Raw genomic sequence first — 72,089 nt, forward strand, 5'->3', positions numbered from 1 at the left:
TGAGATCCCTATGAAAACTGGGAATCTGCATTTTTCTAACTTCCCTTAACTGTTCATATCACTGAGTTATCTTTTACTATCATTAGAGAACAGAAGTGAACTAGTGTCTCTTCAAAAAATACTAACTTTGCTGGCCGAAATTTTTATTAGTCAGGACCTTCTTCTAGAGCACTGCTAAGCAGGACAAATTTGGAGAACAGATGTGCAGAGAAATTCCTGAGTTTTTCCATTTCCTTGCAGATTTATTGTGATAGACAGAGCTTGAATCACACCTTCTTTCTCCCTGGAGTAATCTGCATGGTACCAGGAGGCAAGTCCAACCACTGTGAGGAAGCCAGGGTGTGAGAGAACTATTTATATACTCCAACATAGGTTGATCCTCTTCTGCTTCCAGTTGCCTAACAACAGCCAGCCTCAGGCCTCATCAAATCAGTGTCATGGCAATGGGGGAAACTACAAAGCTGAAGGTCCTGGTATCTTTTTTTCTGGGTGTTTTGCAGGTTCATACCATGATATGAAAATCAACCGAAAATCAAAAGGTGGCTAACACTCAAGGGCTGAACCGGAGAGAATCAGATTTGGAGATGGAGGCTCTGAAGTGCCAGGGCAATTACAGATATTCAGCCACTGCAGGAAGAGCCTGGGGAAACCCACCAGGCATCCATATGGGGTAGGTTGCATTTCTGTCCAATCTTCCCTTCATTATGCTTATTAGGACAGTAGGTGGGAAGATTTATGGAAGTGCTAACACTAAGAATTTTATGTTTATGAGGAATTCATGCTGAATACCTTGATTCAGCCATAAATGGATATTGGGTAATTTTATCTGAAAGTGAGAATGTGGCAGTAGTCATATTATTACTCTCTATGTACTATTGACTGCAGAAATTGGTAGGCTGTACTCCCAAGGGAAAAAGTATATTCAGTAAGATTCTTGGGTTTATTCCTGTATCAGATTGCTTTCTTAAGCACAGAAAAGTGAGGGGCACAGCTTTCTTCCTTTGTTTAATTTTCATTTTGCAATCCTGCTCAGGTGCACAAAATTAAAAACTGAAAAGGCTGTCAGGAGAAAACTGATTAAATACAACAAAGAAACCCCACAGAAAACCAAAACCACAGGGAAAAAAAAAAGTAAAGAAAAAGTGAGAGTACCATCACATTAGCCCAAGGGAATGAATCAAGGAAAGAAGGGTCTGAATAGCCTGTCTTTCAGCTGACATGAGAAACCAGAGGACAGGCAGACACCTTATGTTATAAGTGTTCGAGAATTAATTCATGTTTTATAGAAATATATGGTATAAAACAATTTTAAAGCTACCAAATAAAAAGAAATTGTGAAACTGCAGCCTCTGCCGGAAACAGGGGAAGCAGCGCATTTGCAATAGAAAGAAGGGTGTCTCCATCAGGAGATGGATCCTCTCTGAAGATGGGATTGCCAACAACCCAGTGAGCAACACCTGATGGAGATCATATCTACATCAGCCTGGGTGTGCATCCCAATGCAGAGTTCTCATAAATGTAATCAGGCATACAGCCCTGCCTGGAAAACCATGCATTGGACCGGCAGACAGAGATAAAAGAAATATGAATATGAAACACTGACTGAGAGGACAATGGGGATGAGGCAACCTTCTTTCTGGCTGAAAAACTGTATATAAGTCACCCCAGCAAAAGTGGACTTTGTGAACAGGGAGGATACGGCATGCTGCCAGATCTGAGGTTCACCCAGCACCAATCTCGGGCTCAATGCTGTCCGTCACTTGTGGCTTTTTCAAATTTCTATTTCACAATATTTCTTAATAAAAATGGCACATTGATGAAATTTGACTGATCACTTATTACACCTTACAAACTGGCCAAGGTGAAGGAAGCATGGGAATTGACTGAGCTTCCAGCAGTAGATGAGGGAAGACAGGTTGGCAAAGATACAAAGAGCAAATGCTATTCATGTCTCTGTTCAGCTCTAAGGCCAGAGATTAAATTAATTGACTAGGAGGTAATTTATGAATAAGAAGAATAAACAGGTGGTTTTAGAAGGAAGGGACATACCCTGGGTTTGAATGGCTTTTCAGAACCGCTGTCACTGTTCCTCTGGGTCTGGAAGAAAGGAGCTTAAAAATGCCACATTTGGTTGGCTGGAGTGATTGCAGATGCTCAGCAAGCCACAGGCACCCATCAGAGGACAGCAGGAATCTGCATAGCAGCCTGAGAAAGCTCAGGGAGAAAAGAGCTCAGAGGTGTAAGTGACTGTCAAAGCACTGGAGCACAGGCTCCTTGATAGCCACACCACCTGAGTTTTCAGTCTGCTTGACATCTTTTTTATCACTTTTAGAAAAACTTACACCATAGATTAAATTTCCATTCAGTGCTGTTAAGGTGGTTTCCTAGGGTACACAAGAATCAAACTGATTTTTTTCTTTAATGTGATTAATGCAGTGAGCAGACTTCATAACTGAGGTGGTTTTACATGACCTCCTCAAAAGATTTCTGCAAATTTGGACTTGGAGTCTACTGATGAAAACCTTCAAGTAAATCTTGGCTTACCTCCACTGGAAGTCAATAAAGTCAGGATCATTATCTGAATTTCTTTTCTGATCCAGGAAACTTATTTTCTGCCTACTAACAGAATGAGTGGGATGTAATACACAGTTGGCATATAAGCAGACTCCAGAAAAGAGACAGAGGCAGCGCCCCTCCTTTGTGATAAATACCCTGCCCACTGAACTTCACTATCTTGTACATGGAGTCTGCTCTCTCTCATACACAGCCTCCTCCAGTGTCTACCAAAATCCCAGCCTGGCCAAGGTGGTATTCTCCAGAAAGAGAGATCCCAGCCTGAGCTGTCAGACCCAGAGAAGAACCCTGAAGCTCCATCTAAAAAAGCTCAAAAGGGAGCTGTAATTTCCACACATGCAGTTGTGTTTTATGAGTAAGGACTGTCTGCCACTCCTTTTTTCTCATGGTGCTGGCACAGCAAGCTCCTCAGGACGAGAGGAGGAGGAGCATCCTATCCTTGTGTCCTAAATATCTTTCTCCCAGAAATTCAGATCCTCTGTCAACTCTGAGGTATGCTGAACCATTATGAGAAGCACATTTTTAAATGCCCGAAAATCTTTGAGCAAAAGATCAACAGACCGATTCAGGATGACCTTATTTGTCTTCCGTTGCTGGCAATCTTCTAAACCACATTTCATGCAATTTGATCCTTTCCTGGCTGTGTGGTCTTTCATCTGTCTGTGCCTCAGGTGTCCTGAGAATAGCAGTTCTAGTACTTGTCTGGCTTCCAGCAAGGTATTAAGAATAAAGGATAATGAAGTATTCAGACAACTGTGTGAGAAGCTCAAAAAGTATTTTAAATGCCTAAAGCAGAGGCTTCATTAACAATGATAACAATAAGGGTCCGATTAGCTGAAAATCCAGATTTCAAGCTGAAAGCCACTCTGAGCTAAGAAGTGCAAGGAGTGATCAGCAGCCTTTTGTAGCACAAAGGTCACATGTCATCAATCAACATTTTATTTTCCCATTATAAAAGACAAATATGAAACACAAGACCTAAAACATGTTTAAATATTTCCAGAGAGGCACACACACAAACCACACAGACCCAGTCTCCAGTCCCATGCCATGGAGCAAGAGCACTAAGCAATTTATTTGGTTTCAGAAAACACTCTGAAAATGTGCATCAGGGCTGAGAGCTGCAAGCAAAGAGAACAGAGTGGTTGGATATGTAAGGACAGGAATTACAAAAGTGAAAAGAAGGTGGTAATGAGTCTGCCACTTATGGTCAGGCTTCATTGAAGTACAATTTGAGTGCTATGCCTTGGCTGGAAAAAGAAATCAAATTGGGAAAGTGGGTTAAGTAAAACTACTCTAGTGCTAGGCATGAGGATTTTTCTTGGAAAGTGTTTGAAGACTTCAATCCATTTGGTAAAGGGAAGGAAACTTGGAAAATTAAAGATATGTGGGATAGTTTGCTCCAAATTTGCTGGGTACAACAAACGTGTATATGACACAGCAGGATGCAATGAGATGGATGGAACATGTACGACAAAACTTAGTTCCATCCCAAAGGAGATTCTTTGGGGTTTTTTTGGCATCTTTACCATCCACAGTGGACTGCTCAACAGTTTGCACTCTTGTGATAATGGATTGGACACTGAAATGAAGGTGCTTCGCTTATGGTTTATAATATTTTAAGGCATCTAGTCAAAAAGTGACTGGAATGATGTGTAGTTCTCAACACTTAAAACTACCTTTAAACCATATGGACCCTATGGCATCTAACATACCTGCTTTGCAATATGTTTCATTTGCATAGAGAATGTATGAGAAGCCTGGCTGGGAGCAGCTCATAGTTCACGCATTGCTCACTTACAGAAAAGAGCAGAAGCACCAAGTTTGCATCATGCACCCTCCTGTCCTGGCAAGGAAAATCTGACATGAAAGGGAGAAGAATCAGGGATATGCAGAAATGGGACCAGTCATTTGGCCTGTTTCCCACTCATAAGCCACAGGGAAAAGCAGCTCCAACTCAGAGAAGGAGCTGACTGCATATATTGTGCCAGGTGACATTTTGCTCCCCCCAGGCTTCTGGTAATGAAAGGTACTCATATATTTACAACCTTTCTTAAGGTCATCTCTGCTGTGTCTCCAGCTGAGCCATTAAATATTAATTGGACTACTTTCCAAAAATAAAGAGCAGAACCTCTAATTTACTTGTGTAATTAACACCTCCCACAAACCAGGTGTCCTGAACCAGACTGAACAAGCCATTTGCTCTTCGCAGTACTGAAATATTCTATGTGCTTTTGAGACAGACACACAGTTGCTTGTTCATTCCATGTGTACAAGTAATTCTTTTTGGGGGAAAAACTACCTCAAATACAACAGAAAATATACCCTCTAGGTGATGTAGTCAAACCTTCCCACTCACACTAGATAGTTCTCTTCAGTTTGTGTTTGTCACATAGTTTGCATAACTTGTTGTAGGTATTTTTTTCCAATAAGGCTCAATGCTCCTAAATTTATCAAAGAGCTCAGATTTTTACCTGCAGTTGTAAAGAGCATGATCAGTCTCTGGCCATATCCAAACACTTGCATTAAGAAACCTGGATTGTCTTAAACTTAAAATCATAGAGCCATTTAAGTTGGGAATTACTTTTGAGGTCATAGATTCCAGCTGTAATCATACTTAACCATGTAACAAGCCTAACACTGCAATTAGTTCTGAAATTTAAGTTCAATACCAGCATTACTCACATTAAGACAAGGTAAATATGTATTCAGTAATCACTGAGCTGCACAGATTATTTGCAGAGTTTATTAGATGCTGATTTACCCAGATGAATAACATGCCTGCTCTTCAGTGAGACTAAGCAATTTGTGGAAAGAAAAATTACAGAATTCAAGGTCCTCAAGGCTCAGCTGCCATCTAAGCTCAGAGACACTAAAGTTCTCATCCAAGAAAAAAAGTTTTGTAGTGAAGCACGTCCATCCTGTCTGGATTTAGAAGGCTAGAAGCAAGGTCATACCTAAACCTTTTGGGAACTGTAGTCTAAGCAATACTTCGACTTCATTGCCTCAGAAACTGTCTGTCAGTCTCAGAGCTTACCTGAAAAAAAAAAAAATCTTTATTTTCTTTTTGAAGAGGCGATCCTCTTTTTCATAAATGGATATCAGAGCACTCACCCATGAAATGAGGCACACAGAATCAATTCCTTCCTCTGAAAAGGCAGATTCAAAATGCCATCCTGGATCTCACCTGAAAAATACCCAAATCATCAATCTTGGAAATATTTTGGTGAATGTGTGTTAAGAATTAAAGTTTAATGTCTCCTCAGTTGCAGGGACTAATTAAAGGTTTGTTGTGCTGCAGCGTTTATACTCTGACTGCCATTAGGTGGAGGATGTCATTCAGGGAGTTCTCAGCTCCAGTTTCTGCAGAAGAAAAAGAGCATGTTTGGAGAAGAGGAGAGGACTTTGTGAATTTGAATTGCAACCAAGAGCTGAAAAACCACAGCCCAGGAACTTTTTGGGGACCCTACTGCTCTGAGGAAACTCATGCACATTCATGCCATCCTTTCCCCTCAGCAGCCACAGGTGGGTGACAGCACCTCCTGCTAAGGAAATCACAGTTTCAGGCAGTTCCTGCTGACCCCTGTGGCATTTCCACCTCCACAACACACTTGCTGAGTATTTGCCAGTCTCTTGTCTCTTAGCAAAGGCACCCCAGCCCCTTGGGCAGGAGATCCAGATGAAGTTTCCTAGAGCACTACCTTTGAGTTGGCAAGAGTGCGTCAATGGTAAGAGGCCATTTTGGACATCACACTTCACCTTTGTTGGAAATCTTCTGATCCAAACTAAACCCCGCTGTCAGGACTGTGCACCCCTTGTTTTATCAAAAATGCCAAAATGTCAGTAAGAGGGAATCCACAATCTCTGGTGAATATTCCCATCATGACAGATACATGTAGCACTAAATCCTTGGATACTTTTTGTGGAATTCCAGAACAATGGGGCAAAGTGTGGTTCCCCCCAGCTCCTCCTGTCTCTGAATAACCCACAGCATGGTGCCTGAAGCACAAACCTAATGAGTTCTGCCTTTGTCAGGAAGCCAAGAGAATGACAGTGAGACCCTCTCACTGAATGTTAAAAAAGTAGAGCAAGACCTTCTCTGGTGAGGAGTGGGTGGTGATAGGAAGAGAGAAAGGAATAATTTACCTGTGTACTGAGCAAGGGAAGATGCCTTTTGGCAATGCTAAACAAGGCTGTTAAACTTCATTGCAAATCAGGACTGAGAGCACTACAGCTCTCCTTGCCCTTCCTTAGTTTCCGGTCTGCAGCACTGTAGATCTTGGCTTCCTAATTCCATGTGGAAATGAAATATAAAAGATGCTCTGCAACACCAAGTGCAGACTCAAATATTTCTTTTTTTCCATCTAGACCTGGGCACTTCCAGAAATATTCAGTGCTTAGTGAGGTTGGATGGTATTGTAAATTGTACACCCTCAACTGGAATATGTAAGCATCATTAATTAATCTAATAGCAGAGGTAGCATTTTACCTAGGTTCTGTTTTATACCTTTAAAACGTGGCTTATATCTTATTAGCTTTACCAGTTTATTACTGTAATAGCTTTGAAGGTTTTTTTTCTCCTCTACCATTTTTTCTCATAATAATGCTTTATTTCATTTGTATGTCTTGAAGGTGACAATTTAATACACTTAACTGTATGTAACATATTCCTTTCCCAAAGTGAGGACCATTTTGTTTAGGAAACCAAGGGTAAGCCAACAACTGTAGGTATCATTAAGCTCATGTTTATTCATGCACAGCTACTGTAGGCTATTAAAACTTTTTAGCACAAAACTGACTAAAAAATTACTGAAAATTTAGCATCCCTCCCACTCCCCACAGAGTTATCGGGTCCTTATGTTGCAGCTGAAATGAGAGACTGGAACATCAGGTTTTTCTAGCAGCATGGAAGAGGGGGAGGCATGGGGAGATGGGGAGACAGGAAGACAGTTAAACTGAAAAGATTCCATAGACAACTTTTTTTTTTTTCTGAAATACTGTATTTACACAAAATTGAAGAGAGTACAAATACTTTACTAAGAAGACAAAACCATCATAGTATATTCAATTTAAACACAGGCAGAACTATAGATGCAAAGCACAGAGGCCTAAGGTACTTGCATGGGGGAAAGAAAAAAAACAAGAGCATTATAAAGGCCCCAGAGATTAAAAGCAGGAGGTAAGAGAACACTTTATTTGTTAGGCAGCATCATCTTTCCCTGACTTCAGTGGGATTGAACAAGACACTCTCCTTCCTCACTGGGGATGGTGGGAAAAACCCTCTCACAATGTGCTGACAGCTCAACACTGATTTTGCAAAACAGTTGAGTGTGTACTTAATTTTCAGCATGGAAATAGAGCTGTTAGCTTCAAAGAAAATTATATTCGTGCCTAATCACATGCTTATATGCTTAGTTTGACCAGAAATAGCCTTCTCAATGCTTTATAGGGTCAAGTGCATTGTTGCATAAAAAATAAGAGTACTTTACTGTCATCTTTCTTTTTATTTTTCTTAAAATATACTTTAGAATTGCTTTACTTTTTCTCTTACATACTCAATTAGAAAATAGTAGGTTATTGAATGCCATAGAATTCTTAAATCTTAATAAATGTCTTACATAATCAAAGGAATATTGTTCAAAAATAATTCCCACATGTTTCCAAAACCTTTTTAAATTTAAAAAGAAATAAAAGAGAAAAAATATATATAATAACAAAGCAGCTTTATATTTCTGGGCATTTGGCAGCAGGTCTGTTATAATATTTCTCATATCTCTTATTGTCAGTTAAAATCACCAGATTAATTGATCATTATTAAAGAAAAGATTGTACAGTATTATGACAATCCACCATGTATAGTCAATGCATGAAATATTTTACACATTATATATCTTTTAAAAAGAATTAATATATTTTAGCCTTTCCTTTGAAAACAGATAGCTTCTGAAGTAATATATCTTAAACACAATGGTATCTGTCAGTTCTACTGATTTTTTTTTTCTGAATAAAAAGCTTGCTTGAATAGGACTATTAGCTCAGTGATGGAACTACAGTGCTATTTAACTAAATTCCATACATGTCTTCGTTACTGTTGCTGCAATTACTGTAATCACATACCACTGAAGTGCTAAATATTAGTAACTCAGATATGTGGACTTTGGTTATGCTTGATAGAATACTGGCATATCAAATATATGTACCACTTCCTAAAGGCTATGTTACAATCATGATGCCTAATAAATAATAATAATAATAATAATAATAATAATAATAATAATAATAATAACAATCTCAGATTCGAAGTGCTGACTCACTCGAGGCACCAATACAATAAATGAATCAATTAAAAGATGCATTTTTAATGTTCAAAACTAACAGGAGATCCTGGGCTGCCGAGTTACAGGCACAGCACGGAGGACTCTGAACCTGTCCTTCCAGTGTGGGGATTCCTGTGCTCCCAGAAGAATAGTGGAATAATGGAATATCATCTCTGATATGTAACGCTCCAAGTCATGCCAAGTCTTCACACATGAAACACTGAGAGCTGTCCAAGTTCCTCTAAAGCCTTGAAAGGCTCTCTTAAAACCCCTCAAGCCAACTCTGTTCACTGGGGGACAAGGCTTTGCCAGGAGTTGTGCTTGGCTGCAGACCAGGGAAGGGCCTTTTTACGAAAGTCCACGATGAAACGTGCCGCATCAAGGCAGCCTTCACACCCTGGAGACACTGTCACCGCTGTCAGCATGAGAGGAGAAAGGCAGTTTTCCAGCAGCAGCAAACACCTCTCCCTGGAATGGGAATGCTTTCATGTTGTCAGTTTGTTCTGTGCAAGCAGTAATCGTTTTCAGTGTCGAGAGAACTGTTGTACCCCGATGACGGATACAGGTCCCTCTTAAGTATCCTGTTGACGATGTTGATCAGAACTTTTTTGTACTGTTGACGTAAAAGTGAGTAAACAAATGGATCTGATGCAGCCTTACTGTAGGTGAGGCACTTGCTTATAATTCCCCAGTAGTAATTTATGGTAACAAAAGGAATGAGCTCTATCAACCTGTTAAACATTAAAGAGAAACGGAAACACTTGAGTGTTATACTCACACTGAGCCCAGTGCTCAACTCATGCTTCATGAAACATTCAAGTGACATTTATTTTCTTACAGTATACAGACCCTGCAGGAGAAGGGCCATGTACTTACTCCTCACATTCAGTAAGGGCAAAGAGAACTTTCCTAGCAAGGCCACTGGGAGACAAAATCAATTCCTACTATGGAAAGAGGGAAAAACTGTTTTCAGTGGTAATGCTTCTCTGCAGAGGGAGATAAGAGTGCTGCAGTTTACTTCTCACTTTCTGAATTTACTGAGCTGTGCTGGTAAGTGGTCAAAATTGACTACTTCTCTCCCACGGTGAGCTTGAGACAGACACATGTGGCTTGAGCACCCAGACTCACTGACCTCAGTTTCCTGAGTAGAGCTGTCTGGTGACACTTGAGACATTTGGACATGACCCCATTGGCATCAGGCTGCTGCTCCTGGAAGGTCTGCTTTAGGTCCTATGGCATATCTGCCAGCCTAGGTAAAGGACTTGGATACAATGCAGCATCTCAAAAGACACCAGAAACGTGGTCTAGGTCACTGAATCCATCCCCTCAGACACAGACCAGTGAACCTTTATTACACCACTGTGGTGAATTAACATAGATGCAAAGCATGTCAGACTATCACAGTATTAAAAACAACCTGGCAGTATCTCAAGGAGCTCTGACTGGCACCTGCAATCCCACAGTATGCTTAGCAGCACATCTACAGCTATTTAGCCACAGAAGTTTTTGTGTGCATTTAGCTGACTTCTAAATTTGCCAAAGAAAACAAGGAGAGAACACGTTTATCATCATTATATGGCCAGTCCAGACCTGTGTCTCCTGCTCTGTGCTTCACGGATGATTAGTGGCCTCAGCACCTCAGCTGAGAGGGATGTATTAATCATGGGGGCAGAAACCACAACTAAGTTAAACAATTTTTCCACAATAGTGAGGGCAATCTTTCAGACTGTTCCAGCAAATGTCTCACCCAGATCATCTGCAGTGGGCAAATCCTCCAAGAAGGTGGAAAGAACAGTTTGAGGAATTTTTATTTTGTGTATGTCTTCTGTAAAACCTTTTGCAGGAGCAAGAATATACTACTTTGCTCTATTCAACCCAGAAGTAAAGAAATTGTTCTGGGAGATAAAACAGCCCTTTTCTCTAAGACATCACTGTTTGAAGATGTAAGATCAGAAGCTTTCTCAAGGCCTGAAAAACCTTCTGTCCTCTTTCCAAAATGCAGGACTCCTGACTTGCTCTGCAAGGGTGTTGACTTTGGAAGCTGTTCTAGTCCCTCCTTGTAGAAAAGCTGACTTACCATCATCTGGACAGAACAGTGCTACAAGTGACAGGAAATTTTCTTATTTATATGGCTTAGAGTTAAATCATCCCTATGGCAAATGCATTTGAAAAAAACAGATTACTTCTGTTTGAAGCTTCTCAGAGAAAGTTCCAATGAGTTCAAAATAGGTAGAACAGGAAGATATAAAATATGAGAAGTAATTGTACAATAAACGACACTTGCCATGTAATTGCAATATCATCCTAATACAAGAAATATATAATTGATGTTTTTATAAAGACACTAAATAAGAAGAGTAAGATATCTTTTAGTCTTGAAAATAGATGTATTGCTATGTTCCCATTAATGCATTATGGATCCAAACTTGATTGCACTGAAGCCAACAGAAGAAAAATTACACAGATTTTAATAAGATAAAGGGTCTGGCCAAAACAAGTCAGACTTAGAAATATCCATTTGAATGCATCTTAGTATGATTTTCTTGCTTTCAGTGCTGTTACAAAGGAGATTAAATTCGTCTGTCGTCTCTCAGAGAAAAGATGAATATATTGCTAATGAGCCTAATCTCGTTCAAATTTCTGAAGTGAGGAGCAAATACTGAGCTCACAATGCAACCTGAGTCACCAGACCAAGAGCAGGACAATGGGGAGGAAGGCTTTTACATTGCCTCCCCAGAGACTGCTTCAGTGCCACCCCCCTAAAAACCAGAATGAGGGAAGAGTGGGGGAACAGGCATGGCAGCAAGGCCTCCAATCTCACCTCCATCACCACCAAGTGCTGTCTCGCCACTGCCTTGTCTCTGAGACAAGGAGCCTTTTGATGTCCTCCTCAGATACTTTCCATTCTGCTGTCACTGAACCAGCTCAGTCCCTGTGACAGACAGAAGCTGTACCTTGACACACATTTCCATGAACAAGCCCTTCAGCCTTCTCTACAGTGACTCAGTAGGTACCAGTTTGTCACACATAGAAAATGCACCATCTCACATTTGCCAAATGCAAGGTCTGAAGAAGGAAGTAATTTTTATTTTAGAAGTTTATGAGAAATACCTCTACCCTAAAAAATGTGGCCACGTTTGGAATTTGCTGAGCTTGGTAATGTTCAGATGGAAAGAAGATGGCAAAATCCACTTTGCTCAACATAATTACATCCTGATAATGGCAAAAGTGAATAGAACATGGCTCAAAATGTACTGAACAATGATAAATTAACCTTTTAACTATGTGATGTAATGTTAATATTTGTAATAATCCTTTCAACTGCAGAAACAAATGTAGCTATCCAGGCAATCAGGAAGGAATCCCTTCCAACATGTAAATGAGAACTGAAATAAATGTCACTTTAAAATTTTTAAAAATATTGTCTGTTTAGTGCATTGGCCTTAACCTGTCCCCTACTCCTCTCAGAAAAGGGCAGTGGCACTGACCATAAATGGCCTGTGTGTGTGTGACTGTGAGATCAGAGCACTAAAGCTGGCCAGGTTCTGTCAGCTGCTGTGGCTGCAGACACTGGCAACCTGGGTAACAGCCTTGAAGAAGCCCTCACCGGGGGGGTTCTTGCACCTAATGCACCTCCCTCAACACAAGTTAGCAACTTCAGAAGACTCTTCAAGGCTGTCTTGAACACACTGTGAAAGTGAGAAATATTTTTAAAAATCACTTGTGAAGGATGTAGAGCATTTCGGTTTAGAGCTGAAAGGCTAAATGCTGGGATGCTGCAATTCAGTGTAGTTACACTGACTTCCAGCTCACTGATTTATACAAGATTTAAAAATATTAATAATCATCTGTTGTATGAAAATTACACAAGTAGATAACAACAATGATCCATGGACACTTCAAAAGGTGCAAACAACCAGGATGGATGCCTATAATTCTGTCCATTTGAGGAACATGGTGTTTCTTATACATTTAAGAAGTCCTACTTTTCCTGGGAGGTAACTTTTACACCTCATCATAAGTCTGTGCTGCACCATTAGCAATGTATTTCCAGGCATTAATGTTTCCAGACTGAAATCTTATCTGACAAATTATCAGCCTGGACAAATTTAGATTATATCAGCTTCCAACAGCAGCAAGCTTGGCCTTATGCCTAAAAAAACAAACAAAAAAAACCCCCTAAGCTAATCAGGAAAGTCTGTCTGTTTTCCTTTCTATTGCTAGGGCTGTGCTAATAAGGCAGGGTGTCAAGTCCTTTAAACTGCTTTTATCTCCCACTGGCATATAATCAATTCCCAGCACTTGTCCTAAAAGCCACTTGCTTTTGGCAGAGGTGCCCAAACCTGGCTGCGATGAGGGGAGGAGAGCCAGGTCCTGCCGGGGCTGCCCCCTAGGACTGGGTGTGTGGACAGGAGTGGCGTGTCAGGGTGTGTTTGTGTGTGTTTGTGTGCTCTGCGTCTCAAGACCGGTCCCGAGGGTCCGTTTGGCTCTGCCCCCCCAAAATTAGCTGTGGGACCCCCGGGCACCTGCGCATCACAGGATATCCTGATCCCACAAAGTCCCCCACCCCGATAGGGGATACTAACCTGGTGATAATGTAAGGACCAAAACAGATGACGAACGACCCTATAAAAATACTGATTTTCTTGGTAGCCCGCTGCCTCCTCCTTTTCTGCTCGTTCAGACAGCGCTGCTTCACACTACGGAGGGAAAAGAGCAGTGAGGGTGTTAAGGCAAGAAGGGAGGAGGTGAGATGTGAGCCCAAGGCAGAGGGATAGAAGCTTCTCCACTCCCCAAAGCCCCTGCGCCCGGGAAAGGAATGGAGAGAGGAAGGCAGCGCCAGGGGGAGAGGAAGGCAATCCCCTCGGGAAGAGGAGGGCAGCCCGGAGAGAAGGAGGATAGCCCCAGCCTCCCCGAGCCTCGGGACGATCGCACACAACAGAGCAGTGAGTCCCGCTTGAGGGGAGCTCAGGCAAGTGGGATAACCTGGAGACCCCGATTAGCATTTAAACAGAGAAGGCTACAAATGCACAAGCCACCGTTCCTGGCACTGTAAGCAGCGTCTGAAACTAGAGGCAGGAGCGCTCGCCATGCGGCCGGGGCGGGCAGGAAAGGGTGCTGGAGAGGCGGGATATCTTTTCCGCCGGGGGTAACTACCGCGAGTGACCGGGGCTGTGAATCCGAACGCGCAGGCATTACCTGGGGTGGATATCCACCAGCAAAACCAGAGTCTGCATGGTAATAATGTCTATCCGCTTGCAGTGGAACCGGGCAACTTTCAACACCTTTAAATAGGTGAAACACAAGATCACCAGAGACAGCATGAAACTGGTGGAGTGAAAGACAATGGTGAACACTGTAAACCTTCTCCGCTCCGTCTCTTCCTTCAGGTGTAAGGTGCAAGAGGCATAAACGCTGTTGTAATCTACCCATGAGTAAAACAAGGATACCAAGGGGAACGTGAGGGAGTGGAGCCACGAGTAGCCCATCAGTATCACAGCGTCCTTATACCGCATCTTGCTGGTGTAGCTCAGGGGGAACACCACGGCAATCCATTTGTCGATGCTGAGCGCTGCCATGCTCAGCATGGTGTTGGAAGTCAGGAAAGTTTCCAGGAAACCCACCGCCTTGCAGACGCAGCCCCCGAGAGGTTGCTGGCTCCTCAGGATGCCCAGCAGGGTAAAAGGCATGTTCAGAACGGTGAGAAGCAGGTTGCAGAAGGATAAGTTCACCAGGAAAACCCCGGCGACCTGCTTGCGGATCTCCGTACTGTAGACGAAGCATAGCAGCACCAGGAGGTTGGAGAGCAGAGAAACAACCAGCACCAGCACGAGGAGCAGCGCCAGCAGCACGCCTGCCAAGTCCATCTCTCAGCGGGTTGCCCGGAGCGGGCGAGGGCAGGAGGAAGGGGGCACCCGCGCCGGCACCGCAGCCTCGCCTGCCGCCCTGCGCATGGTGCCGGCGGCGGGGCAGCGGCCGGGGGCAGCGCCGGGGGCAGCGGGGCGCGCAGAGAAGGGCAGGGCGGGGAGCGGAGTCGAAGGCGCTGAGAGAGGGGAGAGTGGACCGGGACTGGGCGGCTGGACGGGGCAGAGCGGGGAGGACAGGGACGGCGGCGCCGGGGCTCTCTGACAGCAGTCAGCCAGCGGAGGAGGGGGGCCCGGGAAAGCGTGGCCGGAGCCGAGGGTAGGGGCTCCGGGGCACCCAGCGACCGGATCGGGAGATGGGGTGGAGATGGAGGCAGCCGAGAATGGGCTGCAGATCGGCGGCCCGAGGCGCCCGGAGCCCGGGGAGCGCTGCCGGCGGCGCTGGCCGGGCGCTGTCCGCGGTGCTGAGGCGGGCGCTGCCCCGACGCCGCCCGGCTGCGCCTTCAAGCCGCGGAGCGCGGCCTCCGCAGCGCCCGAGCCCGCGCCCCCTCCGCGCCCCGCCGCGGCTGCGCTCCGCCGGGCGCACGGCCTCCGCAGGCTCTGAGCATCTTCCCCCGCCGCCCAGCCCCTCAAATACTCCAGCCGCCGAGCCTCCCGCAGCGACTCATGCGCAGACCAGCGGCTGCGAGGCACAGGCTCAGCCAGGGATCGCGGCGTCGGGCTGATCCACTCCCGGACGGCAGGCGAAAGCAGCAGCAAGCCCAGCTTTCCGCTGGTGTGCAGCTCAGGAAGGATCAGACCCCGAGATGAGTTGCTGGTAGTTTGATCCCTGCGCTATGCTCAGGCGCACCCTGAGCGCGCCAGCTGTACCTGAAGCTACTGAAACCTGTTCAAAATCTGGCGTCTGTGCCCTTTGGCAGGCTTCCCCCCTTCCATCTGAGGGCTTGCTTGCCCTTTTCCCCCTACAATTCTTGCTGTGACTGCCCTCTGGGTACTTAGACCAGCATCCTGCTGGCCAGCATTGAGGGATATTTCTTGGTTAGAGACTCCACTCTGAGTGCTCGGAACTCAGCAGCTGGTCAAACAAGTACCCACATCAGGGTACTGCTGGCACACTCTGTGGAAAGCTGAAGTCTCTCTCTTTACCATTTTCCAGTCACACTGGTAACGTGATAGTGTTCTGGTCAGAAAGGTTTCTTCTGTTATCACATTCTGGCAAAAGCTGAGAAGGCAGACATTAAAGAGAACAGAAATTTCCCATCTGCAGTTCTCAGAAATGTGGATCACATGGCTAATTCCCAAGTATTCCTTTCATTTTTGTCTTAGGAAAAAAAAAAAAAAAAAAAAAAAAAAAAAAAAGAGTAAGTTTGGTGCATCAAAATACTGGTATAGAAAAAAGCTGCCATGTCTAATCACTGTCACATTTTACAGTTGATCGCCAGAACTGACACGAAGAAAAAGGAGAAGAAAAGGTATCTTTGCTACTATCCAAAATTACTCTTAATATCCTAAGGAAATGCTGTATTGTATACATTGTCCCCACAGTGTAACCTTGTCACGCAAGTGTGACCATTGTGTGAATAACTGTACATAAAACTGCTTGAAAGAGCCTAAAGGCAATGTAGGTTTTGTTGGGCTTTTTTTTTCCCTCAAGAGTAGTTAAAGTTTTGGATCAGGCCCTAATTGAAAAGCTTGCCATGGTAAATTATATGTCTTAAGGAAAAAGCAAAGCAACAAGACATGAGATGTGTTATTTGGAAGCAAACCAGTACAGTACTGTTCCTCAGGATGGAAAGGAAATGAATGTTTTCTTGGATCAGAGAGCTGTCATTTCCAAAGTTACAAAAGTGCAGATACATTTGACAGGGCTTATGCTTGATGAACAAAAATCCAATATATATCTGTGTAAATATTTGAGGGAAAAAAAAATCTATAAAAGCATGACAATACCAGTTTTCTTAGTGTTCAATTGTTGCATTTCTATCATCTGAGAGCCAGCACTGTTTGGGAAGGGCTGGGAAGAAACGAACCATCGTGGGACAACCAGGCTGTAACCTTACAGAACAAAGGTTCTGCAATTACTCCCTCTCTCACAGCAGCAATTCTTGCAGCTCCTACTAGTCAGAACCCATATATGGCCTACCTTTCATTTAACAGTATCACAGGGTTATGGGGCTTTTATGCTAGACATCTGGGAATAGAGTCTGTCTGTATCAGGTGTAGTGGGGTCAGATGGGGAGATGCTATTTTATATCATCACAGAGACAACCTAGATGTGATACAACCTAGATGTGATGTTCCCTTACTGGGATAGCTACCTGAGAAGCTGTTTCCTCTTGGATCCAGAGGACAACTTCTGTCTCTCATTCTCTCCCTCTTCTACGCATACATACATAATTCCTCTCATAAAGCCTTTTAAAATGAAGAATGAATTGTTTCCCAAAGCTGATGTAGAAAGGATACATTGAAATAAGACAAGAAAATAGAAAGGTAGCAAAAAGATGGGAGAAAAATTATTCTGGTTTTTTTTCACATGTTCAGTGACTTGTACAGTACTTTGCAACAATATTCTGGGCTCAAAGAACCCAGCAGAGATGACTTTGTTGTATTGCTCCTTTTGCTTTCAGTGGAACTTTGTTAATGTGACAACTTAGCCATGCACATAACTTCCTGTGGGATGTGAGTCCTCTGCTGACACTTTCCAATTTACAGGTAGCAACCTCATAACTCTTCATACCAGACACCTTTCAGTCTTACTTGAAGCTTATGAGGCTGGAAACAGTTGATTTCTCACCTGCTTGAGACCAGAAGGCTCAAACTTGCTGTGGTGGGCTTGCAAATGTGGTCAGTGCCTCCTTAGCCCCTGGAAACACATATGTTCCTGAAAACTTTTCACATATAAGCAGACATATGCGTATATAATTTCAAATGCTCCCAGCAGTCATATTAAATACATATATTTTCCCAATCAAGACCTTACAGTATTTATCAAGGATGCTGTCTTGGTGGAGACTGGGGGCTGTAGAGACTGCTGCAATATGAAAAGAAAAAATAAAGATCTTCTTGCCAATAATTATCCCTTAATAAACATTGACTATTTAGTTAACAGAGATTAGGTAAGTACTTGAGACTTTTATTCTAACAGCTGCATCATTCATTAAATCTACATTCATCTGTTCTAAATATTGACCACAACTTATTTGATTTAATGGTGAATGGGCTGTATTTTTTTGGAAAGAATAGGGTAAGATTCAAATTCCTGTTTTAGTGTCACTCCAGGAAAGATGTGTCATGCAAATTTCAGTGTAGATCACAACTGCATGTAATTCAACTCTAATCAAAGTATCCTGCAATGGCTAGGAACACATTTAATTTGATTCTAATTTTAAGAAAGCACAGTGAAAGAAGGAAACCTCAAACAAATTATACCAATTAATTTGAAAGTACAGAGAAAAGCAACTCTTTTCTCTGATTCCCTTATGACAGGTGAAGAGAGGGAAATTAAATTATATTAACCAATATGAGGGGAAATGGAATGACTCATGGAACTGACGTTACGAAAAAAGCTTTTCACTTCTAGGGCTCTTGCTAAAAAGTGACCATTTCAAAAGTGAGTAAGGCTGGTTAATACCCAAGAGATTTTCAATATGTCCTGTAAATAGATCTGGGACTGATAGATCCTGATAAGTGCAGAGAAATGTCTTCTCTCTTCCACAATGACTGCAGGTGTCTTATTGTTTTCACATTACATTTAGCTAATGAAGCTTTAGTGAAGTTAGTCCTTCAAGTCTCAAGCAAGAACTTTTTCTTATTATTCTTTTGTTCTTTCTTTTCCCTCTTTCTTTTCAGAGGCTTATTTTATTAGGATTTGAACTACAGAGTCTTTGAGCAAGTCGGGCTACTATACAAATACAGATTTTATTCTTTCTAGAACAATAAGACAAATAAGTGAGCAGATAGTTGTGACAAGTGACATCCTGTTAGTCTCTAAAGAAAAGATGTGAAGCCTGACTCATCAGTCTAATACAATTCTGAAAGACTGTTCCTGTGGCAGAACTCCAGTCGGCACATTTAGCACCTGTGGAATAACTTTATCCGAAAGATCTTCCTAAAATGGAACAAAGAAAACTCCACGTGTGTAAAGCCCACACATTCCTTCACTAGTCCTCTACTTTTCAGGGGAAAAATTTGGAGCAGAAATACGAAGCTCAACCATGCCACAGTTCTGCAGACTGAAATTGCTTCAAAATTGCCCAAGTACTATAATGAGAAATCTCAAAATTCAACAGATAATCTTGCAGTAATATCAAAAGTCTACACTTGAAAAAAATCCTTTGAGTCATATTTCTGTTTATGCAAACTAGACATATTCCTACAGTCTGCAAAAACTGGTCCCAAAATTATTCCAGAGGACAATATTTTGTTTTGAAAGATGAGGGGCAACAGAGATTATGAGTGGCTGAGGGAGCTGGGGTTGTTTAGCCTGGGAAAACGAGACACATGGAGAACCTTATCACTCTCTGCAACTACCTGAAAAGAAGTTGTAGACAGGTGGGGGTCAATTGCTTCTCCCAGGTAACAAGTGGCAGGATGAGAGGAAATGGCCTCAAGTCATATCAGGGGAGGTTTAGATTGGACAGTAGGAATAATTCCTTTACCAGAAGGGTTGTCAAGAATTGAAATGGGCTGCCCAGAGAAAGGGTTGACACATCATCCCTGAAGGTATTTAAAAGACCTCTAAATATTTTTTAAATGGAGGTGTGACACTGAGGGACATGGTTTAGTGGGGACTTGACAGTCCCAGGTCAACAGCTTTTGGGTCATTTCCAACCTAATTGGTTCTCTGATTCTATTCTTGGTATTCTTAATGGCAATGGAAGTGCACAAATACTGGAAGATGACAGGAAAATGAAAATCTTCACAGAAATTCAGCCAGTTTCAGTTGACAATTCTGAAGCAGTTATGTAAGGATATGTGTCAATGCTTCCTCTTTCTCCCACCAGTTCATTCTGCCTTTTCCTCTTCCACAACATGAGACAGCAGGTAAAACCAGAATTCTGGATTGCAAAATTTGGCTTTGGAATTGAGCTGGCTGGTTTGTTTATTTGTTTGGAGTTTTTTCTTAGAGTGCAATGCAAAAGTGTGAAGGCAAAAAATATGCTATTCTACTGAGCAGTAATATATATTGATTTCAGTGAAGTTTGTGTCAGGAGGTAAACAAACACTAACTAGCTTTTACACCCAGAAGATTTACAACCATAATGCAAGTCTGAAATATTAATGGAGGAATACTGTTGCCTCAAGCAAGTGGCACAGGTACTTGAATCTTTCACAACTCAGGGGACAAGTTCTTCAAAATATCCAAACTATGTCTGTTCTTTCCCCAGAAGGGTTCTACAGTACAGTTATTCCTTGTTTAATCAAATATTCAGGACTTGGGGTATAACCAGAATCTGCATTTTGTGGAGGTGCCATTCTTCTGCATTCTCCAGAAAAAATACAATGGTGAATGGAATCTTATTGAATGTAAGAGCACGTATAATCTCCTTCCATTTTCATCTGCTTTGTCTCTTTTAAGGATTTGGTATATTGATGTATTTTTAACCTGACAGGAATAAAGATAAAAGCACTTTTTTGCTATTTTATTTTGCTTTTTTTGTCTCACAAACACAGTAGTTCTTACTAAAAATGCTGTACTAGACCAGATGGTTATAAAACTTACCAAAGATGCAGGCATGGGGATGAAATTCCTAGGAGCCTTTTGCTGGCATTTTCAACAAATGTGACAATGTTTAGCACTTCCAGGGGCCAGTTAACATTAATGGCATTTTTCAGAAACTGCTGAGGCAATTTACTTAGCGTTGTGGTGAAGTTCCAGGAGCCAACACATGAAAAAGCCAGCATGTGCTCTTTTGCCGTACTATTGAAATTCTCCTTTTCCTGCCTTACTTGTGCAAAATCTCCCCCACATCTTACAAAGATGGTTTGATTCTGTTTTCCCTGAAACAGTCCAAATCTGAGATAAGTCTCTTAAAGCCAATGGGGAAACCAATGCAGTGGAAATTAAAGCAATCAAATGTAAGACTGTAAAACAGTATGAAGCTTCTAGATGAGGCCATTTTGATTCTAGTTATTTATTATAGAGAGCACTCTAAGCAAGCACATCAAGAAAATATTAACCCCACCTTGTGCAGTGGATCTGCCAGGGATCTGTGCTGAGCTGCTCAGGGACAGAGGCACAAAGCACTTTGGATGGTTGCAGAGGAAGGAGCACAAGCACAGAGATGAGAGCTCTGTCCTAAGCTGTTTGCTCAGGAGCAGTTTAAGCAGATGCTGGGTCAAAAGGGCAGAAAATCTGGGCTGGACAAGTCAGCTTGGTTTGAACTCACACACGGCTAGAGTGGCTGCAGCAAAACAATATTCTCTGGCATTATGGCACTATGCCTCTGGGCTCTGAAAATCCCCTCCTACAGGACAGGCGTAACTTCTCTTCTCATGGACATGCAGCAGACCAGTGCCCATAATTCAGGGTAACAGCTCTGTGCTGTTCACCCTGCCTCAGCCCTTTAACCTTCACACATTAATCTTTCTGCATCAGGACTTTGCTGAATACCTCAGTTTGCCTTTTCTCAGCCCCTCACTGCAGAGATGTTTCTTCACACCCTCACTTACAGGTACAGCTTCTGTTATTGAAGGTAACCAACAGGCACCATCTGCCTTGAGGAATGAATAGCCAAGATATTTCTACAGCAATATCTAGTAGGCACTGTCCTCCCATCACACCCATCCTTTTACTCTGCCTACCCACCCATCCACCCACCCCCACATCCATCCGCAGGAACATGTTTGTGCAGAAAATACTCTGGCTCAGAGGCAACTCCACTCTAAGAAATGGAATTGGCAGGTAATAAATAGGCCTGCACTATGCTGCTTTCATAGAAACACTCAGGGGCTAAGGCTTTTAAATGTGAACACAGGTTATTATGAGTGCACGGCTATCTTGGAGCCTCTATTATCATGCACCTTTCGCTGTGTGCTTCACTGAGTGTATTAAAAAAAAAAAAAAAACCAACAAACAAAATGCCAAAAAGCCCCTCTTTCAGTAGGGTAAAGAAAGAAAAACAAGAAACTGCCAGGACAAAATTGACGCTGTATAATGCAGACTCTGTGCACTGCCATAGCAGGGTTCCCCACAGCAAGTGAGTTGCTTAGTAACAATAATAACATGTAGCCCCCAATCATTCCCTCCAAACATGCAAGAGAGGCCTGGTCCCCTCCCAGAAACAAAGAAGTGAAATATCTATACTCTTTCTTGAGTCTCACTCTCCATCCTTACCTGGGATGGGCTTTACCTGGAGAACAGGGGGACAAGTTATTCCCAGTCCTACTGAGAACCCCTCCACAAACAAATGCTGTCAAAGTCAGTGATATCTTCACAAATTCACAGGAATGGGGAACCAAAGCACAAGTGCAAATAATGGCTCTCCAAATCCACTGCTCCTACACCTCCTACAAGCACCTTTGCCCACGTGTGGGGCAGACATGCAGGAAGGGTTCTCTTTCCTCAAACAATGTGATGCAGTAACCTTGCCCTGACCTGTGTTCATGGTGGCAGAGGATGAGTGAACCTTGGGCTGGACTTCTGCTTGTTTACCACATCAGAGTTTTGCATGCTGCTTCCTCAAACCTTGGTCCCATGGAGGAAGATGGGAATTAAGGTATTTCACAGACAGGGGGAGAAGAAATGCCATGAGCTCCTTCTCACACAAGGGCTCTGGAAAATTACCAGTTGAAGCTCTCTGTTGTACCTCACTGCTCACAGCTCATCAGAAGTACCCAACTCTTACCCTATGAGCCCAGTGCAGGATCAATTACTCTCAAAACAACATTTTTTCCTCCTTCTGCTGATGAAGTCCCTCGAGTTTTGAAACCTCTGCAATTTCTTTGGAGATGTGCTACAAATTAATAATTTATTCTGAATTCTGACGACTTTTTTTTTTTTTTTTTTTTTTTAAATTCAGTTCATTTTTGTGCCTCTTAAGGTCATTTAGAATTTTTGTCTCTTTCACGGATAATTGTTTTCATTAAGATAGCAGTAGTCTTGGAAGCAGCTAAGCAGAGCTTTGTACCCATCATCCAACTTCATGCAATGTGTTAAGCAAGTAAAAATATGCTGTCCTCATCTGTGTTGTCATATGCAGAGCTGGAGTGTAGAGCTGCAGTGAACTCTCCCTGCCACTCCAGTAGACACTCAGCTTCTGATATTTTTGACACAGCAGTTCAGAAAAAGAAAAAAAATCTGAAAAAATTTTTGAAAATAATGCCTTTAATTCCCACAAGAATATTCCAGGATTTGGAAAAGCTCCCTTACTAGCTGAGATAATTAAGCTGCAAGTGTAGGATAGGAAAATTTGGGGTTTAGCCCTAAATTTGCCCTAGTAATCCAGGGTAAAAATTCTTCCTTGTTTTAATATATCTGATCCTTATGTGTTTGATATGCTCATTGCTGCTAGATTTGTATTTGTTTAGTAGAGCAACGTTTCACTGCACATTTCCATGTATTTTTTTTTTCCTCAACACTATTTAATAATCCTTGTATTTCAGCATTATATATTTTCTCTCTGAAACTGTGTCCTCATTTTTATTACATTCCTTACTATATTCTTCAAGCTAAAAAGAGCTCCACAATTTTTTTTTTTGAGAAACTTTCATATGCTGGGTTTTAGCTTCTCACAGGAATAGACACAAGATTAGGATGAAAACCAACTGAACCCCCAAAGTCATTAACAGAGTTAGTATATGTGAAACTGAATTTCATGAGAAGTCAGTGGAGTTGAGATATCTCAGTAAAGCACATTGTTCTGACAATAATTTTAAGGTAGTAATTCTTCAAATATGCTCATCCAAGCCAGAATTTCTCAATGTTTATGAAGGGACATATCTAGTAAAAAGGCCCCAAGAGCAGCCATTATGTTCATTTTGTAAAAATTCTCTATGTTCTTTGAAATTATGTATATGCTATTCCTTTCCAATTATATTGTATAATTGTATTCAAAAGCAAGGTGTCTGTTAACTTTAAATGGGTTTATGCATAGCCTTGAAAGTTGTGTGGTTATGTTTTTAATTTGATAATGTTCAAAATCAATAATCAAGGTATATTAAGAGGATTTATAGATCATCAAACCAAAGAAAGGGAAGAGCTGTGATAATTTCTTTTGATATTCTTTCAGAAACAGGTATGCAATTATCTTGTTTGTACTACAGCATGAATAAAAATTCAAACTTGATGACAATAAGGGGAATTCTGGAGGGAATCTGTTGCAGAGGACCTACCATATTTGTCCTGGCTAACTTCTCTCACTGCTAACAAAGATATGGCTCATATTTGAGCTAATGTGTTCAGAATTAACTTCAGCTAGGGGGATGGCTTATACATTTCTCCACTAGATTAAAGAGGCAGTAATCTAAATTCTATTACTCTAAGCAGAGAGACTAAGTCCACTAATTTCCAGTACTTAATCTGAGTACTTAATCTTAAACCCTCTCCAGTTCAGCATGTCTTTAACAGGGGAAATCACAATCAAGCTCAGCCTTCCAGATGCACTCACAGGTAATACCCACCACACTGATTATGGAGCAAAATAATCTGCTATAAACTGAAGGTTTATATTAAGTAGCATTTATTTGCATCTGTGGCATCTGATACAGCTGATTTCAAAGTTACCTGGAAATTCATGTTGCAGCCCTTTTTCCTGGATTCAGAGAGGTCCTTCTTTATAATATCAGGTAAATTAAATGGTTCTACAGGTGTGGTTTTACACTGGCATTTTTAAAGCACACACTCCACAGTTCTTTTTATTTAGTTGACTGATCTTCACCACTGTAGGCCATAGACCACTCTTCTTCATTGTTACAGGTCTCCATTTTCTTTTTGAGATGAGACTTTTGTCAATGATCTTATGTTATCTCCCAAGTCTCTGATCAAAGTATTAAATACAACAGACCAAACCAAACTTTTCATGGCACTCTCTAAGAAACATAATAATTTGATGGTGTTTCTCAATTTAAAATTGCCTTTTATGTAAATTGACTTCTATAATAACTAGCTTTCAAATAAAACCTGACAACCTTATTATGCTGTTGGAAAAAAAACAAAAACCAAACCAACAAAACTTTTATTAAAATAATGATTGAAATCTGGCCATTTCTATATTCAGATTCCCTAAATTATATTTCTGAATATAAGTGACAAGCAGAGCGTTTCTGCAGGGTATGAGGAACAATCCTGTAACACAAACAAGAGCCGCAGTTCAAAAAAACCAGCATGCCCTGTTTATAAAACCAGTGTTTTTAAGATCCTTTTCGGGGAAGATGGAGGCATCAGGAATCTGAGAATTCATCCCTATCCCTTCTTGAATTTGGGCTAAGCTCAGGTTTGCTTGTTTGGATCTGATTAAATTCCTGATGATTCCAGGTAAGGGCAGAACACTGTGCCGACCCGAGGGCAGCGTTTTCCCCTCTCACAGGCAGGTGATGAGCCTGTAGCCATTCCCTTTTCTCCTTCCCTGCTCAGCTGGCTGTGCAACCTCCTGGCAGAGGTCAGCCCAGCAGCTCTGCTGAAGCCTCAGTTTCCTGGTTCCCAAAGGCCCTCAGGAATATTAAACTGGAGTGACTAAGCATTCACCTTACTTTTCCAAGCAGTTCTCCTCAGAAAAGAACAAACCATCATTTCTGGTTAAACAGATAGTGTGTACCTTTGTTTTAAACAGCAAAACCAGAAACAACTGCATGAAAACAAATGGTGAAAAAAAATTTAAACCCATAATTTTAAATGTGGAAGAAGAACCTATGCTAACTGGGAAAAAGAATGTCTAAGTGATCCAGTTTGAGGGTTTTTCTGGTTTATTTGGCTATTTGCACCATGCACCATTTTTATCTTTCTGCAGTTTGATTTATATATATATATATATTTTTTCCCTTAGCACTTTCCTATGTCCTTGGATGGTACAAATACATAAAAATAAATAAAAAATCAGGGTTTAAAGTATTTTTTCTCCTGAGCATGCACATATTGGGGCACATTGTGAATAAACTGCCGCATCCCAGCATATAGTTCTTTCAACATTGATTGCCTTTAATTACATTCAATTTATAGCATTAGTGCTGCAAAGCAAGGGGTGTCCTGTTCAGAGTTCTTTTCAGCTGGCTAAGCATTAGTGGATGATGATTAACAAAGAACTCTCTATGCCTTGCCAGTCCAGGCTAAAAGCAAATTGGCAATTTGGCCAATGTGCGTGTTTGTTGTCCACATATCTGAAAAAACAAGTAGCATTAGTGGTGTTGCTATATAAATGTGTGCTGCATTAATTAGTAGACCAACCTAGGCACTCTTCTTTCTTGCCTTTTTTTTTTGTTGTTGTTCAGATGAAATTTCAGCTCCAAAACTGCTTCACAACCATTTGGTCAAGCTGAATGTATTGGAGGTTCATTTATAATAAAACTGTACATGAATATCCACATTCCCATTGGTAAATGCCAAACTCTGGCGCCAGATGATTGAGATTTGGGTCGAGGATGCGGCAACAAACAGTCACAAGTTAACAAATAAGGCCATAATAGATCAGGACACCTAATTGGCTGTAGCATTTCTTGGTAATTTAGTTTAGAATCCACTCGATCCATTCCTTTCATCACAATAGAAAAGGAGAATTTGCAGAAACACTGCCATCAGATTGCACCTACATTTCTCCTCTCTTTTAAACTGGAAGCAGAATCACCTCAAACACCTATCAGTAAAAGTTTACCTTGCAACATCTGCCAACCTTAGCACAATTTTTGGATAGTAAAAGGCTGCAACCTTTGTAGTTACTATAGAACTACCAAGATGCAGATGTAACAAGTTTGTATGCATGGTGAAATAAGATTAAAAAGAGTGCAAATACATAGAATGTCTTTTCTTATGTCATGCTACATAGTTACCAGTTATCAGTAGAATCCATCTGTTTATGCAATATTTTCTAGCTCTCCTTTCACTGAAGGGGAGATTTACCAGAAGAAGAGATTTACTAGTTTTACCACAAGCTGAATATTTAACATTTGGGAATCTTTTACTAAAAATTGTTGTATCATAAGGCTGTGTCAGAATAAAACTAAAGTGAAACAATAGTAGAATGACTCTTAATTAACGTGCTTCTTAGTCCAGGGACTATGTTTTTGTTTGCAAAATATGTATTTTGAATTCTAAGGAAACTTTCAAATATATTTATTTTAAAATACAAAGATTATTAAAAAAGGTTTTTCAGTGTATTTCAGTGAACCCATAATGGAATAAAATGGTTCTAAATATCTTCAAGGAGGAAAATATCTAGCAATTCTTATGTTTTAGAAAATTCTTCATGTTTGGCTGTTTCATCAGTCAAGTATAGTTCAGTTGGTTTGTTGTACTCCTCTGAATTTCCTTGGATGTGTTTGCAGTAATATGAGCCCTGCAGTCCTTAGGAAGAATATAGTCACTAGGAGCTACAGAGAAAAGACATCTCTGTTACTCTCTGTATCTCTGCCAGGGCTGGCTCAGAGCTTCACTGTCCAAACTGCTGTTCCATCACCACACAACAGAAGAGCCTGTTGACTTTTTGTGTTCCATAGGAGAAAGAAGATAATTCCAAGTAGTAGTGATGAAATAATTCTGATCAGCACAGTTAGTAGCTAATATCAGAAAAAATTAGTCCATTACATCGTGACTTTGTCTACACATTTGAAGTCACTGTTTCATTTTTTCTTGTATCATATTGCAAGGTTTTGTATAATGCACTTCTTGATTATTGTCAATAAATCTTTACACCTTTCTAGCTTTTTCCCTCACTGCATTTTTAAAATTATTTTTAGGTTCCTTGGATGAGTTTTTATTATTTTGTTTTGCTTTGTTTAGGTGTTTTGGTTTTTTTTCCTGTCCAAATCAATCTTGTTTCTAATCTCCTAGCCTTGTATTTAGAACTTTTGGGACTTCTGATCTCTGGACTTCAAAATATTAGTCCACCTCTGAAGAGCCGTATATATAACTTCAGTTTTTCCAGATATGGTCTCTCTTTGCAGTTAATGTTGATGTTTATACTCATAACGATGGGGGTTTTGTTGCAGTTCTACAGTATATGCCACCAGACTCAGTATCTTCAACACTGTAGAAGGAAGACTCTTTACACTGCCACGTGTTTACAATTTGCCAGGCAGTTTCCAGCCCACATGAGAATGCTGCTATCCAAGCCAATCTGAATTAACTTAGCAGTAAGATTTCATGAAACACCACTGCCAAATGTTTTTACTGAACTCTAAATATGCCACATCCTCAATTTTTCCCTTCACACATTATATTGGAATGGCTGGTGAGGAAATTTTCAAGAGACATGCATATTTAAGCATGGAACCCATTAACTTTCACTTACAGTTTCTCTTTGATTTACAAAGCCATTTAGGGACTCAGTTTCTATTGGTGTCCTGTTGTGACTTGGGAAAAAAACATTCTTGTATCAAAAAAAGAAACTTTGTTTTCAGAGCAAGTTTTTCTTCATAGCCTTTCCCTACTCAGTTCTTTCCCAGCTATGCTAGAAGAAGAAAATGGACTATCCAATGTATCCTGGAATCATTTCAACCTTTAATAATGTTTCATATCCTCGAAGGAAGAAAGGCAACTATACTTGGTGGATTCTTTTTTTTTCTGTCTGCTGTGCAAACAGGTAATAATCACTAGGGTCTGTGTTTTGGGAAAAAAAAAATCTCATCAAATGTGCTTTTGTCTCTCATTAATAGTACTAGAAAAAATTGTTGTGACTTCAGTGGTCCCTGCAGGGAAGATGAAGCAAATTGCACAGTAATCCCACAGGACCATTGTGTCAGTAGGGAATATGCTTCGGATATTTTGAACAGCATGGGTTAAAACGGGGTAAAAGTAATGAAATAACCCCCTGATACCTGAGTGCATTTAATGTCAGAGCCCTGACAGGGCACAGCTGTTTGGCTGAGTACCACTGCTGTTCATGCAGGGGGAGATTAATAGGAAGATAGTTTAGCAAGAGCAACTTTTAAACCACTCTGGCTCTTAAAATTACTATACCGACCTCCAAGAAGTGGTTCATTATCAGCACGCCATTAAAGTAATGGACTTCACTTACAGTTTTACCAAGTTCTCTTTGCACTACCCGGGCAGCATGAATATGTTGGTCTTGAAATGAAGTCACAATTAACCACTTTTTATCTCTTTAACTTCCCAGAGCAGCAGAAAGAGGTTTTGAAACAAATGCTAACCAGCGCCCTGCTTCACAGTGGCTTGGTTAGGAGAGAAGATATCGTGGAGAAAAAGATAGATGTGCTTAAAGATTCAGGTGCAGATGTGTGAGTCCTAATGAACACCTTGTTGACCATAAGCCAACAATGTGCCTTTGCTACAGAGGGGGAGAATTGTATCTTGAGCTTCAGTCAACAAAATACCCTCCCCTCTACTCAGACCTGGTGAGTCCATACCTGAACTGCAGTGTCCAGTTCTGGGCTCCCCACTGCAGGAGAGACATGGACAGTCCAGGGAGAGTCCAAAAAAGGGCCACGAAGATGTTACAGTGATGGGAGCACGTTTCCTATGAGGAAATTCTGAGAGACCTGGGGCTGTTCAGCCTGAGGAGGAAGTGGCTTAGGGCACCTTATCAATACATAATACATCAATAAATACCTGAAGGGCGGGTGCAAGGAATATTGATCCAGGAGCTTTTAAATGGTGCCCAGTGACACCAAGACAAGAGGCAATATGCACAAACTAAACACAGGAGATTCCCTCTGAATAATATTAAAATGTTTTTATTTGTGGCATTGCCAGCACTGGCATAGGCTTCCCAGGGAGGTTATGGAGTCCTCAACTTTGGAAACAGTCAAATGCCATCTGGACACAGTCCTGGGCAACTGGCTCTACCTGGCCCTATTTGAGCAGAGGCCACTTCCCACCCCAGCCATTCTATGAGTTTGTGATTCTGTGACCACTGGAAATATCAATACACTATAGCAAAATTGTTGGCAGGATTGTGTCTGTTTGGATAAGATTTTCAAGCGAGAAGGTCATCAAGGTTTTTTATCTTTAGATTTCTCAGGTAGAAAGATCATCCTCTCCCTGCTCTGCTGGGACTGAGTTCTCAGATAAAAAGGGAGAGAGAGAGAGACTTCTCTTTTTCCTGATTAAATTTAATGTTTAATCTCATATTTCACTGATTTGACCTGAACAACACTACAGGTGAAGTTCTCTTCCTCCATTTTCTCATTAAATCAACAACAACCAACCAAACAACAAAACAAAAAACAAACAACCCAAAACAAACAAACAAAAACCACCCACAAATAATAACATTTACTTTCAAGACTTATTAGTTTAAAGCCTCTCAAAATGGAGACAGACATTTAAATCTCAATTTATGCTTGTCAAATGTTTGTTCTTTGGTCATCTGTATTCATGACCTATAATTAGCGGTTGTGTGTTCCCATTTTCAGGAGGTTCTATATCTGTTTTGCTAATTTCTGCTGGATTTTGTATATGTTTAGTACAGTTACCTTTTATTGCATTTTTCCATGGTTTCTTTTCCTCAACACTGTTTAATAATCCTTGTATTTCAGCTCTGAAACTGTGTCCTCATTGTGATCACATTCCTACTCTATCTCTCTGTACTAAAAAGAACCCCACAAGTGTTTTGCAAAACTTTAAAATGCTGGGGTTTAGCTTCTCATAGGAATGAAGCCTAAGTTGGGATTAAAAACATAAAACCTCCTGAAGTCATTGACAGAGTTAGCACACATGAAACTGAATTTTACAAGAAATCAGTGGACTTGAGATATCTCAGTCAAGCACGTTGTTCTGATATATTTTTAAGGTAGAATTCCTAAAATTTTATTCATTTCATTCAAGCATTCAATTCAGCATTATAGATAAAAGGAGAGAGTAGAGGAAACATTGGGTCAATAGTTTAGCTCTGGCCTTCAGCAATGTAAACAAGGCACAAGACACTATTTCCTGCAGAAATAATATAGATGACCACATCTGAGAGAAACAGAAGAAATAAACAAACAAGGGAACATAGTAGCCATAATATAGACAAAACACTGCTTGACAATGGCTTTCATACTGCTTCTGGAAACTTTTATTACTTCATTGCACTGGACAGGGAGTTTTGCTCAATGGTTCTTTCCAAACCAGTTAACATTTCAGCAACAGGAGTTTCCACCTGGGTCAGACTGCCAGGCAGGTTATTGGGGTTTTGCCTTGCTGTGCAGTTTGAAAAGAGCCTATTCCCTGAGGTTGTTCTGCTTATCTTCTCCAACAATTTTCCTGTTATTGCAGCTGTCTGGGCAATGGTGACATCCTTGATATCTGTGCCTCTCCTCCCATGCTACACTGTGGTTTTGTGGCTGTGGTCCCTTCCAGGGTCAATTCACAGTTGAAATTAGGAATAATTTTCTGGCTGTAACATGTTTGAGGGGACAGGTAAAGAAACTTGTGAATTTTTGGAGCCTCCTGGACATCCACTCCATGCATGTGATGGGCAGTGACATCAGGGGTGTCTCATAGTGTACACATAGACCTGAACAGAACAGCATTCTCTCAGCTTGGTGGTGATGGTCCTGATCTAAATTACTTATGAATCCTTGAGCTTTTTCCCTACTAGCGATCACTTGTGCTATTTAGATATCTCATGGTCTCCAAGAAAATTGTAGTTGAAGTTCACCTATATATATGTTATCATCATAAATCTTGACTCTCCTGTGTGATTTTTTGTATATTTTTCCTCATGATCATCCACCCAGGAAAATACATTGAAAATACATAATTTTTTATAATTAAGGTCTTTACTACTTCTATTTCTCTGTATATATCTATTATTTTGCTATAATAATAAGCACAACCTTCTGTGTCTGACCAGGTTTTGGCATCATTGATTTCTAGTAGCTGTGTACAGATTGAAAATTTTAGGGCAGCTAAAAGACATTGGCAAGAGTCATGCATACTTAAAAACAAGAATAGCAGTCTTTATAAACAATTGTTTGAAAAAGGGCATATACACAGAGAAAATAAATATCTGCAGCTAAAATGTTCCTGCTTCTCTAACTTGACATTTTCCCCCTCAAAATAGCTACTAATTTTCTATTTCTTACACTACATATTAATACTTTGTTCCTTTCTTATTTATTGATATTAAAAGTTCTTGGGTTTTTCTTGATAGCACCCAAGCTGGTTGGATAAAAATCCACAGCAGCTGGAGAGCCTGGTGTTTTGCCTAAGCATGTGAAGCAGCCCAGCTCTTCTTGGAGCCATGCAGGGAAGAGTGGCTATGCTGACTGACCTACAGCCTATGGCAGAGTTACCTTTTGCCTATCTTTCTTCACTAGAGACAGTAATTTAGATATCTCTCCTTACCCTTTTTTATAGAACTAGTAAAATCTTAACTATCGCAAAGACTTCTCTTTTATTTTTAGTTGAAACTAAATTTATCAGATGGGAAGTTAGAGACAAGCAACATGAGACTATTTCCTTGGGAGAACATGTATATTGTTTGGAAAAAAAAATCTGGTAAAATTCTAGGAGTAGGGAATATGCATTGTTTTGAACGTGCTAAAAAATTCTCCATATTTTCTTGGATTTGCTCTTTCATTTCCTTATCCAGAGAAGGGAATTGAAATTTGTCAGAGCCAAGAAAAAGTGTGTATAGGGAGGACCAAAGAAGCAATGATCCCTGTGTGAATATCTTCAAAATATGGCCATCCTAAGTGCTTTTGAAAAGTGTATTTTCCATGCATAGCGTCTTTGCCCCTAAACAAGAATAAAGCCCCTTTTGGCAGGATGCTGCTCTGCCTCCTGCCCACAGAGTGCAATGTCCCCAGTCCTGCTGTGGCAGCACTGCAGCTCCATCCAGGCATTTTGGGAGATACTTCACTTACTGTGTGAGACAGACGTTAACAGATGCTCTCATTTACAAATGTTGTAAAGCCTGGCCCTGATATTGAAAGCAGGAGCTTGTCTCACCATAACTTAAAAATGGGCAGCCAGGCAGGATGTTGGAGTAAAAGCAACTGGTTTGGGTGATAAGGGAATAAAAGCCAGAACCAGGGAGATGAAGAGCAAGTTGGGAGAAGGAGAATAATGAGTCTATTTATTAAATTGATACCATGTAAGATCATAGAATCACAGATTCAAGATGACTAAAGGTGACAGAATCTGGATTAAATAATACAGTAATCAAAACATTTTTATGAATTGGAAAACCACCAAGTTAGCTGTCAAGTCCCAAGCATGCTAACATTAACAATGGAGAGCAGATCAATTGCCAGTTGAGGAAGCAGCTAGTGCAAATGCCAAGGAACACATGGCCACGACATCATGCTGAGAAGTGTCCTTTACAGTCACACAGAGTTATACATTTGACTGCTATTTCATACTGCAGTTCCTGTCCTTCTTATAATGCAATTCCTCCCTGCTGCACTCAATCACCTCCTTTTTTTTTTTTTCCTCAGGCCACTGATATATAAGGGCTCTGATGTACAACAAAAACTCACCTCTGTAGAGTATTGTGAATTGAGGTGCCTTTGCTTCCCTTCCCTCTCGCAGACACATTTTCTCTTCTCATTTTTTTCATTCCTTGACATTACATATTTTCAGGGACACACAGACATCCCAAAAGCTGTTATTAACTTCTGTCTATACCATATTAGAAGAAACTCTGTAGCTTAGAACTATTTTTTTTTCTGTGTATTGCTATTATATCATGTTAAAATGAAATTCTAATATTACCCCCACCTTTTTTTCTGGTAAGAAGCTACAGGCGTCTTCTCCCTGCCTTAGGCTGAATTGCCAGCAAGATCTTATTGAAATCTCCTTTTTCAAGCTCCTGAGTCCAGTCAGTGAGAAAACACAGGGCTTCCCATACCACCCATGCATTTACCCTCAGAACAGACTCTGGGTTGCAGCATGTGGGGTCTCAGAGCCCACAGTGCTTTCCCACATGTAGGATCCAAGTATGCAGGCTCTCACTGTCAGATCATCTATTTTGTCAGCTGTGTAGGGAGGTTCTCCCCACTGCTAGGACATTTTGAGAAGGCATCTGGAAGGTCTTCAGGTTCTATTTGTTTGTTTTCATTCCCCAGGCTGTTGTTTAAAGACACAGTCTAGCTTCCAGAAAAAGCTGAGCAAGTGAGGTTGTGGGACTAATTGTGAACGCCTGTCTGTGTTGTAGAGAGGCGTGTTTGTGCTTTTGTACAGTGTAGATACTCTAAAGAATCCCCGAAGTTCCCCATTTTTCTGAAAGTGGATATTATATCCAATTCATAGATATATTGTGAATTAAAAATTAAGGGAACAGTCAAGCAAAAGGAAGTCTGGAAGACAAGACATCCTCATGACAGGTCCAGAGGCAATAAGCAAAGGCTTCAGTCTGTGTATATACAATATTTTCCTCATTAATCACAAAAATTCTTATCTCCTAAAGTTTAAACAAACTGTACACCAGATTAACGTATTGTTACCTATTTTAGTTTTAAATTTAAAAAAACCCAAACTGTAAATTAATGTGGAACTCATCCCCTAGTTATTCTAAAATATGGTTATATTGATGCTTCAAGAGATCTTATGGAAGACCTCAATGCACTTCATAGAGTCAAAACTTGAACAAATTTTTCAAAATATGATAATTAATTATGGCTTCTTTTGTTCATGATTATTTTACAGAAATTTTAAATTAGAAATATGACCTTTTTAGTTTCTTTCAAGAAAAACTTATGCCAAGAAATTACGGCAAATGGTAAGAATATGTGAATACAAACACACAATTTTATAAGTTTTCCTTAGAATTTTCAAAATCCTTGTTAAGAGTGTATGGTCCATTTTATATCTGCAGTAGCTTATAACTTGTTTCTTAACTTAGCTATTTCACAACTGGAAAAATTCAAGAACATCAAGAATCTTTGGTGAAATTTAGCTTTTGAGAGGACATTTTTGGAACAATAAAAATTGGGTAAGCAGTTCTACACAGGTTTAAATAAATGTATTTTTCTGAGGAGCTACATCTGAGTCCTTGATACAAACTCATTCTTTTCCTCAATCCCTGGCAGAGATTTAGCACATTTTACGACTCAGGAGTGTGTTGGGAAGAATGGCTGTTATCACTCAGCAGCGTGCTGGGAGATGTAAGCTGTTAGCTATAAGTGATGCAATTAAGCATTTCTTGGAGTGATCTTCACACATAATTATGGCTCCATTTTGAACCACGCATCACTAATAACACTGTACCTGCTCTGTAATTAGGTGACTACCTTGTATTTCTGATGTACTCATGAGCTGTACAGCAAGAACAAGCTACTCCGAAGCACTGTAAAAAGCCATCTCTCACTGAGACACAATAGACACCATCTAGTCAACACAAAATGTCTTTTAGCAAACTGTTTCCAGAGCTAGCAGTGATCAGAACTGCTTTTCCCCCCCCATCAGTATAATTACATTTCAAACTTGAACATCTTGTGGATTTTCAGCAAACATTTTAATTGCGGTGCACAAACTCTTATAATTTTCAAGTGCACAAAGGGGTTCTTGTCTGTTATATACACCACAGTAGACCCTAAAAAGTGACTTCAGCAACCTGCCATGACAGCAGCTACTCACACAGAGCACCAGACCCTGTACCTCTCTTGGTGGTGTGTGACTAGGTGGGACCTACTACATAAGGAGAGGACCTGTGGGATCTATATACCCATAATTTATTCATAGCTGCACAAGACATTGTTAACTTTCAATAAAATAGTAAATTAATGGTCAGCTTGAGAAGGACAAAGATGTTGGAAGATGTATTTTTTTTTTATACAAGCCACCTTGGTTTCATGAAAGGCTCTCTGTTTCTTTCTGAGAAGTGTGGGACCATTTTTCTGGGAAAAGCTGATTGACAAGAATACGTTCCCAAACAGATTAATATTTTACTTTACTCTAGCATTAAACATTTCTCAATGCCCAAACTGTTGAAGTCACATATTCTTCCCCACATCCACCAAGGCCTTGGCAGAGCACCATTCTCCCACCTCTTCCTGCACCCTTACGAGCTGATCAGCTGGCACTACACATCTTCCACCAGTGACCATTCAGAGTGAATTTGCCTCATGCAGACACAATTGTCAACATGAATGACACGGAAAAAATGTCCCCTGAGATGCGAGAAGAGCAAGGTGTCTTGCCCCCTGACTAACCCTGTTAAGACAAATGTTCCTGAGCTCGGGAGATCTACTGCAGGCAGACACTGGGTGGTTCTGCAGCAGGAACACACCTTTTGTCCTCTGATGCCTCTTCTCCTCCACCTACTCACAGCCCAGTGCTGGTCCCCCTGACATGAGGTTGCCTGGACAGAAAAGCAAATCTCCCTTTGTTTGTATTGCCTGCCTGAATCGTGTGCCTCAGCCCTCAGTGCCGTATTTGCAAGTGCCATAAACATTGATAAGAGCAGTGCCTATGAAGACACACTGCTGCTCTGTTAGTAATTACAGGTTTTTCAAATAACATCATTTCCTAGTTAACACTAGAAAAGTGATCGACAATTGCTATAAATGTAAACATATGAGTGTGGGTGCCTCTTTCCTGATATCAGCATTTTTCCTGAAAGCAATTTAAGTGAGAAGAGTGCAAAAGGAATGTATTTTTAGAGCGTGTTTTCCAGAAGTGTTTATAGAGCTGAATGAAGTAATGTAGAAGTTTTCAGAATAAAAAGTGCAGTCACCTTGAAATGCACATTAATATGAATTTTAAATAGAACTCACAACTCCGTATTACCATAAACACTTTACAAAATACTGAGCTGAATGATAGAGCATTATATGAACATTTCCAATTTATTCTTTATTATCTGAACGCTGGCATTTTTTTGGGTGCATTGATTGGACCTTCACAGAACTTCAAATGTCACAGAGATGCAATGACATCCCAGTGCTTGTTTGAGGTGATAGACCCTGGTAAGGAGTTTTGCTGTAACCAAGTAAGATTTTAATTTCTCTTAAGCTATCTGCCTTTCTGCTTGCTCTGACTGAAAAGATCTAAATGGATTTGCACAAATGCACTTTAGTCAATGTAATAATTTAGTAAGTGGGAAGAACTGAGGTGCTGGCTCACAAGCCTCACCACAGGCTGGGTTGTGATGCCCCTTCATCATCAGGGACTCCTCATATTTGGGTATATGAAAAAAAAGGGCAGTGAGATCTTAAATCCCGAGCTCAGAGATCCTAGCTGGAACCACAAATATAAAGGAATCTTAGAATATAAGTGACCAGAACTGCAGTTTATAGAGATTCTCTCACAGAACAACATGTGGAGGGAAGCCCTGGTGAAATCAGTGGCCTTAGTTTGATTGTTTGTGGATTTATTTAATTTCACCAAGAAAGCTCTTATGGTTGAACAGACTTTAGAATAACTCTGAAGGCCTCAAGGAAGAGTTTTGCAATGGAATGAGTACGATATACCCAAGGGACATCATGCTAGGGAAGAAATGTGATTGCTTTCACTTACGTTACCTATGGAGTTTGAATTATTGAAAAAAAACCTAAATCATAATTTGGAAGCAGCTTAATCATACCAATAATTTACATTGCATCAACAGAAGCTCAGGCATCACCGGAAACATTTGTTTTTAATTTCAGCAAGTTTGGACTAAAATCTTCCACATCCTCATCAGACCTGTTGAAAAATCACATTGACTGAAAGTAAACTCTACAGGAAGAGTAAATGCCTTGGACTTCACACAAGGATTAATCTCTTCTTTTTTATCCTATGTGCTCCAAATGACACGATTGTTATAAAATTCACCAAATAACAGATCTACACATACCCTCAAGGTGCTTTTTGAATCAAGGCAATATTTTTGCCTTTTGTAGTAATTATTTTTTTCCAGCAGTGATCAGTGTCAGGTTTAAGTTCCACCGTAAACAACCTTTTTTTTCTTGTTTTTATAAAACCAGGGAAGCAAAAAAAAGAAATGGTGACTGTTTTACTAAGAACAGTTATGAGTAATAGGAATATACAGAGCCTAATTGCGTTTTGCTATTCACAGAATAGAGAAACAAATTACACCCACATTGCTGAGGAATGAATGAGTTGATGCTGTAATAGAGACAGCTGCATGTGGTAAATCAAATTTAAATTTTCAGGATGCAGAGGTGATGGGAAACTGCTGTTTTGCAGGTCAGGGATTTTTCAGAAGCCCACTGAGTTCCTATGACCTGGTTCCCACCAGGGCTGAGGACCCTTCAACAAGAAATCCAAACTGAGAAGTTATCGGTATCCAAACACACACCTTTAGGTGTTCCAGTGCAAGCAAAGCCCGTGGGGATGACATCAGCAAGGCAATGCAGGCGCCAATGTCCCTTAGCAGGAATCTGACTGGTAGGCAGGGAGAAGAATGAATAAGCTGCTTGCTGTATTGTCGGCTTGTGATCCATGGTGAAATTGGAGTTATCGCAAACTACATTGTTCGTATGATAAAAGGATAACAGAAAAGGGCTTTTTCTGGCAACCCCATCAGATGAAGTTAAGCTTCATTTTGAAGGATGCAAAATCTGTATTTTAGTCTGGAAAATAATGTTTGTTTGGTGGCACATTGTGGGACAGAAACCAGTGAAATGAGGCTTCAAGGCCATACTGATGAGACCTAAGCAAAATTAACAATACTATCATCAAAATACAAAAGACACACAGCCCATTTAATGCTCTTTCACACCAAACTCAGCTATCCTCAATAGCAATGCTGAGATGAGGTGAAAGGTCATGGATGGAATACCAAAGCTGGTATTCTCAACTCCTGACTTTGGGCAAGCCTAACCCCTCTTGCTGGCAGTCTTTTCTGAGAGAATATTCAGTGCAGGTAGGTTAGGCAATCATTGGTCAATTAAATCAGGTGCTCTGGACTGTGGTCTGCAGGAGCTCTTCCCGTTCTCTACTTGCACAGTCTATATTCCCAATTAAGCTGCAGTGATATCAGCCTGAACAAGACTTCTTACTACTCTATGACCCAGCAGTCACGAGCTGGGATTTCTTCTTTTAGAGTTTTCTGTAAAGCTCACAAAAATAAATGCTGCTCCTGAAGATAGCAGTGTATGACCCCAGGCATAGTAGTTCTTTTGACTTCACTGAAATGGATTATATGTGTAAATTCTGTCTTCAGCTGAAGTTAGAAAAACACTTCACAAACATAAGTATGACTGCTTCCTTTTTTCCTGATGATAGTGTTCCTCAACTTCCACAAGAAACATATGTCTCAATCTATTAATCCAAGAGAACATTGCACTGCTCCTGTAACTATTGATAGGATGTTTGTTAGGTTTCATTTTTCTGATAAAATTATATTTTTCATTCTCTGATATAGTTTTACAGTTCACTAATGAACTGGATGTTGTCCTGGAATGAAAAGACATCAAATTCTATTATTACATACTCAGTTCATCTGGTTCATCCTGGTCATCACCTGTTCCTCTCCTGTTCTTGTCTTTTTTCCTGAGGATCTATTTTCTGCGTATATGCACAGCAAGTTTTCCTGAGATGTTCACCAATGAGTAACTTTATTTACAGAAAAACCAGCCAGACAGAGAGACTCATGTTGAGATCAGGCATAGGCAAGATTTCTTGGCAGGAGCTTGGTGTGGCTGTATCATACAAAAGCATGAGCTTCAGCAGAATTTGTTTGTATTTGAGGCACAAATATCTTTCAGTGAAAAATGAATTCCTGCTTTCTAACTTTAATAAACTTCAAAACTAAGTGAAGCCAATTCCAGGTGATTATCAAGACAAAATTAAAACCAATGTGCATTCTGTCAAGATGGCATGTGGAGCATCCATTTGTAGTGCAAAGGGCTCCAAGAATCATTGCCATTTGTTATGTATAGCTCCCATGCTCTCTATAGAAGGAAAATTTTAAAAAATTCTTGATGAAAGAATGACTGGCAAAAATTCTGATTGCTTGAAGTGCATGCTTTAAAGGAACAAGATCATGATGTACTCACCAAGCACATTCAGTTGCAGTGATGTTCCTCTGTGCCAAATTGCAGCAGTCAAGAAAAAGGTTTGAATTTTCTTTATGTTTGTGTCTGATGCCACTCTGGATGGCCACAGGGAGAAATGGCTGGGGTTTTTTCTAACAGAGAAAAGCCAGGATGGAAATCTTGATTGTGATTTCAACCTTGGAGAAAGAAGTGGACTGTCCACTGCCTCACAGAAAAAAAAAACTCATGGGCTCCAGCTCAAGGACAACCACTGCTGGCAAACATGCCCACTCTTAATTGGCTCAATCCAATTTACAATAAAAAACCCCAAAACAGTAGTTTCTGTAGTTTCTTCTAATTTCTTGTGTCTTACATTTTTATGTATCAGTCAGTTGAAGAGCAGGGTTAGAGATGTACACTTGCCCTGGAGACACTCAAGGCTTCTGCACCAGCTCTTCTGAGGAATCCATCTGAGTCTGGCATAAACATGCAGGGAAGTCAACCCTTCCTCTGGCTTGTTCACAGGATAATTTGATGGTGTATACTGGCTGATTGGAGAGATTGAATATATTTATCATCAAAGTAGACTTTCAAACATTTTTTTATTTTTCTGATGTTTCTTCTCAGAGTTTCATGCGGTCGCTGAAAATCACATGCTATGTGCTCTCAAGTAGCTTATTATCATTCTTAACACTTAATCTAGTACCACATGGACTCATATTTCTTTAGAGAAAAATTAGATCCATTGGTTAACTCGAATTTCAAGGAAAGAGGAACAAATTAACACCTGTGCTTTCATTTAGTGGCTTGGGTAAGGCTGCAATGAGAACACATCAGTTTGCCATTTCCTTCCGAGCTGGAGGCAAATGAAATTGTAAAGGAGTGTTTCTTTACCGTATTTTGAACCTTTTTTAAAAAGTCAAAGAAATGCCTTATGCTGTGAGATTTCTCTCACACAGTCATATGTATCTCAAGAAACAGGAGAAAATAAATTTTCTAGTCTTGCAAGAGCTGTGTATCCAGAAGAGTAAGGATAAGTATTTATTTGCAAAACAGATGACGCCCCAGTATCTGTGGTGAGCATCTGTCTGCTGCTGGATGGAATCTAAGCTGTCTTTTTATCCTTCCTGACATGCAGAGATGGAGTGCTGTGGCAGCTCAGTTTCCTACCCCTTTGCAAAGTTGTGGGGCAAGTCCAGCACAGCCAGAAATAGCAGCTCAAACTGGATTGCAGCTGCTTTCTCTTTAAAACCCAGCCAGCAAGAGGATAATACATCGAGATCACAATGCAGGAAGGATGAGTTTTTATTTTTCTCTGCTTTTCATTGGGACTGAGCAACAGTGTGAAGAGGCAAATGAGACTGGTTGCTTGGAGGAGATGGAGGAGTGTGCTGCTCTCTCCTCATGATGCAGACAAACCAGTTCTGTGGAGTGGGGTCCAAAATAAATGCAAGAGTTTTTTGATACAAGGTTCAAAACTCCAGCTTGGAAATAACTTGGAAGTGGGACACGAACTAAGGACTCTTAGCATCTTAAACTCATATGGAAGGCAAAATATCAAGCCATTTTCTGCTTCTTTCCCCTCCAGGAACTTTTATGACACAGCACTCATAGTGAGGTGATAAATACCCCATCCCATAATTGTGCTTTTCCTAGGGCCATTCTGGATGGCTGCAGCTGGGAGTTTGTTTCTCCTTCAGACTGATGACAATAAAGATTCTATAAAAGTTATCACCATTAGACAGCTATAGAGGATAATATAAAAAGCATTCTAGGGAAAAAAAGAGGGAAAACTCCCAACCCTTCTCTAGTTCCTGCAAATAACCATCAAGGGTTATTATTTATATGGTAGAGACTTCAGGATGGATTTCAGGTTGCTGAAGGCCTGAGTCAAGCTAAGATATGAAAAAGCAAAGAATTTCAATAGTCTTCCTATCACCACGTTTTCATAGTATCTAACATCTTCTTACCAGCTGTGTGGAGTTTTCAGACTGCCCAGAGATTCTGTATAGACAATATAAAAGATTAGTGGATTACAGATATATATGAATGCAATATATGTATGTAGATAGAGGTAGATATGTATATAAATATATATGTATGCAAATGGCACACAAAGATGTTATCAACCTAACTTTAGGTGATATATGTGGAATAGGTGACTAAAAGTGAGGTATTGGGATACTCTGGTTTTACTCTTCATCCAATGCACATTTTTATTTAGCTGTCAGGTTTAATAACCAAAGACAAGTGAAGCATAAAGATGTTTATGAAAACAAGCAGTCTCTGTAGGTTTTATGGAGCATTCTATGCAGAATTTTTTCATCAGCAAGAAAATCTAATAAAAATCAGCAACAGTGGAATGATTTCTTTCTCTTCCTCTTAATCAGCAGGCAAAAAATCTGGGAATAGAGTGGGGAGAGTTTTTTTCCTGACAAAAAATTTTTTAGCTGTCAGACACAATGAGAAGTGTCATTTATATACAGGTTATAATGTATAGACAGAGCGAATGAACATTTCGAAGTTGAAAAATTTAGAGTGGAAGTAATGAGTTAGTCATATGGCTTTGCAAAAGTCTTCATTTCTTCAGTATAGTTTATGCATTCAGCTTTTAATATTAGGATCAAGATTACATCTCATTCTTTAAAAAAAAAAATCTCTGCTCTCTGTGAGCTTGATAACAGGAATTACTTGATAATGTTCTGTTGCCTGCATTTTATTTTTGTTTCTTCATGCAGGAAATCAGAGTAGGTGACCACAATGGTCCTGCCAGGCTTTAACTTCGAATAGAAATGAACAAATCTGGCATTATAGTGTTTTTTTTATTTTTTACTTGAAAGGCAAAGAAATGCAAATTCAAACCTAGGACAGTGCAACATTTAATGACTGAGCAGATAACTCTCTTATACTATTAAAATGAGTTGGTTCCAGTTTTTGCACTTAATAAGATTTTCACATAATAATTTATTTCTTCAAAACAAAAGAATACCTGCATTGAAACAAACCACTGAAAAATAATCAGGCAGAGTTCTTATTAATTGACATTGTGGCTCTCTATACAACCACAAGATTTTGGGTCTCTGGGCTGTTGAAATCTTGTCTCAGTCACTGGGACTGCAGGTTAGGACCCCAAAGATGCTTGCAGGCTGAATTCTGTGTCAGCAGGAATGTCACCATAGGATGTTGGCCAGAGTGGCTTTTAGTGAAGACATAATTCAAGATCCTTTCTCAGTGCCTATGGGGCATCGTAGCCTTTTTTTTTTTTTTTTCAGGATATTGACATACTAGAATCTGTTCTTGTTCTGTGCAAATAGTTCAACAGCTGACAGATGCTCAAACCTTCCCTACAAACTTTAGTGGGGAATGGATTTCCAGGAAAATCCATTATTTTGTTTTCTAAGTAAATATCTTTAGCCAGATCTATAATCCCATGCAATGCTACAGGCCTGACAGAGTGATTGGAAACCTGACTGGTGGAACATGGAGTTTCCAGTGGGCAGCAGCTGAACATGAGCCAGAGTTGTGCCCATGTGGCCAAGAAGGCCAACAGCACCTGCCTTGGATCAGAAGTAAGATGGTAAGCAGGACCAGGGCAGTGATTGTCCCCCTGTGATTTTACAACTTGTAAAATCACACTCAAATCCTGGTTTTGGTTTGGACCTGTCACTACAAGGAGAACACTGAAGTGCTGGAGAATGCCCAGAGAAGGACAATAGAGCTGGGGAAAGGTCTGGAGCAAAAGTCAGATGAGGAGCAGCTGAGGGAGCTGGGGATGTTCAGCCTGGAGGAGGCTCAAGAGGGACCTTACCACTCTACAACCCCCTGAAAGGAGGCTGCAGCCAGGTGGGGGCTGGTCTCTTCTCCCAGGCAACTAGTTACAGGATGAGAAGAAATGGCCTCAGGTCGTACCACGGGATACCACCTGAGCGTTGCTACCAGGGTTGTACCAGTTGAGAGTGGACAGGAAATATTCACTAAAAGGAGGCCCCAGGAAGTTGTCAAGTCATCATTTCTGTAGGTAGATGTGTAGGTGTGATGATTTGGGATATCGTTTGGTGGTGAACTTGGCAGTAATGTGTTAGTGGTTGGACTCAATGATCTTAAGGGTCTTTTCCAGCTTTAATGATTCTGTATAGGCAAAATTGATCCAAACATTAAAAGATCGGAAATAACTCTGTGTTTATTGTTTCACACTAAAAAGATCAGGAAGAACTGATCAGTCTTTTCAGAATTAATAACTGACCACTCAGTTCCTCAACTCATGCTACTTTGTAATCTCTCTCTTACTCAAACCAGGAATGTGCTTTTTTGGAACTACCAGTTTCTTCAGCCAGTGAAACTCCCACTGACTTCACAGGTCAGGCACAAGGATGTTAGAAACACAGAGTTTGACTTATGAAGCTGTAGTGGTCTGAAAGCAAAACCAGTTAGAGACTCCAAATCAGAAATACAATTTAATAGGAAGAAAGAAAAAAAAGGTAAAGTAAAATAAATGCAATAATACAAAAAGACCACTGACAGAGTCAGAATCTGAGCAGGGTGATGGAAGCAGTCCAGGTGAGGTGGTCTTCCTGAAGCAGTAATCCCATAAAAAGGTCTGGTAGCTCTGGTCCTCTGAGAATCCAGTGGGTAAGAGCTGCTTGTACGGTCTCAAATCCCAGCTTACATGCAGGTGAGAATTCTTGGCTCCTCCCCGTGGGCAGAGCATCTCACAACGGGATGATGAGTCATACAGGAGGTCCCTGATGGCCCATTAAAGAGAGATAGCTCCCGGAGGGAGTTATCTATGAGTCATGGGCAAGGCATCGATGGGCCATTAACAGAAGGCACCCCAGAGGGAGGGGCCTGGGAAAACACTGCCCCACCTGGTTTCAACAGCTCATGAGGATGGTGATAGAATACATACTTTGTGCACATCCTACACTGAAAACCCAGAACAGAAGCACCATCTGCAGCTACAAATGGATGTCTAAATAATGTGACACCTCAGACTAAAAACTCTGTCTTAGGACCCCAAAGATTTTTAACAGTTAAAGGAAGATTTGAGGATGTTTTGTACATTTACAACTCATGCTATTAAAAGTGAATTGAGAAGTCAGCTATGAAAGTTTAATCCTCAATACAATAAAGAGGGACAATCCTAGTAAAGGTTCCAATATATTCCTATTTCCTCCAGTGATGCCTTTTTCTGTCAAACTTATATTGGCCTCTCAGTATATTCTGCAAATCGAGATTTGCAGAAGTACACTGGTAATGAGAAAAGGTGGAAAATAATTTAAAGATGTGAAGAACAAATTTTAGAGTGCTTCTGTTGCTGAAGGATGAAATTAGAGCAGTAAGTAGAACCAAAAAGGATTCAATAAATGAAATGCAATCTGAACGTGTCAGCTACTGAGTCCATTAAAGCAAGGGGAGGTACATTATTTTAAATAACAAATTCAGACATGTCAGAATGTATATAATTGACAGCATTGTTGCCAAATAAAATCTTTAAATTTCAACTTGTTTTGTTCTCTTTTTCTAGAAACCTCTTGAGTTAACTTTTATCATGAGAACTATGGACAAAGGTGAAAACAAATAAGGCAATATCACAGTAGTCTCTCAAAAAATAGTAAAGTAACAGCCAGAGACAATGAGGTGCAAAGGCTCAAGTTTTTATTTGTACATTTTACTTAGCAGGGTAATGTCTCAGAATCAAGACTGTTTGAAGTCTAAAGCACATTTGCAAAGGTGCATGGTCTGTTGCACAATTCACACCATCCTCCCATGCTCAAGTAGAAACCACTGGAAAAGGTGACAAAAGTTGCAGAAGGGTTGACATTTCTTCTGACAAACACCGTCACTGAGAAATACATTGTTTGGCTGAAAGTAATGAATATCTTTAAATGTTGCTTTTTGTGTTATTTTGTTAACTTTCTTAGTAGTGGAAAAGAGGTTTATAGATTATAATAAGCTTTTAATCAATGTGCCTGGCATTGGAAGAATTTAAAAATAGCCAAGGCTGTAAATAGTGCTAAGAATATTGATGTAGTAATGGATGAAGTGGTATGAATCATAGAAAAAATATAATCTTCCTTGCTGTCTAGGGACACTTCCAGAAGAGAGAATACAAGCTGAAAGCAATACATGGTGAGAGTCTCCAAACCACAGGAAAATCCCTTCTCTATCTTTTCCTGTATAAAGCTGTGCAACTTCCCCTCCTACCCCCATCAAGTGGTGCAAAACCTTCTGTTGCTTGATGGCAAATCCCTCATTAGGATACTTTGCTGTTGGTTGAGGGACAGTGAATCGAAATGTCATCAATGTCATTGACTCTGATGGGTAATCCACCCACAGCTCTGCCCAAGAGGTTGTGCTTCCACTGGTCTTGAAAGGGTGTCAGGTTTTCTACCCTACAAAGCAAATTTCATTATCTGCAGCTATTAAATATCTGTTCCCTGTCAGTCTAGGGTTACAGCTTTGTGGACCTAAGCCTACTGGTCAGATAGGTCAGGGACCTGTATTTGAGGGTTGTTGTAAGATGTTGAAAATTCTCTAGAAAGTAGAGGCAGGGGGACTGTGTGTTCAGCATATCTTTTAGAGTTGTGTGACCAGTTCAGAGTTTCCTGCAGGTGCAGAGGAAAGGATTTGATGACCTTTGCTGTCCTTTTACTTATGGTGCTCTCAGATAAAAGAGAAGTGAGATTCTTTTCCTATGGACACTTAAGAGGCAGTAGGAACTAACAGCAGGAATCACTGTTGTATTAATAGAGAAGAACTTGGTATCCAGTGTGCAGAAATAGGTAGAAGAAACAAAAGCAACCCAACATGTCAGTGAAACACTTATGGGAAGAAAGATATGAATCATGCAGAGGGACTGAGGATAGAAAAAAACCCTTAAATTGTACTTTCATTTGTAAGAAATGTGATGTCACTCTATCTTAAAATATTTAAGAATAATTATATACACTTGCAACTGCTATAGTTGCTGCAAGTTGCTGCAAATTTACAAAGAGATGAGCCTGGAGATTTTGAGGGTTTTAAGATGTTATTCATATTGTAGTAATTTTGGAAATTCCTTACCAACAGTAGCTTTACAAGATGTCAAAATTACCTTTTCATGTCTGTTTATTTATCTGTTCTACTTCTTTGGAAATGTCACTTCACAAGACAGATGCTTATGGTTTTTATATGTAGTCAGTGTGTTTCTACAACACAAATCACAGTCTAAAGCATTTCATTGTACCATCACACCAAGATCCACAGAATTTATATAACAAACTCCAGAAGCAGCCCCATCACCTCTCTGGTGCTGTGCAGCCTGAGAAAAGCTCTTAAGTAGTTTGTTGTTTACCAATGGTAATATTTAGACAGGGTCAAATTTACTTCTTCAACATTGAAACACTTGATTCCAGGCATATTTCTTTAACTACAAATATAGAATTTACTTATCATTACTCATTGAACAATAAGAATACAAATAAAAAAATGAAATAATAATAAAAACAAAACAAAAAACCCACCAAACCCCCAAACAAACAAAACAAAACAAAAACATAATCAAACAAACAAACAAAAAAAAACCCCACAAAAACACAAAACCACAAAAAACTACAAAGAAGTCCCTCCAAAAGACAAATAGGCCGAACAAAACAGAAGAAAGCCAAACAAGACCCAAAAAGGTGAAGACTTGGTACAACCTGTCACAACAACCTATGAAGGTTTTTTCATGGAGCATGTGTCTTGGAGATTGTGAGAAAAAACCAACGCAATACAACCACAAATTAATTTGGGGTTGATAGACCCTTCTGCTTTCTCAAAGACCTAAAGTTAAGCTGATTTTAATATTTGTTCACTGTTCACTGGCTCCTGAAAGGGTCTCATGTCTTCATCTCTGAAAAAGACCAAAACTACCTCAAATTGCTGTCCTATGACTGTGAACAAGCATTTTCCACCCTTCCTTCTTCATGGTGTCATACAGACACCTGAGGCTGTAGTTATCAGCAATATTTTCCAGTTATATTCGTATTCTTAATGCTGACTTTAACCAAAACTACCTTAACATAGCACAGCTTTTTCTTGAAACAGGATGAGAGTAGATGAGATATCTCAATGGTTTGAGGCAGCTCACCTAACCTTCCAGTGTATCTATAATTCAACACATTGCACAATGGGTTGAATTTCGACAAACAAAAATAAATAATACATTTCCCTGAAAGCTCTGGGAAAAGGAAAAGTGTATGGAACAAGAAAAACATGCTTATGGGGAAAAATAATTAAGCAAATGAAAAAAAGAGAGAAAGATTATTTACTAAATATAGGGAAGTATTGAACAGTGTAAGTTCAGAATCCTCAAAATAATCTATTCATAGCCCAGAAAATGGCGTACTCCTTACTACATAAATATATTTATATATAAAAAATGTATTACCAAAAGTGAGAAATAATATATGTAGTGCAAATTAAATCCTTGCCTGTCCTAGCCTGGTGTGAAATTACCTTAAAATTCCCGCCAAAGACTCTGAGCTAGGCAGATCTTTTTGCACTTTCCCAGCATGTTTCTGACTTTCAGTGAAAAGCTGAAAGTGCTAAATTCTTGCCATTAAACACCTGCTTAATTCCAGATTAATACCATAAATAGATGTATTAGCTTAAAAAAAAACCACTCTTGACTGTTCAGAATTTTAAACTGCTGCTGCTATGCAAGAAATCAAGCTGTTTCTGCCTTTGTGGAACTCTATGACTAACTAGTTTACCTGTTTTCTAGGAAAAGTCTCTGCATAATGGATGTGACTTTTAAACATTAATTACATATTCAATTACTTATTATTATTCAGTACTTAATGCAGGTGTACTTTAAAGTAAAATCAGCATCTGGTACCCAGCCTATGCAGTTTATAGTGTAATGTGGATTGAATAGTTCAAGGATATCATTCACCCTTTCCAGAAGCATAGATTTTTTTCATATATACTTTCCCAAATCAAAGTAAAAAAGTGGCCAAAATTTGCATGTCTACAGTGTATAGCAAGTTGGAAATAGGTCATTTCAAGAAAGTGAAAAGGATAAGGAAAAGCAAATGGTTTATACACGAGGACTGATAAACTAGATCAATAACCTATAAATTAAAAAGACAGAACTAAGGAAGATATACAACAGGAAAATATATTTCACAGGGGAGGGGAAAATCAGAGTAAAAAGACAAAGCAAACCAAATGGAAAGAGCATATATGGCAGGACGAAAATCATCTGAAGCAATACTAGAGGAAACTGTGGAACTCCTTGTCACAGAGGAGCTTTCAAGAGTGCTAGAATTTTGTCTTCATTCCAGAGGAGACCTTAAAAATTAATAGTAGAAAGCTGCATGGATAGGTCTTAAGGAAAGAGAGACAGTACAAACCACTGGAAGTGAGAGTAGCTTGCTGCAAAATCGCTGCAGGTCTGTCTTGTTACAATATGATTTTCTGTTGTGGGTGAGCAGAACCTAGAATACGTGACCACTAAACCTAGATTGAATGTGAAAGGCAGAAAAGACAATTCTAGGTAGTGTATAACTCAAGCAGAACATTTTGGATGGATTTCAACTGATTTGAGCTCCATGCTTTAAAAAAGATTTTTCTAGCCCATGCAGGAGAACAGGAAAGTTCCCACCTTTAATCCCAGTAGACAAGGTCAAAGGCACAGACAAGGAAAGAAAGTTAACTTTCTCTTAGTGGGGACTGCAGAGAGCCCCAGTATGAGAGAGAGAAACCGCATGTGCATATGCAATAACTGAATGGTGCAATAGTTATTCCCCTTGGTGGCAAACTCCATGAAATAAATTTGTGCTACAAAATACAGAAAAAAAACCCACCATGAGACTCAACAAGATAGAAAAGACATGAAGTAGACAGGAATTGACTCTTTACACACCAGATGATTAAAATGAATCTCACATTGGTGAGGCAGAATACCAATGTTCCTTTTAGAATAGGCTCTATGTTGTATTCATAAGACAATGGTTACAGAAATACTATCCTGAAATATTCAGAAATATTCACTGACTTGTGAAGACATGCATTTATGTTTACACATTCATTTTGTCCAAACTGAGACTGAATTGAGGAAGAATCAGCCAGTGACCAACTTCTTCAATTTTTTGTCCAAGCTGTGTCTTAGTTGTTAGATCTGCACAATGAAGTGCAACAGCCTGTTCCTTCCCTCTGGCCACAGTGAATTATTAATTGCTGTTTATCTCTGAGTTTGTCACTCCTTGGAGGATTTCATTAAAGAAAATGACAAAGTGAAAATGAATACTTGAGATACCAAGTCTTCCACTTCCAAGGATATTATTCAGGCACATCTGTTCACACAATAATGTAATTTCAAAGGCATTGAGCCTTATATCAGAACAGTTTCATAGCTATGAATCTCCATGAAAATAGTAATTCATGTGTGTGAGACAAAGTTGATTAAGCCACAAAGAATGAACAGTTTAGGGACAAATTTCAAAAGCGCAAGAAATGAAATGAATGATCAAGTTCTTTAAAAGAGTTCAATGCTTCAAATCCTTTGACAAATTTATTTCTGAAGGAAAATTTAAACAATTCTTAGTTTTAGAACCCCACTTTTCCTTAGACCTAAAAGCCAATGTCTTAAAAAATTGGCTCTGTTTAGAAACTTGGGGCCATTTTATGCAGAACCCTCTTCTCTTTATAATTACCTGATGTAATATTTCAAAAAGAACAGCCTTCAGCATACATTATTTTCCAGTGTTGAATTCATGATTATTTGTGCCTCTGTAAGAGGATTAACATGATGTAATAACACAAAGTGCAGAAATAATGAAATGCTATTTACTTGCCAAGCCATTACAGAATTATCTACTGCTCTCAAAGAAGTAAATATAATTTCTCATAAAGTTTTCCCAAATGCAGCAGAGATGAGCAGCAGCTAAAATAAAATAGGATGATTCCTGGTTCAAAAATAGTTTCTCATTGCAAGGATGACAATAAACTGGAGCAGCTTATCTCTGATTTACACTTGACTGATGATACACTCTGAAAATATGAGGTGTTTATTTTATTGTCATATATGACAGAAAATGCCAGTTACGAAGTTCACCAGTAAAACATTCCTCAAGAAACTTTATTAGAAAAGAAGTTTGAAGATATGTCATTCAATTCCTTAAGCTGCTAAGAAAAATCAATTAAGATACAGGACAAATTTTCTTGGGATTCTTCCGGGACAGAAATGCAGTGTTTTTTTTGAAATCCTGACATTGCTAAGACAGCCACATAAATTCTCTGTTGGTTCACAGTATCATCATAACATCACATGATATCTTACACAATTCAGCTAGAACTTTGCTCTTGAGGAACCCTAGGAGATAGTTACTAATTGCATCTTACTCACTTCCTGGACATTTAAAGGCACACTTGCATCTGACAACTTCTTAGACGTGTTTATTTTAGTTTCAGCTTGGGCTGAGAAGAAGCTATTGTCATGGATGGTAGAAATGTCAGATCTATGTTCCTGCAGTTTAAGAACCACATGTTCCAACAGTATTACCTCAGCTTGCCCAAAACTAATTGTTTGGATTTTTGCCCAAGTTAAAAAATATCAAATGAATGCATATCAGGAAATTATATTATCTTTCGAATCAATGCCTCCAAAACAGTTTCAGGGATCCATGTCAGCCTGGTTAAACCTTTGCTGTCAGGGTCTGTCAGCATGCACAGCCTATGTTTGGGGGGTGCATGTTAGCAGGCAGCTGTATGACACCACCACATCTACCCTCACTGCTCCTCCCTGACTCAGTGAAGTCTTGCCCCAGCCTGCAATCTTATTCTTCAAAGGGCACCAGCTCAAAAAACCTGCAAAACCCCAGCTCCTATTTTTGGGAAAAACACAAAACAAAACAAAACCAAAACAAAACAAAAAACCAAAAAAAAAAACCAACCCACAAACAAACAAAAAACCAAAAACAACACACAAAGGAAAAAAAAAGCCAAAAAACACCAGAGACAAAATTCTCATTTCCCTTATAAAAGTTTCTTATTTATTTTTTTTTGTTGTTTGTAAAGAGATAAATGTAGAGCACAAAAAGAATAGGGCTTTAAAGGGTCTCCAGAAATGCAGATCATCTCCTTCTCAAAACAGGCTAACTTCAAACTTTCAGCAGTGTAGGGCACTGCCCCACCATTTCCTGAATACATTGCAGTCTCTGCTGTCACGAAGGATCTTGAGTAAATAAATAAAAAACAGACCTGGGAGAAATATTCTTGGTCAAAACAAGTGTTTTCTCACCACTGAAAAAAAAAAATCCCCAGAAATAGCTTCAGAAGTGTCTCAGGTCCCATTTGCAATGCTTCGGTTCCTGTTTGGGTCCTATCTCCAGTATTTCGGCAGGCAAGTCACTCCAGAGTCACACTTACAATCATTAATGTAATAGTTGACCCCATCAGTGCATTAATATCTACTTTGCCTTCAGCTTAAACAGTATTTCTTTCACAGAACTGCCACTTACTGCTTATAATGACTGCGCATCTCTCCTTAATGTATTTGTAGAAGACAATAATGTCATCTTTTAATCTTTAGATGCACATATTGGTAGGACAGATAAACAAGGGCCTTGAGTCATAAAGCAATTTTACATTACCCCACCCCTGAAAGAACTTAGGGCTGGGTTGGATGGGGCTCAGAGCTATTTGGTGTAGCGGAGGGTATCCCTGCCCAAGGCAGGGGAGTTGGGGTTGGATCATATTTAAGGTCCCTTCCAAACCGTCCTAGGATTCTATTAAATATCCACTAAAGGCCTCTATCTGAAGAAGAAAGGTCTAAACTAGTAATACATGTAGCATTCATATGGGATGAAAATGAGGTTATTACAGTCACAACCCATAAGGGAAGACACTGAGAGGAGCAGACCCCTGGATGTTTCCATGTGGGAAGAGACTTGTGCTTTGCTGCTGCAAGCATATCTGCAGGGAGGTCTGAAAGGCTTGTGCTGGCTGTAGAGACAGAGTATCTGCATGAGACACATTTGAAACGCCCTTTAAAATTAAATTGGTCCCCAAAGCCATATGAACCCTTCTGTCTGGTTGTATAATGACCTTTGTTTTCATTCACCTTCAAAGCAGCATAAATTCAACTGGAATGCAATGCTTTTGTAGAGCATACCATGGGTTTAGTGGTATTTCCGAGTGTATTCACCCAGCTCTGTCAGATAAAACAGCCCCCGGAGTGCAAAGATAGAGGACTACCACTAAGGAGGGCCATGTGAAACAGCCCTTGAGGAGAGGGCAGTCCACATTTTAAAATATATGTAGAGGAACCAAGTTTATGAGAAATTCTGATGAAGTGCAAATCAGGGGGCTGATCAAAGTACATTCACCATTCAAACACAGGGGAAATCAAGCAGTATACCATGAAAGGACCAAGGACTTGTAACATTGCAGGGTTAGTATGGGAGTTTACATGGACCAAAAAATATTGAAGGAAACACGTGAGAGTTTCAGAGGTTGAGGCATATGGAGGAGGGAAGACGAAAAATTGAGAAACTAACAAGAATTTCAATGACAAGGAGAGTGCAGCCGTGTCTTTTTACTTAGTCTGATTGCAAAACTTATAAAAGAATAAATAAGGCAAAAATATAATAAATTGACTAAGCTAAAAGAGCAAAAAAATGTTTAAGAACAGTCATTCTGTTATGCTACAGAATGTTGGAACAAATAATAATGTAAAAGAGGCCACTATTCAATAGATTTAGATTTCCCTCTGAGAATTCAGTTGCCAAAATTCACTGACCTCTGAAGTGACCCAAATATGCCACAATTAACTCTTGGTTTTATGGTCTGTTGTTTCTGAACAAGAGTGCCATGGGAGCCTAGTCAATCAGAGACACAAAACACCCCGTCTTAATTACTCATTTTAGAAAAAGCCCACCAGAGATCTAAGTCAACATTTAGCTGTGGGTGACTGTGAGAGTCAGGGATTATAAATGTTTTACCTCCCTGTTCTCAACTCTACTAAGGGTTAATGCGGTAAGCTGTGGACTAGATTCTCTATTTAATACACGGGGGATGATGAGGGATTGACTTTTTGTCTGTGTGTGTATGAAAGAAATGAGCTAAAATAGTCCGTAACTAATGAATAAAAGCAATTAATCATAGCCAGAAAAGGAACAAATTACCACAGAAAGAACCATCCTGGGAAGGGGAGGAGAGATTTTACTTTTTAATTTGATCTCAGCACCATCTTGAAAATGAATAATGCTTTCCTTATCACTTATGTAATGCTTTCTTATCAGCAGAGCAAAGGCAACAACCAAATGGAAACAGATTTTGTATTTCCAGGTTCTTCGATGTAAATCAAGAGGAACAGATTAATTTTCAGCATTCCTGTTCACTGAGCTGCTCAGTGGAACGCAGGAGTTGAGCACTTCATTCTCCAGTGCGCAGAACAACGTCCTGTTGGCTGTATTTGGCTGGAATTTCAGAACAACTAATGGTGCTTGTAAGACTCAGCAGCAGGAGTTATAGCACAAAACACTCTATAAAACCAAATACCATGTCTATCTTTAAAAAGAAGAGCTGCAAACAAGGTATTGATTAACCAACTGTTTTGTATTAGGAAACAAGGAGCATATAACACAGAGTTGTAAAGTATAATCTTTATTTATTCTAGCAAAAAAAAAAAAATCCTTGTATAACAGGATCATCAGTCTTTGTAGATGGAAAGACAAAGTATGAACCACATATCTAGGTTTTACAAGTCTATTAATTTTGCCTTAGGGCAGACTTTCAGTGTTCTAAATGAAAATGCTAAAAAAGAGTTTGGCTACTCATTTCCAGAGAGTTATTCATTGGATTCACTGACAGAATGGAAAGGCTTGTCAAGCAGGGTTCTCCACAAGTCTCCATAATTCTTCACTTTATAATCTCAATGATGAATGTTCAGTAAGCCCTTTAAAAATGCAGATAATAGAAAGCTGGAAATGACTGTGCATAGGCTGTAGGAGGGGATAACAAGTTAATAATGACCCTGACAAATGCAATAGTCCAAAACAAGGATGAAATTCACGGTATGTGAAATTTATCAAGTGCAACAGTCTAAAGATAAAAAAAGAGTGGTAGGCTGGGCAGGGTGGGGAAAAACAGATTGTGTTATCCATATATATAGCAGATAGGACAAAGAATATCCAGACACCAGGAAAACTTGCTAATTACAACTCTGACTTCCAAGGATTTTCAACTCACAGTGAATGAACAAGAAACTCTGAAAGAAACACACAGTTTCCACGCTGAAGGTAATTTTAAAAGTTAGTCACACCTCTGTGGAGGATGTTGATCCTGTCGTTAAGTAGGGAATGGATAAAATGAGCTTCACATATAGTTTTCAACCATGTTAACTATAGCTGAAATTGTCAATTGTGAATATCCTATTTGCCAGAAAATGCTCTACCCATAAATAATACTCAGTCCTTCGATGGACAGCTGTGAATTAAGTAAAACATCATTCATTGGGCTAAGTGTGAAGTTCTGATTCCCACATTTTAGTAATCATTACCAAGCCATAAAAATATCTAGACCACTGTGCATACAGAGCATGTCAGCTGCCTCATGGTAACCTCTCTCAGGACCTCTCATGCAAAGTAGTTCAGATGTTTTGAATCATAAACACACTTAGGTTAGAAAAGACTCATAAGACCAGCAGGTCCAACCATAAACTTTGAGAATCAAGTTATGCCAAATTTCTTTGTATTTTTCAAGAGTCCAAGTGTGCAAGTGGACAAGTTCCATGGCCCAGCTGATAGTTTTTAAGTGCCCAACCTATCTTATCTAACAGCAATTTATTCATGTAGCCATACCCCTGTGCTCCATGGAGGTACAAGGCAATGAATTCAAGACTCATACAGACTAAATAATTGATTTGAATTGTAATACTATACTGAACTCTTTATCATGCACTGTACAAGTACCAGAGACTGCACAGAAATGTACAGCAGAGGCACACAGCTATTCTAGCAAGCCTGTATGCAGGTCACCCTGTTTGGAGGTCACAGGCTCATTTCCTATGTAGCGGTATTGCACAGTTACCTGAAAACTTGCTCAAAATAAGTATTTTTCTTTCAAAACAAAAACAAGCAAGCTAACAAACAACAACAACAACAACAAAAGTAGTGACCAGATGATCTGGACATGTCAGAAAAATAATTTAAGAGGACTCGGTGGTCATGGCATGAGATGCTGCCAGATCACATCTCAGCTCATTCTTCTAGGATTTTTTTTTCCCCATCACTGATTTTATTCTTCCTTTGGACATTCTGTGCTTCTGTCTCCCTTGAATATTTTCAAATAAGTTATCATAATTTGCCCAAGACATCCTTTTCCAAGTATAAGTGGCGTCCTTAGTGACAAAAGATATTTTCATACCTTTTTGTTGTTTTGTGTATTGAAGATAGCAAGAGGAATTTTATCTAACAATAGTGACAAACTTCACATGAGATTCAAAAACTGATTTAATATGTTTACAGGGTAGTAATGTTCACTTAGATCATAAAATTTACTCAAATTAAGCAAGACAAAACCCCTTAAAAATCTGTGGGATTACTTGTTCAATAAGGTATCACTCAGATTATCACAAAAATATTAAAGTCATCCATATGATATATTGCTCTGCTGTAAATTGAATATATATATATGCAACCTTTAAAAACTCCTGAGAAATTTAACAGGCATGTTTTCCAAGTTTTTTTAAAGAGCTCTTTGACTGCAAGGAAGAGGCCTTTGGAATGATAAGGATTCAAAACAGAACTGACATTCTGCCTAGAAAGCAGCCAGGCTTTCATATGTAAATTCTCCAGAGTGTTTTGATTTTTACTTCTAAAAAGTGTATTGTTCTGTGTATAGAATGAATATTTTTGGAACAGTTGCATAATTTTGCCCTTGGTGAATTTTTCTTTGATTACCTGGAAAACTATTGCTTCATTTTAGATCTTCTGAAATGACAGATTCATAAGTCCCCAAAGGCCTTTATACATTAACTGGTTAATATGAGATGTCATCATGATTAATGAATGAAGGTTCTTTTTAAAAAGCAATACTTTCAGTACCCGTTTTCATGGCATGAGCCTGAAATGACAGCACTTAGTTGCATAAGAAGTGGAAGAAAAAACTTCAAAAATTTTCAGGTAAATCTTAAAAAAAAAACCAACAAAAAGAAAAATGCTAACATGAGTGGATTACAATGAGATATGCTTGGGTTTATTATAATACATTAAAGAATAATTATCTATATTAAATTTTAAAAAATTAGAAAAAGTTGGTGAATATTTTGTGGACAGGGGAACCGAGAGCAAGGCAAAAATGCACTTTTAGCTATAATTATCAGTCATTCATATTTAAAGATGAATAGAGAAAACCAGAAAGCAATGGACAATGCTGAACTGGAAGATACTAACAGCTGACATCAGAAGAGTCTAAAATCTATGTCTCAGATGAAAAAGACAGCCTAAAGGCTAAGTATTTTCAGGCTGAGAACAAGAATTCAACCCACTCCATTGTTAGAAGCAGATGTGGACAGGAGGGCCAGCTGTGTAAGAAAATATACCTTCAAAAAAGAGGTAGTTGAATCAGGGATAGTAATAAAGACTTTAACAGTTTCGAGAGCAAGAACCTGGGCTGGGGGATTGGAGGCAGCAAGTCAGTAAAAGAAAGCTACCACTGTGGATAGAGGTGGATTTAATGGAGGAGAAAATGACATGCCAGTCAGACATGCCTGGTGTCCCCCATACCCAGAGAGGTTGTGCCGCAGCTCTGCTCTGCATGACAATAAAGGCTGAGCTGTTGTACAGTTTCTTCCATTCACCTGCCACGATCCTCTTTACACACACAGCCCTCATCAAATACAGAGACACGACAAAGGAGGAGCCAAATTCTGATTTCTGTCTTCTCAACGTCCATCATAAATCGCTTTTGGACATCTTTTAATTTCAGTCCAGCCACTGGAGCCATGTAAGGGGACAGAGGATGTGGCTGCCTGACAGTCTTTTCTTGAACTGTTCACTGAAAGACTCTTGCTTGCATGGCTTTGTATCATTTTGAAGCAAAGGTAATGTTCTTTGCAAAGTCATACTGCTGAAGAAGAACAAGACAAGAGAATGAGGAGATACATGAGAAAAATTATCAGAATTTATAGGACTAAACTTGACACTGTCTCTTACCCCAGGTCTCTCCTCAGTAGTTACCCAGTTCCACAAAAAATTCTGGAATTCTCTTCCATTTGAGCCACCAAATAAGGATGAAATCAGTCACTGGTTTTAACATGTTCTTGAGAAAACCACATATTTTTTCTCTTGGAGACTACAAGAGCAAGCTCAACAGCGGTTGCTTTTGGATGTGAGAATAATTCTGGACAATTCAGCTCCTTCCCCCACAGTAACAGAATAATGGAAATGTTCAGGTTCCCTAAAAGGAAGGAAGTTATTACTTCCAAGAACTGTCCTCAAAATAACATCAGCCAAAACTCTTTTATTCCTTGGTAGGTTTTGGGGGGGGGGGGGGGGTGTTTGTGGGTTTTTTTGTTGTGGGTTGTTTTTTTTGTTTGTTTGTTTTTTGTTTGTTTGTTCATTTTTTAGTGACAGGAGCTGCTTTTTCTTGCTTTTTTGGGGGTGTCATCATTATGTGCTACACTGGTTCTCTCTTCATTTCTCACTGTCGTCTTCATATTTGGGATCTGTTACTCCAGACTGTGCTTTTCCTCCCTCACCAGTGTCCTCTCCTGCTCTTCAAGATCTTTGAACCCACGTGACACCTACATCAGTGTCACAACATCACTTTGCTAGTGGCAGAGAATAAAAAAGTCTCTTATTATCATAGGAAAAGCCAGCACTTTTCCTGCTCTGTGCTAGAACATTTTGCAGGAGGAAAAGTGGTGGTTTCTGCAGTGCTCACTTTTCCCCAGCACACCATAGCTCCCCTCTGAGACCACAAGGAAAAAATGTTTAAGAGAAGACAATTCAGCCTGACTCTGGGTTGTTTTTTCTTTTCAACAGCAATGTGCATAGGAAAAACATTACCAAAAGGATAATGACACTGACTTTGAAATTACTGTATTCTAACTATGCACTACAAGATTCCTAGAAATGAGGAATGATGCTTCTTAAAATGCCCTAGACTTTTTATGATTTCCAAAGGCATTGCAAACCATACTGGTCAGAATGAGATGAAGTTTTCAAACGTCAGAATTTCCTACAAAACAGAAATTTGGTTAAATTGACAACAGCTTAGAAAATCCAGTTGTTTCTGGTGTCACTCACTCAGGAAAATGACAAGGAGATTTCCCCATTTGATGTCTTGTCCACAAATAATGGATGCTCTAACTTTACAAGTAAAAGTTCAGGTCCTAAAAAGGGTTCTAGAACACTAGTTAATAGCAATACATGCTGTGTACATGCTGCTTAGTCACCTAAATCAGAAAAAGATTTTAAAAAAATCTGATTATAATGATTACTGAAATTAAAGACCAACAGAGATTGAGGTGAATGAATTGTCACCTTTCTGAAGAAATAAACTCCTTGGGAAACATAATAAGCAATCATGGCTCTGTCAGAGTGCTGATTCATACACCTGCATAATGTATTTATGGCAGTTTTTAAAATACGAAGTTCCAGTTTGTACCTATACTGCCTGAGCTGCATGATTAAGGTTTTTTCCCTGGATTTCAAAAATGCATGTGTGAGTGGGAAGGCAGCAGCAAAGAAATTGTAAAGGCTACTTGCATGCCATTTTTAAATTCAGATATTTGTAGACATGACTCTGCTCAAAGAAGTCAGCTTAAATCCCATGTGATGTGGGTTTTAACTTGTGCCCATGAAAGAGGAGATTTAACTCCTTTTTAGACAGGCAACGGTGGAAGTGTGCTCAACAGTTCATCAGTGCTGCCTGCTGTGATCTCAGGTTCCTGGCCTGGGCCACAGTTAGGTGCTCTCTCTGCTTTTTAATGCCCACAAGGATGGGGTGTTAGAGCATGGCATGGCTGGGGCAGCAGGAAGAGACACTTTCCTTACCTGGGTTCCTCAGTGGCCCCAGGCCTTGGCTCAGCACAAGAGAGCAGCCCTGGGCTGTGTGTGCACAGGTAAAGTAACACACCTGCCTTCTGGGTGCAGAGCAGATGTGTCAAATCCAGCTCTCTCCCTATGGCCACTTCTCTGGTTAGTAGGGAGGACTGGAAAATAAATCCAGTAAATTAATTGATTTGCTTTCCTTGATGGTAAATGACTGAAAAAGCAGCTTTATGGAGACACTTGGGAAGAGATAGTCTGCTTTAATTTTGTACATCAGTCACCAGATTCTGTGGTTTACAAACCAAGATGCTGTTTTGTTGAGGAGCTCTCTGCTTGCCAAGAGCTGCACCCCTGGAACTGTAGCCAAGGGCCCTACTAAATTTGGTTTTTTTGTGTCCTTGTGTCCTTGACCTAAAGCAGGAATAAAGCTCCTGCTTTAAAGCTGGTTATACTGACTTGCCATTAGGATGACGGTGTGCCTTTCATCACTTGGAAAGATGCTGTGAAGGTCCAGAGGGCACCCATCCCTAGCTGGGGTTTGGCTGCTGGGGGCTGGGGCCAGCTTGGGGCCACTGCTGCCTGTTAACAGGGGTCTGTCCTGGTTCCCAGCCCATGCAATCCTTCACTGTGCAAAGCAAGAGGGTCTGCACGTTTATGTAAATATATATATTTATTTTCTGCCTTGCTCTTTGGTGCAGCAGTAACCACACTGCCCATTAAGTTGTGTTTACCCTCAGAGACTCGAAGACCTAAGCAGTACAAAAGAATACAAAAGATAATCAAGGCATTCTCAGAGCAGCAGCCAGAGTCACAGCCACGCTTATAATGAACAACACAGTGCTGCATGACAAAAGAGGATTGTATTCGTACCTTCACCTCTGTGAACAGTCTCGTCCCAGTGAAGGACAAGTCAGGGACCACAGAAATAGCTCTTGCAACTTGCCGTGGTCTGGTTCTCAAGGAAACTTGTGTAGAAAACTGTCTCACCTAAGGAGTGGCCTTAGTGGTGTTGCCTTCACTACACATCTATTTCATTCACTGCTGATACATGTACACTGAAAGAAAAATTCTGACTAAAGTCAGTTCTGTTGTTCAGCCATAAGTTCCCTAACACACATGTCGATCCTAATGAGTAGTTTACTGGTAGACATCAATTATTTCTGCTTCTTTCTCATGAGAGAGCACCCAGTGTTTGAAATCATGTTTCTTTTCCCAGTGCTTGTCATTCTCATTTAGTCTAGAGGAGCTGAAAAATAAGTAGTCAATTCCCACTTCCTTCCTTTGCAGAATTACAGTAATAACCTAGAATTACTGTTCGGCATCCAATCTTTTTCAGCAGATGGCTTTCAGCAAATAAATACACTCAACTTGCTGAGCTTTGTCCTGAAGTACAAAAGCTATCCACATTACATCAGGATTTTAAGAGTTTTCATTTTTGTTTTGTGATCTATATTTTTTGTTCATGAACCATAACATGAGATGAGAAGTGAACTCTTATTTAATCAAATGTACATTATGTATCTCATATTAGCTGCAGATTTTTAAAGTAGGAGGTATAAGCAAGAGTGTGAATGGGTCAAACTTGGCCCCAGCTTTTACAGCACCTGCTCTCAAGTGTTATAATTAGGTAATAAAAAATAATCAGCTTCCCTTTACCTCACCCCACTTTATACCAAGGATCTGTCCATCTCAGAGAAACATAAAAGTGTTTTAGGACTTTTCCAGGGGTAAAAGATAATCCAAATGCCTCCCAAAACACAAACAAATGAACTGAGGAAGGAAATAATTTTTTATGTCCACCAGATGAGACTAATATATTGGAACAAAAACCACACCAACCAAACAAAAAAAAATATCACTCAAGACCATGTAATGGTACTTGTAAAATATGTAAAGCATCAGCTAAAAAGCACAGTGCAATTCAGTGGCTGGCAGCTGAAAGTTAAGTTTGGATAACTCAAGGCAAAAATCAGGATTTGAGATTTTCAAGTGGGGTTAATTACCAATTTTAAAAAATCCACACATCCACACGGGACTGGAAATTTTCCATCCCCTCAATTGGCTTTCATTTCTAGTCTCTTTACATTGCTAAAACATCCAGGTAGTTCCTTCCTTACAAAGGAGTCCCCAAAGACTTTTCTGTCATGTTGCCTACCACCACAGTAACAAGTGGGATTTATCCTTATGAAGTCTGAGCAGATTCCTGCTCAGATTTCTGCTTTTTTTATCCAGATTGCAATAAAGTCTGAAACCTCCTGAACATTCACTCCTCTCACCACGATCCCCAGGCTCTCTTTCATTTTCTAGGACCACCTACAAAATCCCTTACTCTCTCCTTAGTCTTGTGAACACCCACTCATATGGCAGAACCTCAAAACACATATTTACCTTGACAGTCATTTCTGTTCTCTCAAGATCTTCTTCATTCAACCCTGCACTTGTCCCAGCTGAGCAGATGTACATTTTTCCTGGTAAGCTTTCTCCCTCTTTCACTCCACTTTTGCCCTTTCTGTCCCATGATCTTCTCTGTGGCTTTTTTTATTTCCTAAGTTCTACCTCCAGGGAGCCTATGCTACCACTTAGAACTACAGGAGACATCCCTTAATTTACAGCAAAAAGTCTTGTTAGAGGACAGAGAAACTGTGAAGATAGAAAATCCTATTTTTTGATGGTAATGTGAATAATTGTCCAGGCTTCCTCTTAAAATGTCTACCAGAGCTAAACAAGAATGTGGATACATTAGTACAGGAGAAAACAGATTATGTGAAATTCTGCACTGAAGTGGCAAAATTTTTTCTTTTAAGAAAGAAAGGTAATGAGTATTGAAATTCAGAGTGACAAAAATAATTGTGCTCTGTATTTGAAGTCTGATTTGACTTCATATTTAATTCATTATGGAAGTATTTTGGTCCTTATATATCCCAATACCACAAGACTTTCTCATTTCAGTGTACCTTATGACAATTATACTTTTATTGGATATACATCTTCAGCATGCTCTATATGAATACATGACATATGAACATCACCCTAACACACAGAACCTATGCTGCATCTGCAGAGGTGTAAGTTTGTTGAGCTGGACACAAGCAGAAGCCAAGTTTCAGACTCCTGCAGGGCTCTGAGCTGCAGACAAGCTCCTTTCTTGCTGGAAAAACTCTCCAGGGTGTGCCACATTGGTGAGTTTGTACATGCACAGCTCAGAGAGACAAAATCACAAGCTCCTTTATTCAAGTAAGGTTTTCCATTTGTTTTTAGCAGGAGCACATCTTCATGTTGCAGAGGATATATGTAACTGAGAGACCTTTTTCAGTACAAGGTTTTACATACTGAGGTCACAATTTAGAGAGGAGGGAGTAGGTTTAAGGCCACCAGTAAGATAAACATTGAATGATATGATCAAATTAAGTTTGCAGAACAATGCATTGGGTATAAATGGCTCTGTACATGGCTCTGTAACCCCAGTATGGACATACACTGGGGTGGTTTCCGTGTTCCTTATTAGACCTGCTCTCATTTTCAGCTCAGAGCTCTCAAATGCTTCTCTAGCTTCCACCAAGATCAAAGGGCCAAACTCAACTGAGGGTAAGAATGGCCCAAGGCTACTCTGGGGGTATGTCTCACCCTCTCATCTCACCTGTCCTTCTGGCACTGATAGAAGAAGAAAGGACCTCCTTGACCTGTGGAAACATCAGACACCTTCTCTCAAGAGCTGGCTTTCCAGCTGATACAGTCATCATGCTTAGATCTGGTATTAGCTGTGCAGAAGATACCTGAGGCTGGAAAGTCTTGTTACACACAAAGCAGATCCTATGTGAACAATGATCTCAGATCAATTCAGGAGTAAAGATGGACAAATTTGGTGGGTATAGACATGATTCAACTATCTGGGAGCCAAAGCTCGCTGGATATGACCCAGCCCTGCTCTGGAAGTAACTGAGCTGAGACAGTGCTGAGCCAGTATTATGGTTCTAAAGACAGCAAACACCCACTGTTCACATGGTGATATATCACACAGAAGTTGTGGAAACAACACTGATGGACTGATGGAGTCTCCTCTCGATTTAGCTAGAACAAACTCTCTTCTCTGCTCCATGTTCTTCTTTAGAAGTTCAAACAAACCTTGAGACCACAGCAGGCATCTCTTGAGGTGTAATATCAAAGTGGATTCTCAGGGATATATTTTTAAGAGATATGTGAACAGTTCTCTGAAGAGCTATTGCTTTACAGAACTTCTGTCAGGGTAAGGTTCTTAAAAGAAGAATAGAGATTCTGTGAATTAATAGAAAAATAATTTTTAATAGAAAGAGAGCTCACCAGCAGAACTGTGAGGACCTGGAAAAGGGCCCCTCTTGTCTCCACCTCTTTTTCTTTCTTGTGAGAAGATAAAAATGTTTCTTAAGAATAGAAGGGGGAGGGAAGACTCCACAACCAAGTCATCAACCACCAGTGTCCTTTTATCCAATGCTGTAATCTTTCTCCCAACATCCCTCACACAAGAGCACTCACAGTGACCAATTCCTTCCACATAACACTCTTCCAACATGGGAAAGCATGTACAGGACCTGGAGTCAATCAGGAAAGTAATCTGGATCAAGTGATTACTAACAGTGATGGGAATACAAGTGATTTTCCCCAGACCTCACAGTCACAGAGGGAGTAGCACAGCAGACAGGCACTGCAGCAGGAGAGAACAGCCCCGTGGGAGAGGCACCTTCTATGGCAAGGGAGCCAAAGAGAAACCATGGTGCTGCACCTTGCATCCTTCCTGCCCTCACAGCAGTGCTGTAGCTGGATGCTGGAGGGGAGGGAGAGCCTGTTTTCAGCCCATTCATCCCCCACCTAGGTGTATCCCAATCTGCTGCAATTTTGCAAACATTAGAAATGGCTTATTTAGAAACATGTAAGAAAAACTGAGGTGGGGAGATAGGTGTGTCTTGAGAGAATCAATCAGCACAAAGAAAAATAAAAGTCCAGAGTATTTGAAAGACTTCTAGCAGGTGCTTACAGTTTAAAGCAGATAATGAGGATTGCATTCTAGTTGGATGGCTTTAAAGCAAAAAATATCACTGAAAAGAAACTGATAAATCTAACAGATTTTTTTCATAGCTATCCCTGTTTTTGTCTGAAAAAAGTTGAAATGATCAGTGCTGCTGCTCTCCACCCATATTTCTAGAAAAAAGGGACATGTTTCCCAGCTTCAAATTAAGATATTATGGCAGGAACTCAATCTGCACAGTGAGGATGGAGAGAGAGAGAACATGTCTGGGAGGAGAGACCCAAGACTTCCTATCAGTTATTCAGGTTCCAGTTCTTCAGTGCTCTGTGATCATTTTCTGAGGCAGTAGTTTAGTCTCCAGTGTGCTGTGAAAATTAGGAAGTCATCCTTATTTTGCAGACCATTAAGTTTTAAACTTAAATGCTACACAAAGCCATATTTCTAGTCTTACTTGCAACAGGTCTGCAGACTGGCTTTACAGAAGTTTGCAGAAGCAAACATTGATTAATGAGACAAAGCAGTAGTCAATGAAAACAACAAATGGATGGACTCGGGAGGACTGACTCTTGAGAACCAATTAATGTGTGGACATGCCATCTGGGCTGGCAGCACGTGGGGTAGTTCACTACCTGCTGCCACTGCTGGCCCTGCACCAAGAAGAATCAGAGCATCTGTCAGTCCCCAGGATCTGTAACAGAAAACTGCAGCACAGAGAGCTTCAAAACAAGCCTTGAACATCAAAACTCTCTGGTAAATCCCTAGAAGACAAAGGCTAGATATAGTGTGGAAAAAACTGTATTAAAAATGAAACATTGAAGTATTTCCTATGCAAAAGAAAGTTTCATACACATGGCCCTTTCTCTGTTCCTCTTTGACTTGAGAAAAGCTGCAAATCTTTTCTCAAAATTTCTTTTGATTACCTTAATTGACATCAAAATCATACGTTTTCTCTGTGTCTATCTTAAAGTGAAACTTCAGATTTTCAGCCACAGGCTTCACTTTTCTGTCCCATCTCCCTCAGTTCATTTTAATAAAGTCAGGATTCTTTCCAAGGAGGTGCTAATTCAGTTCGGAAAAAATATAGTATGAGTAAGTCATATCTCACTTTACTGCATATCATTGGCCTTCAAGGACTTCTCTATTAAAAAACAAATTGTCTAGCATTGCTGGTAATTTAACCAAAGTGCAGGGAGGAATGTCACTATTCTGGCTCCCTTTGCTTGCTGAAAGAAACACACTCTAGATATGAGCTTCTGCCAGGAGTTGACACCATCAGTCTTAAAAGAGGAAAATTGATTTTGCAATCTCACAGTGAATCACACAGAAGCAGCAAGCTAACCAAGGCTACCCTGAGGTCTTGTTCCCAGTAGAAACCATTATTGCTTTCAGTTGACAGGTTTTTGTGGGATGGGAAGTGAAATATCAGGAATCAGTGTCAAAAATTAGGATTTTGGTGTTTAATCACTATAATCTTCGTTTCAGAAGAGATAATTTGACTTTCATTTAAAGACAGCTGTATTGCAAAAAGGCAGACAATTCAGAACTCTGTGAATAAATTAGAAAATAAATTAACCGAATTACCATGTTTACTCCTCTTTCTCCCATGCTTCATCACTTTGACCTTACTTTCTGAATTATCAGATTTGACATTGGCATAAATATAAACTTCAACAAAATCAACTTGGCACTGCAAGATGTGCCTACATCTGAGATGAATATACTAAGTGTTATAGGGATTTTTTGTATGGCCTGCATGGGAATATTTAAGGGCCTGATCCAAATTGTTGGATCCTTCTAAATTATTAAAAAATATGCTGTTAGCTACAATAGGCATTTGACTGGGTTATCAATGAAGAAGAATGGCTGCATGTTTGAATTAAAGACATAATCAGTCTCTGCAATATTTGCTTCAGAGAATGAATCATAGAAAACACAGCTTTCAGCTGAGGTGTTTATGTCTGTCTTATGCATCAGCAGACTTGATCGTAGTGTAACTTTAATGGGACATTTGTGTAGAGCAGTTGAAGTTGTCTAATTACAGACTTTTCTAGGAGCATCTTTTGTTCCCAGTGGGACCTGGCCTATTTCCAGTGTAGTCTGGCTGGAAAGAAAAAATAAGTTTACCTGTCTCCATTACTGAAAGCTAACATGACTGGAGGCAGTGTCCCCTTGTACTTGCCAAGAAAATTCTTTCCTATTAGACATTAAGCTCAGTTTAATGCTTTAATTGTTGGACATCTAGAATGTGTTTGATTGAAGTTCAGCAATAAGAAGAGATGCGTCTGATGGAAGTTTGTGTGCTCACTGAAATTTAGAAAAAAATTGAAAACTTCTGTTATTTTCAAGCAAGAAAACTTGCCAGTTTTGTCTGAGTAGATTCTGCCATTCCATGTCTTCATAAATAAAGACATCACAGGATGAGGACGCCATGGTGATGGAACTATCTTTCTTATACACAAACTGTTGACCAACTTACAAGCCACTAATTTTGCTGAGGCTACTATCACTAGTTAGGAAACCACAAGGGAAGTTTCTGAGAAGAGAGCTGAGTGTGGAGTCAGGTAGTTGAACTCTGAGTTGTTTGCGTAAGACATGAGATGTCCTAAAATAGTATTCAAAAGGTTCATCTACCCAAGATGGGTTTAGAAGGTGGAATGGTAGATCAAAATATGAATGCAAGTCAAATTTCAACAAATGCTGAGTGACTGCTCTACAGTGGCCCTTCTCAAAATGTTGGCCTTACTCTGGCAAGCCTAAGAAACTCTTTTGTGAAGAGGTAGAAGTGAGATCTTACTGCTTGTGTCAGCCATCTGTATTTTGGGAATTGATTGGAAAACATTCCCGGAGGTTCTTTTACTGGGCACATATTTGCCCTCCTTTTATTGCTGCCTGAAATGTAAATGGGAAAAAAGAACAGCCTGTCCTATGGAGCTCTTTGAAGAACAAGACATCCCAGCTTATCTCTGCTCTCAACTCCCTTATTATCAGGCATCCCACAGGCTGGAAACCTCTCCTGTTCTTTTCTTTTACAAAAGACTGTTATTCCAGTCTTTTGTAGGGAATGCATCTTCTGGCATCCGGGCCTTTCTATCCATTTTACCATTGCTGCTGGAGTTTTGAAACAAATTCCAAACCTATTGTAAACTCCAGTAATTACCAATCTGTGGAGGAGATTTTACAGATGGCTAAAACCAATTCTTCTTGAGAGCCTATAAACAGCTGTCCTAAATGAGCCCCTTTGAGCTCTCCTGGACCACAGGCTCCATCAACACCTCCCTTGGAGTGGGACAACTCTTGGAGCTCACAAACCCTTCAGCTGGCAATAGAAAGACCAATGCTGATGACAAGCATTGTGGGGTTGATACCCCACAGGACATTCCTCAAGGTGCAAGCCGTGCCTGATGAGAAACACAAAGGCATTTGTTGTATTTCACTGAACTTGAGGTGAGTTTTTGATAGGTGCCTTTGTGCACAAATAAAGATTGATACATCTCAGACTCTTGCACCCTTATCTTTATGTATCAGTATTCTTTGCACTTTTACCCTCTCCCATCCCTGGTCTCAGTGTAAATATACACAAATTTATTCCAATCTGATTTTCCCATCCATGCTTGATCTATATAGAGTAACAATGAACCTTGTCATCTAGGTCTGTTAAGGTTGTACTTTCATAAATTCCTATTAAAACCTATTTTATGTCAATCACCTTGATAGTGATCTCTTAAGTGGCCAAAACCATTCATTTGCAACACAGGTCAAAGTAAATTTTTAAGTCAGTAAAATTTATGTCCAGTATTGCCACTGTGAATTAGAAGACAATCAGTTAAATCACTGAAAACTTTGTTATGATCAGTTAACAATCTACTAATTCTTATAACTCTCTTTAGTCCAAAATCATGTAGAATGGTGTGATGGTAAAAAGACATGTAAACCCAGCACTGGCATAGATTGCACGACCATGATAATAAACCTCTAAGCACCAATAGCTGTTAAAAAAAAAAAAAAAGAAAATGCATTAATGATAATGAAATCAAAAACTCAGTCCACTACAGTTTTTCAATCAGTCTGCAAAACAATATAGCATTAGATAATGACTACATTATTTCTGATCCACTGAATGAAAGCTGATATCTGCCTAATTACTAAATTGAGAGACAGTTTTTCATAAACAGCATACTTTTACAAAAGGCCCCTAGCTGATGTGCAAAAATTAACAATACCCTATTTTGTAGCCAGAAGCTGTTTAGAAGGAAGGAAATTCCTTATGTATTAGCTTTTATATTCCTCTAAGGAGACCCAGGAACATCCATCTCTTCTTGACAAGTGATAATATAGAGAAAAATAATCACTAAGCACATTTTGATTGCCACAGAAGTCAGAAAACACTCTGTGCTAGACTTGACAGAGAACCAAATCCTAAAACCAAGAGATTTTATGTGAAAATTCTCTAGCCCCAGCAAACTCAGTTCCATAAAAACCAGCAGTTGTAATGTCCCAAGCAGTTATTTTCAGATCATATGGAGTACTAAGTGATCTCAGAGATTACCAGGAACAACATATGCACTGATTTAATATGAAATATTTTAATTGTTCTGAGAAAAGGAGCAGGATGCCTATGTCACAGGCTTATTAAATATAGCCTTTACATTGAACAGAAGTATGTACATTCATGCTTAGATAAAGTAAGCTGCGTGGCAGATTACCAAATTGGGAAAAGCAGTTGGGCTCATATCTCCCTCTACACTGCCACGTCCTGTAGGTTCACATCCAGCTCTCCCTGTAGCCAGCACCTCCTCCAAAACTCATTAGGTCTTGTAACATGTTCGTCACTTGTCTGCTCACTTAGTCAGTCCCAGCAGGGGAAATATTTGCAGTAGGGTGTCTTCTGTAATAATCCAGCTAGTCTTTAGAGTCTGCAGACCACTTTTTCCCTCCGCTGCAGAAGTTCAGTTGTGCGCGGGTGGAATTCATCTTACCCAAATATAGTCCACAGAAAGAAACAAGCACTGCTGGGCAGGATTTTTCTGCTCTATTTTAGGCACTGACCTCAGGATGAGACTCCTGTCACCAAGCACCTATTTCTCTTCTCTGACAGTACAGTGAGCCTGTGATGACTCACTCAGATGTGGGAGTCTACAGCTGGTCTGATGAATATTGCTGAAGTCTCTCGAAGGTAAGGGCAGGACCTCGGACTGGAGGTAAACTCTTGCGAAAAGCAAACGTAAAAATCAGGTGTGAGTAGCAGGCCAGACTGCTGAGGAGATAAACTGCACCAGGACTGAGGCATGCACTTACTTGCTGGCAGTGGATTTTAAAACAGCCCTAGTACAAAATGTTCTGTGATCCAGAAATACCTGAGCTTGTACCTGCTACATTCAATCTTGTTCTGGTGTGTTTTGTCTGAGTTATTGTTACACATTGCGAAGTGGAAAGTTTGATGTTTCAGTCATTAACAAGGACTTGCTTAAATTTGATAGCTGCTAAAAAAGAAAAATCATTAATTTAAGAGGGAATAGATTTTCCTAAAATAGATTTTCATAAATGTTATTTATGTTCCTAAATAACAACTTACCTAGATGAGAGGTAGATGGAAGAGCACATCATTGAACTTCAGCAACATAGGAAATAGACACTTTACCTGCCTGGAAAATTTATCTGATTGGGTCTTCTCCCAGCATCTCATTTGTAATAGCCTATATCCAATGTCTCTAAAAAAAAACAGTTTAATATGTATATTGGAAAACAAATAACTGCACATTTTAGTTTATTTATCAAACTATTATTAAAATACATTCATGCACTTATTCCAAAATAATTATTTGGGTTTAGGCTTGGGGGGTGGGTTTCTCTTTATTTTTGTTTTGTTTTGAAATTAAAAAAATCTTTTAACTACCATTCTCTGTAACTACAAAAAATGTCTGTTTTTCATGACTGTCAATTTTTCCAAAAGGTTTTTATGTGTCATTCTCAGCACTCATCAAAGATGTCACCAGTGTCAGCAACCAGAGCTGAATGTAAACAAGACATTCAAATGAGAAGTTTTTGCCACAGGTAAATAAAAAGTATCACAACAGTCCAACAACAGAGTAGAAACTACAGAAGACTGATGGTCAGGAAGAGGCAAATCCAAATCCAAACAATTATGAAAAGGCTAGTGTTCTTGAGAAGAAAAATTTCTTGAGCTGTCTGTTCTTTCAGAATAAGGATGAGTGTATACTCTGAATGGTAACACACACAATCCACATTACAGTTACATGGAATAAAAAACATTTCACACAAATTCTGAATCATATTCTATCATTAAAATCTCACTTCTGAAAACATGTAAGAGTTTCTTTAGAAAAAAGTTGGAAATCTTTGTGCAGATACTGTGTACCTTTGCATTATTCCAAGGCAAAACTCATTTGTTTTGGAAAGCAGAAGCTGCAATCACAGAGCCAGATTCCTCTTTCTCCAAAACTTCATTGCCATCTCTATGAAATTTGAGGCTTGGAACAACATAAGGTAGAAAGGTGAAGTCTCAAGTGAAACTCTGTAAAGTATTAAGAGTTATGTTGAGTAGTCAGTTGAATAGCTTAAAAGTTTGCATCATTGTACACCCACACATGAGCACCAATTGATGTTCCAGTACTATTAGACAAAAAAGATCTATTTCTTTTTATTTTGATTATGTCGCTATCTTCTCCAACTGTACAACGTGAGAAAGCACTTTAAAGTCAGTGAGCACTGCACTTGTTTTGTAGCAGAATTTGGCCTCATTTTTAAAGAGCTTCCTAAGGGCTTCTTCAGCTGTAGAAATTGGCCCACTTTCCTCATACTCAAAATATCTGACAGAGCAAATATTTTTTTGTCATAGCCACAATACAGTTGTAAGATATTTTTGCAAAGGTTCAGCTTTACTTCTCTAATATATGTTTGATGGGAGCTTGGCAATTCTCTTAGTCCCTGAAGCCTTAGATTCCTACAACTACTTATTCAAACTGGACTATACTCTCAGAAATTTTGGGGACAGCTTACAATCGATTGATATGATTTGCAGAATTCGGAATAAACATTGGATTCATTTGGATACACAGCTGCATTGAGTGCTCGTGCACAAGTGTGACCCTGATAGTACATTCAGGTATGTTCACTCAGCTGTGGTTGTCTGTACCTGAGGTTTCCTCAACTCTAATGAATACTGGGGTTTAATGCTTTAAGACTTCTTTCATGCTACTTTGTTTGATGTTTTTATTAACATTAAAATTGGAGTAGATGAAGCCTTGTGGTAAAAATATTCTCTTTTTGACTA

The 72,089-nt window shown here is 39.7% G+C and overlaps 1 protein-coding gene across 1 annotated transcript; it reads right to left on the reverse strand.

Moving 5' to 3' along the window:
* Window positions 1–8,848: 8,848 nt before the first annotated feature.
* Window positions 8,849–14,917, reverse strand: LOC136359920 (G-protein coupled receptor 26-like). The gene is made up of 3 exons (XM_066316805.1): window positions 14,091–14,917; window positions 13,478–13,591; window positions 8,849–9,622 (listed from the first exon to the last, which is right to left on the reverse strand). Exons 1-3 carry the CDS (start codon window positions 14,756–14,758, stop codon window positions 9,385–9,387), a joined length of 1,020 nt encoding a protein of 339 aa, XP_066172902.1. The 5' UTR covers window positions 14,759–14,917; the 3' UTR covers window positions 8,849–9,384.
* Window positions 14,918–72,089: the final 57,172 nt, after the last annotated feature.

The sequence above is a fragment of the Sylvia atricapilla genome, chromosome 4 (assembly GCF_009819655.1).
Source record: "Sylvia atricapilla isolate bSylAtr1 chromosome 4, bSylAtr1.pri, whole genome shotgun sequence".
In the NCBI taxonomy this organism is placed as follows: domain Eukaryota; kingdom Metazoa; phylum Chordata; class Aves; order Passeriformes; family Sylviidae; genus Sylvia; species Sylvia atricapilla.

What these genes read in the sequence shown, in the direction of transcription:
- LOC136359920 (XM_066316805.1), bottom strand. Translation starts at nt 14,758, where the DNA reads ATGGACTTGGCAGGCGTGCTGCTGGCGCTGCTCCTCGTGCTGGTGCTG. An exon ending in CTGGTGGATATCCACCCCAG is followed by an intron (nt 13,592 to 14,090) that starts GTAATGCCTGCG and finishes TTCCCTCCGTAG; the next exon opens with TGTGAAGCAGCGCTGTCTGA. An exon ending in GGTCCTTACATTATCACCAG is followed by an intron (nt 9,623 to 13,477) that starts GTTAGTATCCCC and finishes AATGTTTAACAG; the next exon opens with GTTGATAGAGCTCATTCCTT.